This window comes from Mya arenaria, chromosome 7 (assembly GCF_026914265.1).
Source record: "Mya arenaria isolate MELC-2E11 chromosome 7, ASM2691426v1".
Taxonomy (NCBI): domain Eukaryota; kingdom Metazoa; phylum Mollusca; class Bivalvia; order Myida; family Myidae; genus Mya; species Mya arenaria.
In genome coordinates, this window is record NC_069128.1 from 67,342,885 (window position 1) to 67,414,973 (window position 72,089).

At 34.3% G+C, this 72,089-nt stretch overlaps 2 protein-coding genes across 13 annotated transcripts; one reads left to right on the plus strand and one right to left on the minus strand.

The window, feature by feature from the left end:
- Nucleotides 1-1,242: 1,242 nt before the first annotated feature.
- Nucleotides 1,243-60,286, minus strand: LOC128241671 (disintegrin and metalloproteinase domain-containing protein 10-like). 12 transcript variants are annotated; one of them, XM_052958700.1, is made up of 20 exons: nt 60,070-60,286; nt 48,476-48,611; nt 46,784-46,902; nt 44,023-44,200; nt 42,754-42,880; nt 40,187-40,402; nt 37,769-37,915; nt 34,766-34,964; nt 32,149-32,321; nt 31,668-31,866; nt 29,841-30,000; nt 29,126-29,236; nt 27,581-27,665; nt 22,124-22,238; nt 20,414-20,569; nt 19,743-19,882; nt 18,585-18,800; nt 9,521-9,559; nt 8,489-8,512; nt 6,290-6,426 (listed from the first exon to the last, which is right to left on the minus strand). In XM_052958700.1, the coding sequence occupies exons 1-19, from the start codon at nt 60,134-60,136 to the stop codon at nt 8,501-8,503; spliced, it is 2,595 nt and encodes an 864-aa protein (XP_052814660.1). In that variant the 5' UTR covers nt 60,137-60,286; the 3' UTR covers nt 6,290-6,426; nt 8,489-8,500. The 12 variants fall into 12 exon arrangements, with proteins under 12 accessions (XP_052814651.1, XP_052814659.1, XP_052814650.1 ...); XM_052958698.1 differs by lacking the exon at nt 9,521-9,559 and adding an exon at nt 16,418-16,507; XM_052958696.1 differs by lacking the exons at nt 8,489-8,512; nt 9,521-9,559 and adding exons at nt 11,919-11,954; nt 16,418-16,507.
- Nucleotides 60,287-63,990: 3,704 nt separating this feature from the next.
- On the plus strand, nt 63,991-68,298 carry LOC128241913 (uncharacterized). The gene is made up of 5 exons (XM_052959042.1): nt 63,991-64,178; nt 65,161-65,308; nt 65,512-65,645; nt 67,064-67,189; nt 68,134-68,298. The coding sequence occupies exons 1-5, from the start codon at nt 64,115-64,117 to the stop codon at nt 68,148-68,150; spliced, it is 489 nt and encodes a 162-aa protein (XP_052815002.1). The 5' UTR covers nt 63,991-64,114; the 3' UTR covers nt 68,151-68,298.
- The last annotated feature ends 3,791 nt before the right edge of the window (nt 68,299-72,089 follow it).

Consider the following 72,089-nt stretch of genomic DNA (forward strand, 5'->3'; position numbering starts at 1 on the left):
CTCAATTACAAGAGCATTTCAATGATGCGCCTATCTCGAGTGCTCAATTACAAGAGCATTTCAATGATGCGCCTATCTCGAGTGCTCAATTACAAGAGCATTTCAATAATGCGCCTATCTCGAGTACTCAATTACAAGAGCATTTCAATAATGCGCCTATCTCGAGTACTCAATTACAAGAGCATTTCAATAATGCGCCTATCTCGAGTACTCAATTACAAGAGCATTTCAATAATGCGCCTATCTCGAGTACTCAATTACAAGAGCATTTCAATAATGCGCCTATCTCGAGTACTCAATTACAAGAGCATTTCAATAATGCCCATATCTCGAGTACTCAATTACAAGAGCATTTCAATAATGCGCATATTACTCAATTACAAGAGCATTTCAATAATGCGCCTATTTCGAGTACTCAATTACAAGAGCATTTCAATAATGCGCCTATTTCGAGTACTCAATTACAAGAGCATTTCAATAATGCGCCTATTTCGAGTACTCAATTACAAGAGCATTTCAATAATGCGCATATTTCGAGTACTCCATGACCAGAGCGTTACAGAAAGAGCTTTAAGAGCAAACTTCAAATAACTTTCCGTTTATAGTTTACTTGTAACCCCAGGATTGGGGACAGTTTTGACCCCCCGCGTCACGATTTGCACAAACTTGATAGAGGACCACCACATGATGATACACACAAAAAAATCAAGGGTCTAATCATAACGGTTTCAGACAAGAAGATTTTCAAAGACTTCACAATATAAGAATGTTAGACATTTGTGATCCCCTGGGCTGTTCTAGTTTTTGTACACAGCGGAATGATTTGAACAAATTTGGTAGACAACCATTAAACAATGCAACATACCAAATATCTATAAGCTCTAGGCCTCATGGTTTCTGTCAAGAAGAGGTTTTTAGTTTTAGCAACCAGAGTTCTGCACAGAGCGTTGCATCGTTCTACAATTTTCCGTCACGTTGAAATTAAGGCTGTAGCAGTCTTTTATAGACTAAGAAATATTTTCAAATCTTTTCTCTCAAAACGTTTTTAGGAATTAATGTCACGTTCTTGCTTGTTTACATCGTGTTTTAATAATTCACAAACACCACAAACCACACACGAATCAAAATAACTTATTAATGTATGGATTACCAGTGAAGCACAAGAACCCTGGGGACTGAAACTAGTTTGTCAGGTAAAACTAATGAACTTCATGCATAACAAAATAGATAAGGAAACAAGCATTATATCTTACAAAAAGTTATTTATTTTACATAATTATAATAGAATTACATGACATATCAAACTGATTCTTCAATTGTATTTTCATCGTGTATTTTAAGTACAGAAATGGTGGATTAATAACAAAATTCATGGATTTAAAATTTAGATCATAGATCACACAAAAGGGGTGTACAAAATAGAAGATGTACAGAACAGTATGAATATAGAAAGACAACTTTGTGACAGAAAAGGACGTCATTTATCATTCAAAACTACTCGAGTACTAACTGAATGACTGACTGACTGTATCATTTATTACAGGATATAAAACAAATATTATAAATGGCAGATGAATGTGATTCATCTCATTTGTTTCGATCTTTAATATGAAAGAAAATGTAATGTACTAGTATATGAATATCATCTCTACACAAACATCTAACACACAAATAGCTTCTATAAACACATCAAGGGATGAAAGGGGTTCTATCTGGTTAAAAATCACGGACTAAATGTATTATATATTCCACAGTGAATCGACCGATTTTCACGCGAAATAACATTGATTTCTAGTGTTTCACGACATCCAACACCATATTTGAAATAAAAATTATATTTATATTCTAATCATTAAATGAAATTTGAAACAAGTAACATTTCTTAAATGTTACCAATAAAAATAGATCAAGTAGATCGATCATTTTCAGCATTTATTTTTTAAATTACAAAATATTCAGTTTTAAAACAAAGGATGGGAATTTGCCAAGGGTCTAATATGGTATAACAATGCTTTGATTTACTGTCAAGTATTTTTAAAAATAAGAAGATAAACCCACATAATAAAATGCGGAGTCACTTCAGAATTGGGGTAATTTGCCCAATCTGCTTCTTTATATGATGGCACTTAGAAACTTTCACCCCTCGAAATATGCCTTGTGTTACACAAATAAAAAAGAATAACAATTGAAGACCTAAGCAAGAGGCTGCAAAGCTCGTCTGTTTATCCCAGTCGGTCAAGGTCAAGGTCAGACTAAAAGGGTCAACAGTCAACATTATTAAAACGAGTGTTGTGTGCCTTGCAGTGGGACTATATGAATCGTATGTACTATTTTTAGATATGGCTGGGGTTAAAACAAAATAATCACGACGAGACCGATTATGGCGATGATACCAAAGCTATGACAGTACCGCGACAAACACCTCGCAAAACAGACAAGCAATTCATTCAAATTACGAGGAATAGTTTTGATCTATCTGCTTCTCATTTCAGTTAGATCATTTGTGAGCTAAACAACAAATTCATCAAGGAACACAAAAACAAAGACTATTGCAGCAGGCCGGGTGTAAATTGGAACAGCCAGCATTCCAACAAGCAAGCAAAGGTTACACAGCACTAAAATAGGATTGATTTATTTTCAATTTGATGTCTTCCATAGAGAGCTTCATAAGCCATAAGTTTGTGTAGGGTTTACATATATTCTTCTAACTTTCAATTTTCATTTATTTTTTGAAGCCTTCGCGTGTTAAATCATGCTATGAAATATTGATTGTCAAATATTTGAAAGTAAAATAATAAAAGAATATGAACGCATTTCTTTAATATTACACATGCATTAAGAAAAGATCCAACTGGGTGAACCGCTAACAGAGCGACCCAAACGAAATTTCAGACGAAATTTGATTGAATACAGATGTTAGGGAGTGAGTACATTGTGTCATTTTTTTTATAAATATGGGCAAGAACCATTTTCCAGTGTTATCAAACTTTAAACTACAGGTATTTTGTACAGCGACTTTGGTTTTGTGTAAAAGCTGTGTTTGAGTATTACAATTCAGCAACCTTTATTATGTCCATTTGTTAAAGTTCTAAGTGCAGTATATCTAACTATGTATGGTCAAACACTTAACGTTGTGAACTACTTTCTTAAACTGTAATAACATTTATCTATATACATGTTGGCAAGTCCTTTGTTTCAGAGTTTAAACATTCAGCTAAGGGCAAGTATATACATGTATAACTGTATATTATGGCCCATGTACAATTGAGTCAATTTTGGATGCGTGGTGACCCCATATAGATACAAATGTATGGTACAATTTGACAGGGTTTAATGTGAAGATAAGATATATATAAAATTAGATAAATTATTCATTACATTTTTTGTTTGAAAAATTGAAACTCTGGCAACCAGTAATAACTCCCATCTCTAATACAGTTTCAGTCTTTTAATTATCTTTTTAGAAATCAACTAGCAATACCCTTTTAAATTTGATTTCGAACTTATATGTGGTCAAAATGCATCAAAATTTAACATTATCGCAAATGGCGAGATGAAATGAATGACTCATTTATACATCAGATACCTTAATAAATCCGTTGTGATTGATAAGGATAATGTGTTTGAAAGGCTACGTTTTATCTAATTATTTTACACAAATAAAGGTTCTCAATTAGATTTGGAAGACAGGATAAAAGAACAAAAAATAAACTTAAATACTTCGATAAAAATGTCAATATTTTCAAAATACAATGAGAATAAACAGAATTCTCGCCCTACATGCACACAAATTGTTTTGCCATCAGAGAATGATTTTGTTCAAGTATCATATTTCACATAAAAATACAAACTGATAAGCCCTCAACACTCAGTTAGATAAATAACATCAAGAATTGTGAAATATTTGAGAAGAGATGGCAAAATAAAATGGAATGAATACAAGATAAATTGAGCTACAAAATCTAAGAAACAAATGTGAAAAATATAAGTTAAGAAATGTGTGAATATTCCAGGCACTCTTACTTAATGTGTTCTATCCCCATTTAACACTGACCTTTTAATGATTAAGATTTAGTGATGTTAAATATATGTTTCTTGTATGTATTAAACAGTGATTTAGAAAAAAAACTGGTAAAAAAATAAATATGTATCTTCTTATATACATTGTTCATGGAAGGATTTAACTCGGAAAATAGATTCTTTTCCAAATGGGATCTAAATAAAATTTAATGAATTATTCAGAAACTCATGCGTTAAGATCTTAAAGACAAATAACCGTCCTAATTACCAGGAAACAACAGGGATATTTGTCTGAAAGGAATTTTGTTTAAAGTAGAAAGTGTATGTAATATTCAGACATTATTCAAGGCATGTTTTGGCATAAATGTTAATGATAATTCTATTGTTTTTATATACACAACTATGATCATCCACGCCAATTCTTACTCAGGAAATCTGAAATTTATTTCATTAAGTTTGAGAAAATTGAGTTCAGAATTGGATAAAACATGCACCCAAAAGAGATGGAAAGTAATTGAAAATCTGATAAAAAGTACTCCCGAAAACCTGGATAAAATTAATCCAAAATTTGGGAAAAATACAGTATAATCTGGGAAAAATAATTCAAAATCTGATAAAATCATACTTCACAATCTGGAGAAAGTTTCCCCTTATAAAACAGCAAAAAATACAGCAAATTCAGGAAAAGAGTATTTAAACATCTGGCAAAGCGTGCACATAATCTAAGGAGAATAAACAGTATTTCCATGTTTAACCTCTGTTAACAAAGGCAAAACATGCTATGTTTCAGCAATGTTTGACATTCATCATTAAATAGTTAAATATCCTACAATATTACGATGTCCAAAAAGACCATAGTATTCAAACTATCTAATATCTTTCCTTTTCGTTTTTTTATATTGGACCTTTTTTTCAACATTCGTATGGCACGATCTGTTTTTCGAACTGGTCAATCCAAGAAATGATATTATATATTTCGGAATAAATGATTTTATTGTTCAAGTACATGTAGGACATAGTTGAAAATAATTTGCTTTTAATTCAATAAGTGATCTTAAGGTAATGTTAAACTAAATTTCGAGATGTTATGATATTTCAATCTTATTATTTTTCCATACACTTTGCCCATTTAAGCTACACTCTCACAGATTTATGGTTTTGACAATTTTTCTATATTGTTTCTTGGAACGAGCCAATTTATGCGTAAATGCATGGAAGCCAGTGATACAAGACTGCTGAGAAAAAATCAAACGGCAGATTGTCATATTTAAGTGAAAAAATGCTGTTTTAAGCATTTTTCTTGAACCGTTAGTAAAGGTATTAGCCATAAAACATTACTTTTCGAACGGAACCATGAAAATCTGCGACCTGATCTTCTGGTCGCAGTCTTATATCAGTGGTTTGCAGATATTTACGCAAAACTTGGCTCATTCCAAGACAAAAAATTAAAGTTGTCAAAACGGTAAATCTGAGAGAGCGCAGCTTTAAGACTAAGAATTTTAACAAAGCAATATATATCAACATAATAAAAACGCATTTTAATAATGATAAATCAACAAATAATATACACCATGCATTTTCATTTTTTCAATCCAAGAATTAATGTTAATTGATAATATTCATTACACATAATAAATTACATAACATTACAAATCAATTGTGAAGGGTCATGATTTGATTTCCACTTATCCATTTTAAAAATGATAATAGTTATATTAACATACATGTTAAATTCAACATAATAACACATCATGATCGCATACATAAGATTTCCACAAATTTGTATTTGGACCTTTCCTTTTCATATGTCCATGTAGAGGTCGACACTGTCGTTTTTTAACATTCAATTAGGTATTGTAACACAAGTATATAAGCTTTAATGTACTCCTTATCAAACATTTTATTTTCAGGCCTTATCTATTCCTGCAGCTTTATTTTGACAATTTGTTTCTATAACTATATTACAGAGGCGTACAATAACGTCACCTTAGTGCAATACTTCAATACCTGCTTCCTTTTTCATATGCAATTATTGAATTATTGCACCAAGGTGACGATTAATTAAATCAACATGCCAATAAACTAGCAAACGTTTTTCACATAATGGTATCATAAATATCACATTTCGAAATGTTGTTTTTGTCCAATACTGTGTGGAAGGCCAAAATCTATTTCCCATAAGTTCAACACATACACATATAATGACATCATATAAACATGATAAATATATAACAAAACACAATTTTAACTTCTTGTTTAACATAATGATCATATACGTCCCATTTCCACACTATTTTGTTGTTTCCGGGCCTTTCCCTTTTTCCCGTGCCCGTGTGGAGGTCCCCATTGGGAACTTGACGCGCTAGTACTTGATCCTGGGTACGGCGGAGGAGGGCCCTGCGAGCTCTGGAAATAAAACATTGGAAAATCAGTTATGTGAACAATATAAAACATGGGAAGATCATTTATGTGAAAATGATAAAACATAGGGAAATCATTTATGTGAAAATTAAATGGGAAATATTTATGAATCATATTTAGAAAATAAGTGATTAAAACATGTGAATAAAAAGCAAACTGAAAATTCATTTAAAGAATCGAAATAAATTTCATATAAAGTGTTAAGAGTGTATCGGAAAATTGAACAACAAATAGTCATTAGAAAAATTGATGTTTTTACAATGGTTATGGATCAGGTATAACCTAATTATAAACTGCTTAGAAAAAAATATGTCGGGTGAATTAATGATAAATAGCAACTGGGTTAAAAGTTGCATAAATTAAAGTTTGACTAATTACCAGTACTAAAAATATTGTATCAGTTGACCGTTCAATTTCATTTGAGTACTGAATTTTAAGAAAGACCGGTCATGGTAGACTGCCACAAAATGTGATCAAAATTTGTGCAGACATTCTATAAATAGTATTTATGGACTTTGAGAATTCATTTTTTTCAGTTTCATATTTTTTCCTCTATAGCCTTAAGAGATATTCTCGATTTCTCTTACTTTATTTCCTCTGCATATTAAAACTCATAAAATATCAAATCAGTCAAATTCGGTACATAAATTCCTTGAATCAATTAAACTACTGAAAATGCGCTTGTTATAAGTCAACAATCAGAAAATAATAATAAAAAGTTTATTATATTTGTAAAATTGATATACTAGTAATAGGTATAATAAAACACTGTCATCGAATGACATCTGTATAATAATATACTTAGGTGAATAGATTTGTCATAAATGGGATATAGTTGGAAAATGGGATACAGTTGGAAAATGGGAAGGCAAAGATACATGGGTGGAATAAGCTCTCCGCGTTGCCAACAGCTATATTTATAAACAAATCTATCTTAACATGCATGCCAATAACCTAATATTGTTTTGATTTGCATTGTTTATCTAGTTGTTGGTAACATGAAAAAAACACACTTAATGAATGAAAGTTTAAAGCCGTTATATCGATAACATTTTGCAGAAACATAATATATTTAGTAAGAGTAAACACCTAAAAACATACTAACTATTCTATGACATTGTATTGTGTATACATATAAAAGTCAACAGATATACCAATGCTTGTCAAAAAAAAATAAGACGATCTTTTTACATTTAAAGTAACTAAATGTTGTTTTACAGACATTAAAAGGGACTCACCCCCTAATTTTAGAAAGACAATTTAAAATTTTGCTGAATGTGACCTTTTCAACTTTTTTTCTAAACAAACATCAAACAAGAACTAGAAAATATGTTTGGCAAACTAGAGAATTATCTGTCACATTTAAAGATATTATTTCCAATAGAGCTTAGACAATTACTTTAATATACTAGTAGCTACTTGCGCCTTTTGGCATAATATAGTATTTCTTGTTACAATGAATTAAATCATTACAAATAAAGCTTTAATTTGACTGACCTTATCAAACATAAATGAGTCCCTTTAATATAGTATCAATCATCAGAAGAAAGTGTGTTGGATAAAAAGATCATAGTATTTATTTTCAAGCTTCCAAGTATATCTACATCCAAAGCTGAATTGCATCAACACTATTGAAAGCGGAAATATTTCACCAGCATTAGCTAAGCCAAAAGGATATCAATGAAATTAGAAATTTATTTCTGAACTTACAATAAGGTTAATACCATATTATTATGATTTTTTCTTGTAATGAATTAATAATTTTTAATATTTAATGAACAAATCAAAATGGTTTCAAAATAATTTACAATTTCAAAGAATCAATGCATTCAAAGGAGGCTATCTATCTGCAACCAATTGTATAAAACCGCTTATCTTTCTGGTTTCATCAAAGTAATCCGAAATGTTTATTCATAGGTAAATATTCATCGATCAATTGAAATGCTTGCATGTGCAAACTTACCAATTCAACCTGCCGATAAGTTATCTAGTTTTATACAATTGTAAAAAAATAAATATTTGGTTTAAACAAGTACTGAGTCAGTACCTTTGTGTTGGTTTACACTTTACGCTGAAGACAAGAATTAAAATAAAATAAAATATAATTATCATGCAAAATATCACCAATTTTATGGGTGAAAGCGGAAAATGTCTCAGGAACATTTGTTACAATGATCTGCTAACAAAATATCTTAACGAAATATAATGTTGGTGTGACTTAAATACTAAAATAAATCAATTAACCGAAAAAACAAACAAAAAACATCATGCCATTTTTAAATTAGAATAAAGAAGTACACTACAAATTTAATGACATATTCCATTTCAAGTTAATAAATTATAAATATGTGTTCGGTATTTAGTTTATGCGTATATTGTTTTCAACATATATATCAAACACTGCAACATTGCATGTCACATTATATATACAGGATATGTTGAAATGGACTTAAACGAAAAGAGAGCCTATACTGATTCTCTTTGTGATGTTTAACCAGAAGTTGGTGGCCAAATTTGAAAACTTTAAATACATTTTAGGACATGGAATAGGTCATCCGTTAACAGTAATACACTGTAGATAAATTATTTGCAGCATAACTGGTTTAAAATGACAAAAGGTGCACTTATAAATCACTAAAATCTGCAAGTAATAAAAATATTAATATCAAAACGCAATTTGTAAACAAAACATGCGATGGCTGAAAATGTCCCCCAAAACCCCCCAAAATGACCGAGTTCATACTTTCAAGATGTTCGGGTATCATAAATTTGAGTATGGTGAAAACTATCTGAAGGAGTGCCAATTACAGACAATAACGAAACTATGCACATCAAAACGGTGGTAAATACAAGAGCTGTAAATATTCTAAATGAGCTAATTTCAGATGATTTAATAACATTAAATGGTAAATACAGGCATTGTTAACAATCTGAATGAGTGCTGATTTCAGACGTTTACAAAAATATTCACATCAACACGAAGGGTGGTAATTTTATTGTACAGGCACTGTAAATATTCCCAAGGAGGGACACTTTCAGAGGATAACAAAAAAATACACATCAACGCGAACAGTGGTACCTTCATCGGGTATTTTGGATCTTCGGCAATTTCTGGTTCCTGGAAAACAAAAATTGATCAAAAATCAAAACTTCAGAATGAAGATGCCCTCTTGCGTTTCGTCTGCACCAATGAAAATCTACCGAAAGTATAACAAACTGAATCAAAACAAAAGAACATTATTAATTGCTTAGTGTGAGTTCCCGCTGATTATTTCCAAACCAAATAACATGTAAGTATTTAAAAAAAATATATAATGTTACAATTTGAGTTTTAGTTATTGGAATATAAATTAGATTCTGTAAAAAAATGTAAAATATAACTCTTTTTTAGTACTTGTAGAAGGGAAAACAAGAACTCCAACACTAATAATGGTAAATTTAATACATCATATCATCTAAAAGCATACAAAATTATTCAGGTTACAAAATTTCTGAAAATAAATAATACCAATTCCAATTCAACAAAACTAAACCCTGAAAAACCATAACGGGATTAACAGACACAATTAGGGTTTCAAAATTATTAACAGATAAACTGTTACAGAGAAACAAAGTCCTGGAACCATACTGAAATAAAGGATTATGTGCCCAACAATATACCTTACACTACATATGGTAGGAAGAAATGGCTACACTGTCTGCACCCTGTAATATCAACCAAACATATAGGATCAGTTTTCTACATCTCAATCTATGTAGTGCTCAGCTTGTTTCAAACGAGATATGTATCTTCTGATCTTTAGCTGTCTATTTCTAAAACTCTATCATGAATCAGACCATTTTTTTTGTTTTGAAAAGAATATTGTTGACAAGAGTTCTTACAAATGAGGGACACAAATAGGTAATAAAGAGAACTTTGAAACCAGGGATAAAAATGTATGGTGGCCGCAAAAGAACATATTAATGAAATCAAGTATGAGATAAACTCTTTAGGAAACATGTCCCCGAATGACATCCATGATTTATCGAAAAGAACAAGAGTAGTGTCCCAAGAATAAAGTGGACGAGTCTTACAGTCAAGTACCATCACACCTGCTTGATGCACTGATGTGCTTCTCCCTGAGTGATGGAATGTGCTAATCTGCCTGACCAAGAAAGACGCACACTACAAGTCATGGGATGCACCATGAGTGCTCAAGATGCGTGGATCAGGTACGATTGTGGGTACAATTGTCAACAGTGAAAACAGCTCACCATCAGGAAAAAAATAATGAAGAAAAATCAGTAGGCTAAAATAGGTGACAACAGAGCACTTCAAATGTGGGACAAAAATCAACAAGAGGAAAGCAAAGCATTGAAACATGTGAAATGTACAAAACATGTGAAATATGTGAAGTGTACAAAACATGTGAAATGTACAAAACCTGTGAAATGTATGATCTAGAAATGTGATTAGAACATTGCAGAAATTCAAATAGAAAAAATGAAATGTACAACACAAATAAACTTGAGAGCAATCAATATAGCTAAATATGTTTAATGTATGAATAAAAAAATGTTAGAAAATACAGCAAAAGAGTGGTGGGGATAGTTATGCATTGAGTTATATATTACCCACAAAACCAGGACACATATAAACTTGTCATATTGAAATAAATGCTAAGGCTGTAAGGGTTCATAAAATAAACTCACTAAATAAAGATTACAAGGTGTACTGCTAGTCTATGAACAAAATAAAATGTTATTATATTACCCAGGGGTGTACATTAGACTGTATACATCATTGCTTTTAAGATTGCCTTCTTATTTACAGGAATGGCTGTCAACGTTCAAGAGAGGAGTCGTCTGGGGGCGGTGCCACAGAAACAAAACTTTAAGTAGCCCAATAAGAGATTTTTTGGCTTGAAAAATTGAAGCAATCTCCACTTTTATATTGTATTCCTGGAGCTATTAGATCAATGAAATTCATGAGTCCGTGAACAAAAAACACATTCATGTATATACTTCTTATCTGATATGTCACATTAATTTTGTTCTCATAGTTTATAGTTAATATATTATCAACTTTTAAGGAATAAACAGTGTTAAAATTAACAGTTAACCCATGATATGTTGGTAGTTACTAACTCTTAGCGAGTAAGTCTAAAGGAGTGACCAATGAGAATCTAAAATGATAAACTCACAAAATAATGTTGACCATGTACCATAGACAGAATTCAGTTCATTTCAGATATCAGAAAGATCTTGAAATTCGTGTTCTAAAAATAAAATCAGTTTTTTTTCACCAGTAATATTGCCATGCGTAAAATCTATGTTTAATATATAATATCTACTCGAATTTTCTTGGTTGAGTCTGTATATGGAGTCACTTTATTATCAAGAAGACCAATTATTAAAACAATATACACCCCTGTGTGGTTGACATGTTAGTATACAACAGAATAAAAGAATTAATAAAAACTAAACGTACACCTTACATGCTCACTGTCCTAAAATGCCGAAAATCCTTTAGCCTAGAAAACAAGCAGAAATACATGATGCAGTAATTAAAACCATCACACAGAATAAATATAACACATACATAAGCAATATTTGTGTCCGTTCACAGGGCCCGAAGTATTCACTATTGTTTTGAGATTGAGGTTGAGACTTGGGCTCAGAAAACTGAATTCATAAATATTCCAAAAAAATGTATAATATAATTTTTTTTTTTACAAAAGATGTTTGTTTGAATGTAGAACAGATATTTTTCTACAGATACTTTAAATCAAAAGTACTTGGTTCTAAATAAAACAGTGATATTTTTTTTCCAAATCGAGAATCAAGATATCAGATTTTTTGGATAAAAATCCTGTAAAAGGACACACATAATTTAGTTTAGCCATCACAATCATAGAATATAAGACAAACAAAAGCTTTATTGTCATTATTACAGCGAACAACTTGCAGATATCAATAATTTCAAACCAAACATATTCATTTGTAGCATGCACATTATATATCACTACGAATAGTGAAATTATGTGTTAATGTACGAAAAGTAGCTCTAAGCAACCTTATAAAATTGAAGGAAACAATAAGAGCATTTCCATGCAGATGAACATAAGAGTTTTCGTGATGCAAACTGTATATCAATATATGCCACATCAGGCAATTTTATTGATAATACTAGGTGGCATACTTCCCTTAAATAAATATGAACGGTTATAACATTTTAAGAAAAAACATAACAGCAAATTTGTGCAATTGCTGAAAAAGCCCTGTAAATACATGCCAGCATGCAAAACAATAAAGCAAGCAATGTGATCATGCATGTGCGGTATAACTTTGGCACAGTATTTTGAACAATGAAATATTTATCATTCATTATAGCTTAAAACAAGAACAAAGAAGAATAGATTTTAAGACATTAAAAAGGGTAACATAAATTTTTCCAAATGTTCAAAATACCAACCACTTCTTGTAGCAGGGCTAATGTGGTTTTTGATTTACACTGGGTAAAATTCTTTTTTGAGGGATGGCAAGATCTTATTAATGGTCATATACAAACCAAAACCATAAGTAGGCGCCACTTTATTTGAAGCCAAATGCGCATGTTCACCTCTCTTTATTAAAATAAACAGTGAAATAAAAAATCAGTGAACCAACAAAGCCGGTTTCTGAATATAAGGTGATTTGCTAAAAAAATAAACTTATAAGATTCGATAAACAATGTTTAGCATTATGTTATGGTGGATTCTAAACCTCATTGAATTTTGCAAACAAATTGCGGAAATACATAAATGTACACAGGGATGTGATTAATTTGGCAGCTAAAGGGCTGAAACCATTTAAGCAAGAAGTTTGGGAGCTGCCTGTCAAAAAAGCATATTGGCTATTTAAAAGCTCGTTTTGGGGCTATCCTTGCCTCAAAAATTGAAACAAACTCGGGTGCCTTTCGGATCCCCAGAAATCTGCGAATCCGTGAAAAAATCACATCCCTGATACAAGATTATGTAAAGTTAAAACAACTTGCAGTATTATGTATGACAAGCCAGACCTCAACCTTAACAACATCAACCAAGATCTCTGGCATAAATGAAAATTAACTTGAACATTTGATCAACAACTGCTTACATCAAGTCATTTTAGAAAACACTCAGTAAAATGCTTTACTTTTTGAAGCCTTTTACTTAGAACAAGCACAGCCAACCTTCACCATTGCCATCATAAGAAGCTGCGTAAGGGGTTTGATTGCACAAACATAAATTTACATTTCGATGGCGTTAAACAAAAGGCGCTTTTTCAGAATGCATATTTGTATGAATACATACACACATACATTAAGACAAAGGTAAATACATGTGTACATGGGGATTCAGACACTAATCTACCTTCATAAGACTTATGGCAAGCTGAAAAGGACATGAATGGGGCATGCAATGAGTTAGCTGCAATTTCCCATCCATTAACTTTCATATTTGAGGCCCTAACATTCGTTTTTTAACCAGCTATCTTTCCCAATTATTAACTTTCCTTTTTGAGGCCCTAAAATTCTTCTTTAAACAATATATCTTTTCCATTCATTATCTTTCCTTTTCGAGGCCCTAAAGTTCTTTTTTAACCAGATATCTTTTCCATTCATTTACTTAAATCCTCTTTGAGGCCCTAAAGTTCTTTTTTAACCAGATATCTTTTCCATTCATTTACTTTCCTATTCGAGGCCCTAAAGTTCTTTTTTAACCAGATATCTTTTCCATTCATTTACTTTCCTCTTTGAGGCCCTAAAGTTCTTTTTTAACCAGATATCTTTTCCTTTCATTTACTTTCCTATTCGAGGCCCTAAAGTTCTTTTTTAACCAGATATCTTTTCCTTTCATTTACTTTCCTATTCGAGGCCCTAAAGTTCTTTTTTAACCAGATATCTTTTCCATTCATTTACTTAAATCCTATTTGAGGCTCTAAAGTTCTTTTTATTAACCAGATATCTTTTCCATTCATTAAAGTTCCTTTTCACAGCCCTAAAATTCTTACTTAGTCAAACATTGTTTGTTGGTCAATAGACAATAGAGAGATATACATGTCATTGAGGCCTCACATGCTATGCCTCAACTAAGATCAAGGAACTTGTACATAACCGTATTGTGCCTAGTATGCACTGTTTATTAGATATCTGGAATAGAAACCAATTTCAGTGTGGCTTGTCATTAACAGTTAATCACTTCATGTGAACCTCAAACATAGCAACAAAGATAGGGTTAGCAACAACAAATAGTGCGCTTCAAATCATATCACTTAATACAGTTTAATAACTACAACATAACTGAACTACTGAATATACTAGCGGAAAAAAGTAACTGTTCATGATACAAAAATTGTCTAAAATTTAAAATGACAGATAGATGTTCAATTGCTTCAGGCTGTTCAACTCAATAACACAGTTCTGATACAAAGGAAAACCCCTCAATGAGATGTGACAATTTTTAAAATTGTCTTTATAATGTTCGATTTATATAAGATCCCAAGGATCACACAGTTACTTAAATCTACTAGTACAGTGTTTTTTTCTCACCACTTTGAGGCCAATTTTTTTAGTCGAAATTTGGCCACTGACTTCTTTATGCAATAACATACTCTTTTGTGTCCAAATGTGAAAATAAATCACAATTTTATATTCATAATATAAATTGGACCCAAAAGACATTTTTACATGGTTTGTGTTAAAAAATTCATTTTTTTCTTACACTTTTCTGACTAATCATTAAAACATTCATGTTTAGTTCTAAGCCAAATTTTATCCCATTTTTTTGTAAAAAGTGATTATTTTTTCCCATTTTGAAAGGCTGGGCCCCCCTTCACAAACTGATGGGGAAAAACACTGTATTATATAAAATAGTTAATGTTCATGTTATAAGGCGATTTGTTATCAATATATACTTTTATGACATGATTGTTAATATGCTACCTCAGGGTTCAAACAATCAAAACAAGCATTTAGATCTAATCAAAGTTCTTTTTGTTGTTTTTTTAAAACTCCTAAAATTAGATATTGAAATTAGAAGAAAAAAAACAGACAACTTTATAATTGCATATCAGGTACGGTAAATTCAACAGACAAAGAAATTTTAATATCAATTATTTCTATCAAAGGTCATAAGAAAGACAGAAAACAGGACAATTGACAACCACAGACATGCAAGTGTTACTTTGGACAAGATACACCATTTAAGACAAGACATTTCCAAGGCAATGACACAACCATTTATTACTGAAGTTATTTTGATACATGTGTGGTCTGTCTGTGTTGTTTTGTTCTCATTGTGTCTCGTGTTCAGTGTATGATTGGTAAAAGCAATGTACCCTTAAACAGTCTTTGGTTTCTTGACTTGACCATGTAGTGTCCAGTAACGTTTTATTATGCAAGCAGTAATATGTCACACTTATGTGCAATGTTTTGGAACTCATTGAAAGGGACTTGTTCACCTTTAATGGTGTCAGGGTCTATATTATTGTGTGTCAAATGGTGCATTTTCTCATGATTATGTATTTTTTGGAATGAGCATTTTTGTATATTGTTTTGAAACAAGTGATAAAGGGCTGCTGACAAAAGATCAGATTGCAGATTTTCATATATATATATATTTATGTTGGAAATAATTGATGATTTTTGGGTAAAAGCAATACTAAAGCTTTAAGAAAAATGAGTTTTACAGCAGTTTTCCAGACAATTGAGATCTGTTTTATTGTGAGATATCTTATATGACTGAATTGAAGGCATTGATGACAAAATCAGCTGATTCTTAGACAAAAAATAAAATAAAAGTCAAAATTGTAAATCTGTGAGGGTGCAGCTTTGTGTCTAGGCTATGATTGAACCCTGATTTTACTAATTATTAAGAAATCTACAAATAAAACAGTGGGTGGGGTAATGTTAACTTTCTCAACATGTTAAATCTTTGCTACTGTATATGTGATGTGGGGTTGACTTCTCTCTTACCCTTTCGTCATAAGGGTGTCGGGATCGATCTTGATAATTCTTATCACGATAATCCCTATTCTGGTAATTGCTCTTGCCGCGTTGACCGTTCTGAATTATTGCAGACCATAGGTTTGATTAACATGATGGGCGTAAGTTAACAAGTTAACATTTAAGTCAACATTGCATCTAGTGGAGTCGATTTTGGATGACATAAGGAACATTGCCATCAATATCGTACAACAACATTTTTTACAGATTGGAGGTTAGGTTAGTATGGGTCTACTTTAAGAAACAGACAAAGGTTTAAGTTTAACATTGATTCAACACAAGATAAAAAATCTTTTCTCTACAGATTGCATATTAGATAAGCAATAGTTTGAGCATAAGATAACATTAAAACCCTTGATTTTAATATTGAAAGTGGCTAGAGTTACATAGATTTATCAAATTAAAGTAAATCTTAAATTCTTAACTTTTATATATCATAATAAAGTAACATAGTTTCATCCATGCTCGGCACCCCAGTGTATTCATAGCATACATGATTATAGATATCCTGTTGAAATACACCTGATGCCATCAAAAATGGACGAGAAGTAACGGATGAAATCTCAGTTTCAAATGAGCCAATCAGATCGCGCCTTAAAGGCAGAACAAGAAAATTAATGTAATCTCAAATTTGCTAATAGCTCTTAACAAGGGATTCATTCCCTTTTTTCTGTTATTTCCTTGGTCTGAAAATGCTTTAGAATGTTGAAGCATTACAAATTTTCAATAGCAATTTGGGTATCATATATGCTATAAATATGCTGAATTTGAATTCTGATTCTTATCTGTGGCCAAATTTAAGTTATTCAAAATCCCATTCGTATTTATGACGAAATTAATAGAGTATTAAAGTATGTCAGTATATTTCAACAAGTGAACACCAGAAGCAATGTTTTACAAGCGTGGGCCACCTGTTTGATGATAATATACACCATGTAGATACAGCAAAGAGTAACAGACAAATATATAATAAGAATGACATAGAACAATCAAACTATTTTGACATATAAATGAACAATGCTTAGTAACCATGATATTACAGTCATCAAATCTAATTTTGGTAAAGCTGTGTAATGTCCCAAAGAATGATACCTTATCATAATGAGATTATACCTATAATTATAATAACTCATGCTACATTTTGGTCTTGTGCAAGAACCTAAAATAAAAGGACTACAAGTTAATAATCTGGCACTATTATAAATATACTAAGAGTTAATGTAAAATCCTGCTGAAAAACAACAACAACAACAACAAAATAATGTTTATATCAGCCCCAGCCATCAAACTACTTTTATCCAACACAACAATTTTTTTACTGGCATAGGAATGGAGTCTTTTCAGACTAAAATGTAAGGAGAGTTTGCGATTATTTCTGTTCCACATGGGTTGGGGGAATGGGGGTAACCCATGACTGTAACTGTGTCTAAGGCGGCCGATACACTTTGGTTGGGGCTAAGACATTGTTAAATGCATCATAAAATAGAACAAATATCTTGTGTAGCTCTTTGCTTTTTTGAGTAGCTTTTTTATAATAACGTGCCATGGAGTAAATCCCAACCCTTGTCTGTTTTTTCCCCAATTACAACAAGGGGCATAACCTGACAATGTCTGAGCCAGTTATGGGCCCTTGTATTTATGCACGTATTTGTCTCAGGTTACATTTGTACCAAGTTTCATATGAATAATTTTAACAGTTTTAGGGTTATTGCTGAAGGTTTCAGTGATTTTATTTGGTGCAATTTACTGCCTGTTTCCCCTAGCAAAAAAGTGTTCATTTTCCCCCAAAAAGCATGATATTTTCCCAATTAATTGAATGAAGATCCTGTGAATGAATAAAAAATAAATGAATTTATTAAAAAATAAAACAATATTTTGACCAGACTTGCTCTTTTACAGCATAATTGATGCTTAAAAGAGTAAAAAAAAACATGTATATTTGCTATTATATTGGCTATTTAAGCATGATTTTGTATTTTTCCAAAAGTATTTTTTTTATCCCAATTTGGATGAAAAAGGCTGTGAAAATAATCTTAAAAAAACATCACTGGGACTTTGCAATGACATCATGGGTATGAAAGTACCTCAACTTTTTCATTAAAAAAACAATAACAGACATGGTAGAAACATTACTTACTTCAGGCCTAGCCCCCCTGGATGCTTGGTACTGTACTTGTTGTGGAGGTCCTCTATTCTGGTTCTTTCTTCGTTTTAACGTCATAGTCTCACTGAGTTTTCGAGCAGGCTTGGCTTTGGGGTTCGAACTGGGGGTGTGGACTGCGCAGAACTTGATGAACAGGCCCATTGTTATGATAACACCGACTGATATTAACAAGACTGCCCACCAGTATTCCTGAAAAAGAAATGGATACGGTAAGTCATAGCAAATGCAAATATCATCGGTTTTACCATGATTTCCGAACAATACCCATGGAATTTGTATTACTGTTTTCCCTATCTTCGAACATCTCCAATGAAATTCATGCATTATGGTTTTCCATTATTTCCAATTTAATCCTATGGAGTTAACATAATATGTATTTTCTGATCAAGGTATATTGTATGTCTGAAGGCCCAAAAGAGCGTGATGCAGTATAGTATTTCTTATTTTTTCCAAACCAATCTCACGGAATACATATTAAAATTTTCATTATTTCATTCCCTTTCCAATAATTTTAAAATAAGTCTTACAGAATTGATAACACAGATTCTCATATCTTCTGCAATGCCATTGATTTCTCTACTTTCAAAAGACAGCCTCAATATGCAGTGTGTGTATACCCTGTGCTAAATTGCGACATAAATGCTCTGTCGGAAGGCAATATTTTGCTTCAAATGAAGACTTTCAACAAAGATAGCTTTCCTATTTATTCACCATTTTAAATGAAACACAGCGCACTCTATACGCTGCTTACGGAATCCCCGCCTTTGGTCTTTTACAAGAGTTTGATTGATAGTTTAGTTTCTTAAAACACTTCGACAAACCTTTTCACAATATGGTCGTCTGACGGAACACTGTCAAAACATAATTATGGAAACAGGTTTGTCTAAGTGTTTGATGAAACTAATCACCTTATCAAACTCTGGTAATAAAACGAAGGGGCTGCTCTATATGTGGCATAGACTGCCCTTTGTTTCATTTAAAATGGTGGAGTAAAATTTTTTATCTTTGTATTAAGCAAAAATGTTGCCTTCTGCCTAGCATATATGACGTAATCTATCACGTGGTACACACACACTGATATGAATATATATCAATACTCGTATGAATTAATCAAATACACAATATACAAACCACAATCCAGTTTTTGATGTCTTCCAAAGTCTTTGGGTTAAATATGAGGTTTTTAAGTCGTGAAAGGGGACCCTCCGCATCGACACCACGGCAACGGTAGAAGACGTCGCAGTACCCTTGGAAATTGTTACATGGTGAGCCTAAAGAATATATAACAAAATTAAAGCAATAATAATTTCATTTTCCTATGTTTATTTCAATCAATATTACTCTATAAAGAAACTAATAGTTAGAATCAGGTTACTGACATACAAAGTTTCACGTTTTGAAACTTATAAAATTCCATGAGGTCGGTATGTAGTTCTGCTGATCAGTCAAGTGACCCTTTGAGTGTTTTTTTATATATTATATATATGCACTGTGCTATTTGTGGAGTTTTGTGCTGTTCTTCCATGTTTCTTGTTTGTGAATTTTTGTTTTTATTTTCTATGTCTTTGGCATTTGCCCAGTGCCATAAACATGGTTTATGTTTAAACTTTTTGCTACTGAGCTTGTTTCTGTAGCTTTTTTGCATAAATATTTTTATCAAAATGTTGAATGTGGACACATTTTATACAATGAAATTTCACTCTGGATTACAAATGAACAAAACCAATAAAAAATTGAATATATTTTCGGGCTATTACGCAACTCTACTAAAGCTGTCACTCAATAAGATATGGTAAACAAACCTGGCGCAAGTTTTACTCCACTTTCTATTGTAGCGTCATCATCGCCTTTCCTACCGTCAGTCACGTTTTTCAACATGTTCCAATACTTGCTGTAAATTCCAGTTTCTGTGATTTTTTTGTCATTTGATATGATGCAGTCAGCTACAGTGCCATTGGCTGAAAGAAAAAAGATACATCAGAAGGATTTTTTTAATTCAAAAAAAAAAAGTTCCATGGAGCACTCATGTCCCCTTGCTTTTTTATTAAAAAAGGGTCATAACTCAATTATAAGACATGTGCCTACCTTAAAGGGACTAGACACCAGATGGGCCTAATATGGCAAATACAGAATTTCTTCAAAACAAGCCTAGATTTTTTAAAGGTGAGGTAGTCACGAGGAGGCAAATAATAGATCACTTAACATGGTTAAAAACACAACAATCATGTTGCCATCTCATCCGTGTTTCCCCATTTAAAAAATGCATAATAGTTTCCAATTTTAAATCATATCTATTTATGAGATAAATATACCAACACTAGTTATTCATATTGTGTGTATTGTAGGTAAGATCGATGTAAAGGTTATTTGGCTAAAATAAGAAGGAAAATGAGTCCTTGATTTATAACATCAATGAAATAGCAAGCCTTAAGTATTTTCGATAAAGTGATACATATATATTGTGGTGACGTCATAACATTGTTTTACTGCTTTTAAACAGAAAACACATGTTATAAATATATTATCATAATTCATTTGTTTCCATTGTTTATTTTAAATATTAAACTTTTTGCACATAATGATAATGCTTGGTAGAGTGCGCTAAGTATCAATCTGTGCAACTTGTTTAACACTTTCATTTAACATTGATATCTTATCCTTTATTAAGCATTGTCATAATATGGACCCGAAACTTCATGATGGATTACTGGCAAAAATTGCAATTGGTTCGAGTTCTTGGATCAAATTCAGTTATTGTTTCTAAAAGTACATGAAATGTATAAGGTCAATAAATCCAGTAAGAATTGACATGTCTACACTGCTTTATGTAAAAAAAAAACGGACACAAGCATGTGTACTCTGACCTTTAAATGTCGCGTGTGACCTTGACCTTTGAGGTATGGACCCGGGTCAAGTTCACTGCACATCGTCTCAATGAGGACAACATTTGTACCAAGTAATATGGTAATCCATCAATGCATAAGTAAGTTATAGTACGAACACGAGCATGTGTACTCTGACCCTTAAATGTCTCGTGTGACCTTGACCTTTGAGGTATTAATCAGGGTCAAGTTCACTGCACATCGTCTCAATGAGGACAACATTTGTACCAAGTAATATGGTAATCCATCAATGCATAAGTAAGTTATAGCCCAGACACAAAATGTTACAGCCAGACGGACAGACGGACGGACAGACAGACAGACAGACTGACAGACGGACGAAGTGCATTCCTATAATCCCCTCCTCACTCTGTGGTGGGGGATTAAAAAGCACATTTGAGGAAAGGACCTAACAGACTTAAGTAGCTTAGTTTGTTAAACAAAGTTTCTTTCTTTAATCTGATTTTGATAACTGATGAAATTATTATCAGACAAATATCTTTAATTAATAACTAATAAACTCTCAAAATACCATATATCTTACAAATTAAGGTGAACTTAAAAGTGAGCTTAGCTTAATCATGTTATAAAAGACTTAAGTAGTTTCGAGAAATTGGCCACTAAGCTTACCGTGTTCCATACAACCAAGTTTACACAGGGCTTCTTGTTCCTCTTTTGTTTTGGACGCTCCTGTTGTAAAGCATTCCTCCCATCCAAAAGCTGCACACAGCGAACCGGCACACTCCTAGAATATTGGTTATAATACTGTCATATAGCTATATTTCGGGAGACCATTCCTGGGGATTTGTTCCGAAAGGCTGAAAATTCAGGTGGATTCTATAAAACTCGGAAAATAAGCATAAAAGAAACGGTGTAAGATTGTATTTCATTTTACTCGTGATCATAGAAAAACTATATTTTCCCAATAAACCTTGTTCCCGCAAAACACCCTACGCTCGGGTCGGGATGAGCTTCTTACACTCTTGGCCATGGAAGATACTTATATCTCATTTGATTTATTAAGTAGGCTGGATAGTTGGGATGACATGTCTTAAGTATGTATTTGCTGAGATATTGACATAAATGTCATTACATGCAAAACCTTAACCAGAATTTCTGAAGTTGATAAATCAAGACCAATTATTTGCATCATTTTCAAATTAGTGTTATCTAACTTCATCAATTAAGTAGGTTGGATAGTTGGGAACACATATCTAAAGTTTCAATGCATAAAATGATGCTTTTGGTGAGATAATGACTTGAAGGTGTTTACATGCAAAGCTTAAACATAGGTGTGAAGGTGAGGCCCACTCTAAAGTATTATACTGTATAATTCTTCTTATTCTTCGAATAGCAAAGCTTAAAATGGATACATACCCTGTTGATAAAATTGAAGGCATAAGTATTGCCCCTTTTAAAGGGGGCATGAATAAATGAGTATAAACTGGTAGCATACCCCATTGCTGCTTGTTAAGGCATAAGCATTGCCACTTTTAAAGGGGGCATGAATTAATGAGTATAAACCTGGTAGCATACCCCATTGCTGCTTGTTAAGGCATAAGCATTGCCACTTTTAAAGGGGGCATGAATAAATGAGTATAAACTGGTAGCATACCCCATTGCTGCTTGTTAAGGCATAATCATTGCCACTTTTAAAGGGGGCATGAATAAATGAGAATAAACTGGTAGCATACCCCATTGCCACAAGTGAAAGCATAGGAATTGCCCCCTTTAAAAGGGACATGAATAAATGAGTATAAACTGGTAGCATACCCCATTGCTTCAAGTAAAGGCATAAGTATTGCCCCTTTTTCAAAGGGGGCATGAATAAATGAGTATAAAAAGGCAACATACCCCATTGCTACAAGTGAAGGCATAGATATTGACACTTTAAAAGGGGCATGAATAAATGAGTATAAACTGGAAGCATACCCCATTGCCACAAGTGAAAGCATAGGAATTGCCCCCTTTAAAAGGGACATGAATAAATGAGTATAAACTGGAAGCATACCCCATTGCCACAAGTGAAAGCATAGGAATTGCCCCCTTTAAAAGGGACATGAATAAATGAGTATAAACTGGAAGCATACCCCATTGCCACAAGTGAAGGCATAGATATTGACACTTTAAAAGGGACATGAATAAATGAGTATAAACTGGAAGCATACCCCATTGCCACAAGTGAAGGAATAGATATTGACACTTTTAAAAGGGACATGAATAAATGAGTATAAACTGGAAGCATACCCCATTGCCACAAGTGAAGGCATAGATATTGACACTTTAAAAGGGACATGAATAAATGAGTATAAACTGGAAGCATACCCCATTGCCACAAGTGAAGGCATAGATATTGACACTTTTAAAGGGGGCATGAATAAATGAGTATAAACTGGTAGCATACCCCATTGCCACAAGTGAAAGCATAGGAATTGCCCCCTTTAAAAGGGACATGAATAAATGAGTATAAACTGGAAGCATACCCCATTGCCACAAGTGAAGGCATAGATATTGACACTTTAAAAGGGACATGAATAAATGAGTATAAACTGGAAGCATACCCCATTGCCACAAGTGAAGGAATAGATATTGACACTTTTAAAAGGGACATGAATAAATGAGTATAAACTGGAAGCATACCCCATTGCCACAAGTGAAAGCATAGGAATTGCCCCCTTTAAAAGGGACATGAATAAATGAGTATAAACTGGAAGCATACCCCATTGCCACAAATGAAGGCATAGATATTGACACTTTTAAAGGGGGCATGAATAAAGGAGTATAAACTGGTAGCATACCCCATTGCCACAAGTGAAGGCATAGATATTGACACTTTTAAAGGGGGCATGAATAAATGAGTATAAACTGGTAGCATACCCCATTGCCACAAGTGAAGGAATAGGTATTGACACTTTTAAAGGGGGCATGAATAAATGAGTATAAACTGGAAGCATACCCCATTGCCACAAGTGAAGGAATAGGTATTGACACTTTTAAAGGGGGCATGAATAAATGAGTATAAACTGGTAGCATACCCCATTGCCACAAGTGAAGGAATAGGTATTGACACTTTTAAAGGGGGCATGAATAAATGAGTATAAACTGGGAGCATACCCCATTGCTACAAGTAAAGGCATAAGTATTGCCCCTTTTTCAAAGGGGGCATGTATAAATGAGTATAAAAAGGCAACATATCCCATTCCTACAAGTGAAGGCATAGGAATTGCCCCTTTTAAAAGGGACATGAATAAACGAGTATAAACTGGTAGCATACCCCATTGCCACAAGTGAAGGCATAGGTATTGACACTTTTAAAGGGGGCATGAATAAATGAGTAAAAACTGGTAGCATACCCCATTGCCACAAATGAAGGAATAGGTATTGACACTTTTAAAGGGGGCATGAATAAATGAGTAAAAACTGGTAGCATACCCCATTGCCACAAGTGAAGGCATAGGTATTGACACTTTTAAAGGGGGCATGAATAAAGGAGTATAAACTGGTAGCATACCCCATTGCCACAAATGAAGGAATAGGTATTGACACTTTTAAAGGGGGCATGAATAAATGAGTAAAAACTGGTAGCATACCCCATTGCCACAAGTGAAGGCATAGGTATTGACACTTTTAAAGGGGGCATGAATACAGGAGTATAAACTGGTAGCATTCCCCATTGCCACAAGTGAAGGCATAGGTATTGACACTTTTAAAGGGGGCATGAATAAATGAGTATAAACTGGTAGCATACCCCATTGCTACAAGTAAAGGCATAAGTATTGCCCCTTTTTCAAAGGGGGCATGTATAAATGAGTATAAAAAGGCAACATATCCCATTCCTACAAGTGAAGGCATAGAAATTGCCCCTTTTAAAAGGGACATGAATAAATGAGAATAAACTGGTAGCATACCCCATTGCCACAAGTGAAGGCATAGATATTGACACTTTTAAAGGGGGCATGAATAAAGGAGTATAAACTGGTAGCATTCCCCATTCCCATTGCCACAAGTGAAGGCATAGGTATTGACACTTTTAAAGGGGGAATGAATAAAGGAGAATAAAATGGTAGCATACCCCATTGCCACAAGTGAAGGCATAGATATTGACACTTTTAAAGGGGGCATGAATAAAGGAGTATAAACTGGTAGCATACCCCATTGCCACAAGTGAAGGCATAGATATTGACACTTTTAAAGGGGGCATGAATAAAGGAGTATAAACTGGTAGCATACCCCATTGCCACAAGTGAAGGCATAGATATTGACACTTTTAAAGGGGGCATGAAAAAATGAGTATAAACTGGTAGCATACCCCATTGCCACAAGAAAAGACATAGGCATTGCTCCTATTAAAGGGGGCATGAATAAATGAGTATAAACTGGTAGCATACCCCATTGCCACAAGAAAAGACATAGGCATTGCTCCTATTAAAGGGGGCATGAATAAATGAGTATAAACTGGTAGCATACCCCATTGCCACAAGAAAAGACATAGGCATTGCTCCTATTAAAGGGGGCATGAATAAAGGAGAATAAAATGGTAGCATACCCCATTGCCACAAGTGAAGGCATAGATATTGACACTTTTAAAAGGGGCATGAATAAAGGAGTATAAACTGGTAGCATACCCCATTGCTACAAGTGAAGGCATAGGTAGGTCAAACCGTTCTCAAGATATTGAGCGGAAATGTTTTTTACATTGGGGGTCGCCGCGACCTTGACCTTTGATCTAGTGACCCCAAAAACAATAGGGATCTTCTACACCTCATGACCAACCTCCCTACCAAGTTTGGTGAACCTAGGTCAAACCGTTCTCAAGATATTGAGCGGAAATGTTTTTTACATTGGGGGTCGCCGCGACCTTGACCTTTGACCTAGTGACCCCAAAAACAATAGGGATCTTCTACACCTCATGACCAACCTCCCTACCAAGTTTGGTGAACCTAGGTCAAACCGTTCTCAAGATATTGAGCGGAAATGTTTTTTACATTGGGGGTCGCCGCGACCTTGACCTTTGATCTAGTGACCCCAAAAACAATAGGGATCTTCTACACCTCATGACCAACCTCCCTACCAAGTTTGGTGAACCTAGGTCAAACCGTTCTCAAGATATTGAGCGGAAATGTTTTTTACATTGGGGGTCGCCGCGACCTTGACCTTTGACCTAGTGACCCCAAAAACAATAGGGATCTTCTACACCTCATGACCAACCTCCCTACCAAGTTTGGTGAACCTAGGTCATGCGGTTTTCCAGTTATCGATCGGAAACGAAGTGTGACGTAAGGACGGACTGACGGACAGGGCAAAAACAATATGTCTCCCCCAGAGAGGGGGAGACATAATGAGTATAAACTGGTAGCATACCCCATTGCCACAAGTGAAGGCATAGGTATTGACACTTTTAAAGGGGGCATGAATAAATGAGTATAAACTGGTAGCATACCCCATTGCCACAAGTGAAGGCATAGGTATTGACACTTTTAAAGGGGGCATGAATAAAGGAGTATAAACTGGTAGCATACCCCATTGCCACAATAAAAGGCACAGGTATTGCCCCTTTTAAAGGGGGCATTAATAAATAAGTATAAAAAGGTAGCATACCCCATTGCTACAAGTAAAGGCATACAAATTGCCCCTTTGAAAGGGGGCATGAATAAATGAGTATAAAACTGGTAGCACACCCCATTACTACAGGTAAAGGCATAAGTATTGCCCCTTTTTCAAAGGGGGCATGTATAAATGAGTATAAAACTGGTAGCACACCCCATTACTACAAGTAAAGGCATAAGTATTGCCCCTTTTTCAAAGGGGGCATGAATAAATGAGTATAAAACTGGTAGCACACCCCATTACTACAAGTAAAGGCATAAGTATTGCCCCTTTTTCAAAGGGGGCATGAATAAATGAGTATAAAACTGGTAGCACACCCCATTACTACAAGTAAAGGCATAAGTATTGCCCCTTTTTCAAAGGGGGCATGAATAAATGAGTATAAAACTGGTAGCACACCCCATTACTACAAGTAAAGGCATAAGTATTGCCCCTTTTTCAAAGGGGGCATGAATAAATGAGTATAAAAAGGCAACATACCCCATTGATACAGGTAAAGCCGTAGTTATTGCAGAATCTTCCATTTGCCACCAAGACTGAAGGTGGACATTCAGGTGAAGTATTGGTAGATTTTAATTAAGGAGAATAATTGGTAATAAATAATTGGTTGTCTGATTAGCTCACTCTCTTATCACCATTGTGCTGGAAAAGTGGGTGTCCAAGTACTACCAACTACAGCATAAGATCACCTACAAGCATAGTGTCAATAATTGAATTGTGATTAAAATGCTAGTTTATGCTTATAATCTATTTAAGCCCAACTGGAATGACTGCTGAATCACTCTCAAATCCATTTCCTGGGTATAAACAGCTACTTCGCCTCAGGTAACAGTATGTCCCTAATGTTGACAAAATGAACATTCACACTGGAAGCCATGTAATATATATATATCAATATACCTCACGTGACCTGCCCATTTTAAATTCTCATATACCCATCATGAGCAGTTTCATACTGCCACACACTTACAGAACAATTTTAAACAGTTGACATGATATAGTCACATTGCACATGTGTCTAAAAACAGACATCTTTAGTCTCCAAAGTCAGTGGTTGAATGTGCTTATTAAACGGGCTATACAACGTATGATGAAATAACGAAAAAAAGAAAGTTGTCAAAACTGACATAAACTTGGTATCGATGTGTACAATACATTGAAACTAACTAACTGAAGTACAACAAAATTGACAATTCATTTATTTTTCGCAGTTTTTTTCGTATTTTTCCATTAAAAAAGATTACTAGTGTACCTAGTAGAATTCATTCTTATGCGTGATTGGCTAGTTGATGTTATCACATGATATTACCAAGTTAGGTATATAGCTTGAATATTCCAATTGTTTAGGGTAAACCTTCGTAGCACAGTGGATACGACACTGGACTGCAATTTAGGTGACACAAGTTCGATCCCCGGTCTCCGAATCGATTTTTTTTTTACATTTTGGTATTTTTTTTACAATTATGATATCAAAGAGTATTTTTAACATTTTATTAAATAATTGTCCTGAGATTTGTTACAGAAAAAACTTTTTTTGATGCCAATCTGGTGTACAGTCCCTTTAAAACTTGCTGTAAATTTGTAACTTCTGGTGTTTGCAACTTTTCAAAACGAAATAAACACAGAACAAGTGTTGGTAATCCATTCCAGTTTGACTATTAATAATCAGTTTTACTCAAGTAACCGATTATTGATAGTACAATCGGTTTTTGAAAATACCTTAATTGTCGTTTTATTCTTGTACAATAACTTATACGAACTAAAAGGAGAAAATTGGCGGAAATTTACCAAATGCAAATAACGAGAGGAAAGAAGAAAAATGACTCGCCAGTTAATAAGATGAACAATTGTGACCAAATACATTCGAATGTCGAATTTTATGACAAACCAATCAATTTTAAATTAAAATTGATTATCGGAACATCACTAGCAGGAAGTTTGTATTTTTGCCCGATCAAAAGTATAGGTTATAAATAGATCTTCCAAAATCAGCCAAACAAGATAATATCTGATTCAAAAGGATATTTGCAATACTGTATATCTGAGCACTCTTGTTGGGCTCTGCATATAGTGGTCTGTGCAGGATGATTTTTGTATGAACATGTAACAGGATCGCAACATGGCCCTTCTGATGGACTGAAAATAAATTTGGTTGTTAAGATAATGGTTATAAAGTTTTATGATATATATCATAAATCCATATGGCATGATACGCAATACATAGCACAAAATATGGAGGTAGGTTTACCACTTCTCTGTCACATGAAATTACAATGTCATAAGAAAACAAAATAGTGCGTCATTAAAAGGACATTAACTATGAAATCTTGTGTCTTTAAATGAGTTATACCAGAAAATATATAATAAAAGGGCTAGCACATTGTGAAATCCCAATCTGTCAAGATCAAATCAAGTTGAATACAACCTCCCCGATCAAAATGCAGAGATATTTCATCGAGAACTCCTCATTAAGGCAGCATTTTGATAGTCTGCAGTTTGCTTCATTTCCATTTTCGTGATTTCTTTATTTTGATGAGGCTTCTAGTGATGATTCACTTAAGTGAAAAAATATTAGGCAAAACTTCATAGCATCAAGGCAACAACTACACATAGCTTACCTGCACTGTGACCTTGGCATCTTATTGTAAAATATTTGCTGTTGTTTTCTTATCTTTGGGTCATCTAGCACAATACAACACTTGTCATAATAATTGCAAACAAAAACATATACATAGCTTACCTGCAAAGAGCATTTTCAGTTCTCTTGCAAAACTTTGCCGCATCAGTAAACGGTTTGTCTTGTGGTGTACAACAACCATCATCACAATCATCATAAAAACCACAATCACATTCCTCTTCTCCTTCGACAATCCCATTTCCACAGTAAGCTGTTCCCTCCTCTAGAAAGAAGATGCCAAATATTGAGAAGTACTCAGGACTAAAGGTGGGAGAGTTTATCTATACCCACTGCCATAGCGAAAAAGGGAGGGGAGTAGGGTCTATACCCACTGCCATAGCGAAAAAGGGAGGGGAGTAGGGTCTATACCCACTGCCATAGCGAAAAAGGGAGGGGAGTAGGGTCTATACCCACTGCCATAGCGAAAAAGGGAGGGGAGTAGGGTCTATACCCACTGCCATAGGGAAACAGGGAGGGGCGTAGGGTCTATACCCACTGCCATTGGGAAACAGGGAGTGGAGTAGGGTCTATACCCACTGCCATAGGGAAATAGGGTGGGGAGTAGGGCTTATGAAAGAGACACGAAAGCGAAGGCAAACATTTGGAACGGCAGAATTTTTTTTATAAGATTGTTGACTTTACCCTTGACCATTGACCTACTGATCTCAAATAAATTAGGGATCTTTTGCGGTTGAAGGGCAACCTACCATAGAAGTTTGATGGCCCTAGATTGAATAGTTTTAAAGGGATTGAACAGACAAGACTTAGTCTACCAACCGACTAATATTGCAAACTATATATGCCCTTTTATCAAAAGGTAGCATAAAAATATATCATAACATGTCATGTATTCCAAAGAAAAGGGTCAAGGAATTGTTTGAGTAACCAACATTATTGTCCTTCCAATAATATTTGCTCAACTAGATATCCCTTGAAGATACTAATGGTGAGTACCATAAGATGATAAGAACAGTCACAAGTACAGAACCCCATTTCAATTATAGCATTTTAGTAATTACATCAATATTTTAAAATCTGTTGGAGACATGTGATTTTTTTTATTTATTCTTAAACTTTGCTTTTAGTTTTCAGTTCAGTTCAAGTTACACAAATTTGTAGCAAAATATTGATCATGTAACAGTTTAAGATTTCAATTTATGACTAAAATCTTGAATCAGGCTGATAGTCAACAAAATGATTGAAAAATCAAGCAGAAAAAAATGATATTTTTCCAAACAAGTATTACAAGCCTAGAATCTGTAAATAAACCCAGGCAAAGACACTGTGTGTGATTTGAAGGGCATGTTAAACTATTTGGACAAATTAGTTATTCATTTTTCTATTCCATTACAAACATGTCAAGAGAACTCTAGAGCTGTCACAGAAGCAATGAACACCTTGAATGTCGCAAGGACATGGACTATTTTCTTTGAAAAAAGGCATAACTCTGAGGTTATGATGCATTTCCACTTTTCATGCTTAACCAATGTGTATTGTTTAATTAAAATCCATTGAGAAATTTAGAAGTTACTCTGCAGACAAGAAAAATGACCAAAGGTCATTGATAATAACTATGTAGTTAGCTGAAATAGAGTTATGGTTCATGTGCACTGCAATCTTCCTCATTGTGCTTTGCCATTGCATGAAGATTAATTAAAGTAAATCCAAAAGTTTTCAAGTTCTCCTCTGATAAATGAAAATAAAAAGACCGACTGACCATCCACATGGTGACTTCAATATACCCCCTTCAAACTTGGTTTGTCGGGTTTATAATAATAAATTTCTCAAACTTGTATGTCTGTGTATTGTAAAAGGCTATATGTTTCTTGTTATCATAAACCCAACTTCACATAAAGATTCTTTAATCTTTGTTTGTGGCTAAGAACATACCTGTGAAGCAGTTGTATTTGCTAGAACTAGTCAGTACTGCGTGTATGACCCTTGTGATGTTGTCTTTGCTACAGATGGAAAACTGACTGTTATGTGGCTTATCACCCATGGTGGCACTGGCAAACATGATGTAGTTGCCCTGTGAGGCACCTGATTGGGACGTTCCATACGGTGCACATTCTGCGTCTCCTACATCGTGCTGCAAATGATTGTTTGTTATCATTAACAACCATTACAAAAGATATATTTTAAAATGTTTATGTTGAAAATTGGTCACAAAAGCATTTCTGGCTGATAATCCAAGTAGGCAGATTTCATGTGCTTTGATCTAAAGAACATCACAAATGTGTGGTACTAAAAACTAGTGTTTAAGCCAGGTTTTTAGAAAGACAAGGTGCTGCACAAATGGGACAGGTTGCTAAGAGTTGCTGAAATCTGTTTACATTCTCAGCCACAATCAACCTTCCTGTTTTTAACTTACAGGTGATCCAAAGTTGTGTCCAACTTCATGAGCAAACGTAAGCTGGGATACTTTCGTCGCCACTTCTTTCCCGTAGTTAATTGTGGTAACGATGCCTGTATTCAGACTCTTTGATACAGACTTTCCACCCTCTGAGAATGGTTTTCGCCTCTCACACAATCCTCCAGATGCCCCTAGGAAACAAAAAAATGGTAACAGACAATAGAAAAAACATAACTTTTTTTTCTTTCACAGATTCCAAATTCTTTCCGAATGTCTCTGACTGTTAGCCAAAAAAGCATGACAAATGTCCCCTACTACACAGGCCTCCATTTGTCCCTATTAGGAAGCTTTAAAGCTGCACACTCACAGATTGAACGTTTTGACAACTTTTTAGATTTTGTCTTGGAACAAGCCAATTTATGTGAAAATGCATGTAAACCATTCATATTATGCACCTGACAAAAAAATAGTCAGTTTTCTAATCCAGTTCAAAAGTTGATAATTTATGCATTTTTCTAAACCGTTAATAACACTAAGCCATTAAACATTAGTTTTCAACCTGAAATATGAAAATCTGCAATTTAATATTTTGTCAGCAGGCTTTTATCACTGGTTTGCAAATATTTACGCAAAAATTTTCTCATTCCAAGACAAAAAATAATAAAAGTTGTATAAACCGTTAATCTGTGAGAGTGCAGCTTTAAGATTAACCAGCTTTATAAATTGAAATTTTACCTTCTTCCCTTACACAGCTTCATAAACGAACAAGTGCTATCCTCGCATGTCAACTTAACACAGAATGTAATTTATTGATTCAGACAGATATCAAAATAAACATGAGCTGTCACAGAGACAGCGTGCCTGACTATTTTGTCGAATATTCAAAATAGTGTTATCTAACATAAATAAAGTAGGCTGGATACTTGGGAGCACATATCTAAAGTTTCAATGCAATACAGTCATGATGTACAGTAAAACTGTGATCGCTCGAGGACGCCTGGGTCCGAGCTGACACCTCAAGGAACCGATATTTCGATCAACCCGTGATTCAATTTTCCAGTCTGTTTTGAAATGAATGAATAACTTTCATTGTATTTTAAGTTTGAAGTCTTCAAATGGACTGTTTACTACGACACTGATTATGTTTTGCGTTGTGGCAATTACTCATATGTTCAAAGGCTGTTGTGTACGAAATGTAAAAGAAAAAATATAAATGAATAAATAGTTATGTTAATTTTTACAAAAAGCACATTTTCTACACAATCAACATTTTAACATGACAGTAAATATTATGGCATTAGTCAGATTGCAGTTTCGCAAAATCAAGGATTGGCACATCTTGTCTGACTGGTGAAACTGTTCAAACTCATTATTATTCCTTTTAACTGTCGTTGCAATTTTTTACAACTTGCGAAAACACCTCGCAATTATATGTTTATTTTGGAACACGCATTCGGGTAAAAGTGTGAAATTATGACCTCGAGGGAGCCATAAGAATGGCTGCAGTTTTACTGTATTTGCTTAGATAATGACTAAGAGGTGCTAACATGCAAAATCTTAACTATCACCAACAATTGGGTGAGTAGTATAGCTCTCTAAATTCTTCGAAAATTCGAGCTTAAAAATCATCAGTTCAAGAGAAGTGAGTGGGGTCTGTGGTAAGTTCCCCCCTTACATACTTGTGGATTTTTCTTACAAGTTCTTACGGATTACACAAATTCAGGTATCCTCATGATTTGGCCTCTTTTTTATTAATTAATTACGAGTTATTAAGATGACATGTATTCATGACAAAATTCCATGATTTGTAACGACTTGTCAAGGATAACTTTGAGCAATTTACAAGCTTTTTACGGATTGTTCTGAGTATATTGCAGCACGTTATTTTCATCGAAGCTTTGACCAGTTAGTTTTGACCTGTTTACATGTTGTTACAAATTGTAAGGAGTTTGTCAGTAATCAAGAGCAAGATACTATTAAGATTCACTTTCAGCTTGCTTCATAAAAATTGGGTCTTTTTGTAATGCCGATTGTTTTATGATAAGCCCATTTAAACTTGATAACTGAAAGTAAGAACCAATCAAAAGGCAGCATTATAAGAGTCAAAATTAAAAGCATGACAGTCATTTTAGAATAAAGGAATTTTTAAGAGAGTTGATGCTTTGGTTATCGAAATAACTGAATATTTACACCAAATAATCTTTTGAATTTTTTGTAACTAATGAATGTGAAAAGGCATTAGACAATCATTAGATCAGGCCCTGATGTCACGAAAATACTTAAGTCAAATCTCAGTCTCAAATCATTTGATTACATAGCATCACAAATTATTACAACTTATATATATTTTTTACTCCTTTTAAAAGTGAATTTTATCATAGAATATGACTTTGTTGATGAATGCCATTTGTCAAGATTTCAAGGGAATAATATTCAATAGCTAAATTATATAATTTGAGTACAATTCCTTGCTTTGAACAATTAGTCAAGAATATTTTTTGCTCTAGATTTAGTTTTTTTTTAAATATTGACAAAATCTTTTTATCAACATTTGAGATTTTACTTGAGAATTGTAGTAAAATTGGGGCCAGGTTAACATGTATAGTATCATTTAAAACATGACAATCCAACATACCTCCTGGGGATCCCACCCAGGCCAAACCAAGAGTGCCACCTATGAAATCACGGTACGTGAACGCATACGACAGACAAAACAAGTCATGGTCGATCAACGAGTTCAAGTTGAGGAAGTTGCTGACATCAATATTGTTGTTGCAGAATGGCTGCTCCATTGACGAGTAATCACCGTTGGTACATCCAGTTCGAGTCATTATCTGAAGAACAAAAATGTCAAACAAATTTTCATATGTTGTTGATAGTACTTGTGTTGCCATGGGTTACTTGCAAGTGTCTGGCACACTGTGGTAGCAGTCAATGTTTGAGCAGTGTTTTTGATGTTGTTGGTGGTACTTGTGTTGCCATGGGTTACCTGCAAGTATCTGGCACACTATGGTAGCAGTCAATGTTTGTGCAGTGTTTTTGATGTTGTTGGTGGTACTTGTGTTGCCATGGGTTACCTGCAAGTGTCTGGCACACTGTGGTAGCAGTCAATGTTTGAGCAGTGTTTTTGATGTTGTTGAAAGTACTTGTGTTGCCATGGGTCACCTGCAAGTATCTGGCACACTATGGTAGCAGTCAATGTTTGTGTAGTGTTTTTGATGTTGTTGGTGGTACTTGTGTTGCCATGGGTTACCTGCAAGTATCTGGCACACTATGGTAGCAGTCAATGTTTGAGCAGTGTTTTTGATGTTGTTGAAAGTACTTGTGTTGCCATGGGTTACCTGCAAGTGTCTGGCACACTATGGTAGCAGTCAATGTTTGAGCAGTGTTTTTGATGTTGTTGAAAGTACTTGTGTTGCCATGGGTTACCTGCAAGTATCTGGCACACTATGGTAGCAATCAATGTTTGTGTAGTGTTTTTGATGTTGTTGGTGGTACTTGTGTTGCCATGGGTTACCTGCAAGTGTCTTGCACACTGTGGTAGCAGTCAATGTTTGAGCAGTGTTTTTGATGTTGTTGGTGGTACTTGTGTTGCCATGGGTTACCTGCAAGTGTCTGGCACACTGTGGTAGCAGTCAATGTTTGAGCAGTGTTTTTGATGTTGTTGAAAGTACTTGTGTTGCCATGGGTCACCTGCAAGTATCTGGCACACTATGGTAGCAGTCAATGTTTGTGTAGTGTTTTTGATGTTGTTGGTGGTACTTGTGTTGCCATGGGTTACCTGCAAGTATCTGGCACACTATGGTAGCAGTCAATGTTTGAGCAGTGTTTTTGATGTTGTTGAAAGTACTTGTGTTGCCATGGGTCACCTGCAAGTATCTGGCACACTATGGTAGCAGTCAATGTTTGAGCAGTGTTTTTGATGTTGTTGAAAGTACTTGTGTTGCCATGGGTTACCTCCAAGTATCTGGCAAACTATGGTAGCAGTCAATGTTTGTGTAGTGTTTTTGATGTTGTTGAAAGTACTTGTGTTGCCATGGGTCACCTGCAAGTATCTGGCACACTATGGTAGCAGTCAATGTTTGAGCAGTGTTTTTGATGTTGTTGGTGGTACTTGTGTTGCCATGGGTCACCTGCAAGTATCTGGCACACTATGGTAGCAGTCAATGTTTGTGCAGTGTTTTTGATGTTGTTGGTGGTACTTGTGTTGCCATGGGTTACCTGCAAGTATCTGGCACACTATGGTAGCAGTTAATGTTTGAGCAGTGTTTTTGATGTTGCTGAAAGTACTTGTGTTGCCATGGGTTACCTCCAAGTATCTGGCAAACTATGGTAGCAGTCAATGTTTGTGTAGTGTTTTTATCTTAACCACTTCCTTAAACTTCTTCTAGATAATCTTGCAGAATTCATAAAGTAATTGGCAGAATTTATACGATAAATGTTCTTACAATATTTTATTGGACACAGTCTATGCCAAAAAATGGGTTAAACGTGAAAATTTATGATCTAAAGCTTTACAATCTTCTTGCCGCTCTTACTCTTTTATCTTTACAAACTTAAAACAACCAAGGGCAAATTCACGAAGAATCCAAAAAGCGGTTTTGTACCTAGTAGAGGTTTTAACATTCTCTAAAATCTCTTTCAAGTAATAAGTATTTAAATCTTCTATCATGGATTTTAAACGAAAAGTATTATGCAGAAAATGTCTAGATTGTATGTTTTGAGGTTTAAATCTCTCTGATCACTCTATTATAAATTTGGTAAATTTGCCTTTTTGAATCTTTGCATAGGAAAGAACACCATGCTAAACAAATAGCTAATGTTTCAAAGTTAAATCTTAAAATACATCCCTCTGATCACTGTTTATCTGAAATCGTTAAGACCGAGATACAAAAAATCAGAATAAGAAAACTTAGAAAACGACAGCCTTTGTGAATTATAGATGATGTAAAATAAATAATTGTGGAGATTGAAATGTTACATTTGGTTTGAGTGATTGTTCAAGTTTGTTGAATTGTTGTTTAATAGATGATAAATAATTTGATATTATACTCCTTTTATATTTTTTTTATTAAAACAACATTATACATTTCATTTAAAAAAATATAAAACCGATAGAAATAGTCTATTTGACTTCTGTGTGTTTGTCAATTTCTGTTGTTTGTTTTTTATTATTAGTGTGTATTTTTTTCTCACACTTATTGCTCAATGTCATTCTTAAACAAACACTTATTGTGCTTCATTATCACCTCAAGCAGATGCCTGATTGCAATTGCAGTATGGTGTGAAATATTATGAGATATGATCGTATTTGAAATAAGGATGTGATAAATTTGAAATACAAAATCAGGACCGTCATTTTTGCTTCAGAAATTGCAATTATTTTGAAATAGCGATTTCAGATCATTGCTGAAATTTAAAAAAAATAAAAATAATATTGGGAATGAAAAATATTTTCGAAATAGCGGTAATTTCGGAAAACAGTGTTCGGAGTAGCACTGTTTTTAAATGTAGTAGTAAATTTACCTTATCTACCTATTGATGAAAAGACAATGACAACACGCTGTAGGAAATTTCATGATGTAAATTTAGTTCAAAATATCTCTGATTACCTAAATATAAACAGAAGTAAACTTACCTTAGATCTTTGCACAACGAAGGACACCTGTGTGTAAAACATGTCACCGTTGTATGTTTGGAATCGAGTTTTGGAGTAAATCTCTCTGATTGCTTTAATATGGCTGTCAAAGAAAGCAAGGATTTCATCTTTGGCTAATTCAGCATTCTGCAATTAAAAAGGAGCAAGTATTATTCTGATTTAGATTAAAATCAAAATTACAATTCAATGAATTTGTACATCTGCCTTCAAATAAAATGACATAGCTAAATTAACAGTTATCCAACCTACCATATAAATATGCCCAAACTCTATTTCTAAAAAAACATATTTTGTAATCTTTCAAGGCTAAAAAAATAGAGCTATCACAGAATTTGATCCATAACCCCGCCTGCCCATATTTCAGAATGCCAAAATCTGACTCTGTTTGGCAAGATATGGACCAGACACAAACTATTATTAGGAGGATTGTACAGCAAAACAAACTAAGTTCAGAAGGTTGCTGTGACCTTGACCTCAAAGGTAGGGACACAGGTCTTGATGGCAACATACCCACATACTGTGGCAGTCACTTCTGCCAAATAATTTCAAAATCCGACCATGAATGAGAGAGATTATGACCGGACACAAACTATCATCAGTTAGGCTTATGCAGCAGATGATAAGTTCAGAATGTTGCCCTGACCTAGACCTTGAATGTATGGTCATTGGTCTTATGTGCAACACATCCACTTTATATGGTAGTCATTTCTACCATTTTTTTTTTTCAATCTGACCATGAACGGATATGAACCTGACAAAAAGGGACAGACTGACTGGCAGATGTGACAATACGTTAGACCTAACTAGTATGTGAATTAGCTAGGGGTATAATAATTTTGTAATATTATTTCAGAATTTATTTTTACATTCTCTTTTTCAAATGATATTAAAATAATCGTCTGTTGCCTGCATCAAGTAATACATATAGAACTTGGATAATTTATTTTTATCTTGTCCACTAGTTATTTTTTGGCTAATTTTCACATTTGATTTTATTGATTGGTAAGTAATTATCCTTGGAAACTATTAACCAATCAAAAAACATATAGGTAAACAAGTACAGAATGAAAACTACAGGGGCAAGCCCGCAACGCATCAAAATTGCTTTACCAACAAATGATGAGATTAGCAACTTGGAACAGTCAGTGAAACAAAGCCCAGTAGGCAGTAGGCATCCAAAATGAAGTTTTATGTTGAGGGCAGGGCTTCTAAAATTTTGGAACCTCAATCGGTCCGGACCCTGCCATAATCGGTTTGGACCCGACGACACCCCCCCCCCCCCCCAAAAAAAAAGAAAGGCCTCTTCAAAAGTCTGATTATTTAGAAATGTCACACAAATTCGCGATGTCTTTTCTGTCAATATTTTTCGCGATATCACAATTCCTAAGAGGGTTCTACGGTTCTAGAGCCGCACAGCCGATTCAGATAGCCATTGATACAAGCTTAATTAAATGAGATTCTCATCGAGTTCTGCATCGTTTCTAATAAGAACGACTGCGATCGTAAATAACTGTGGCTGTCGGGAAGCGGTCAGACGACAAAAAGTGAAACAGTATTATGATTCCTTTCCTTAATGCATTTACAGTGGGTCAACATTCAACTGATTCTCTTAAATAATAATATATATCTAGATTTATGATCGGGGCTTCAAGCTATAAGTGTGATATCGACAACCATTTCTTCATTACTGCGAATTAAAATGACGTAAGCAGCGCACTCAGCTTCCAGACTATGTAGTTAATCAAGCGTGTCGCTGTTGATATCCTATACATGACTAGGTTCGGATTAACAATGACATATGCATTTAAAAGAATAATTTAAATTTAACAGTTTGGTAATCAACAAACGGATATATCATGTAATGATCGACGACGACATAGTATATTCATATTGAAATGTGAAAATATGGACCGATTTTAACACTTAATCAGGATAGCTGCAGGCACACAATGAACACATAGTTTGTTTAATTGTGTCTTCCGCGACCTACCAATACACGTGATTGGACCGATTGCAAGTGTCTGCTAAATAACAGATAAGCTATAGAGTGATCAGTGTAGTGGAAAAAGCAGCTGGTCGCACTAGTCACATGGTAACTAAGACACTTTTATGACCTATTGGGTGTAGTTTTGAATGTGTGAATGACCAATGAATATTTGTGTATTACAATTTCTGCAACCTTTACTGGCCTAGTCATTTTGGACCGAAATTATAAAATAATGAGAATATTTCGGACCAATTTTTTTTACACTTTTTGAAACTGAAATCGGTCTGGCTTGGTCAAAATCGGTCCAGACCGGCAAATTGCCGGTTTTAAGAAGCCCTGGTTGGGGGGATACCTTAAAACTGCCACTTCGGATAATGACGCTTAGGCAAGCCAAAAATGTTCTCACTTACACCGTTAGCTTTCTCCATGTAGCGATCCCAAAAGAAGGGATCAGCCCTCAGCGCCATAATGCATGTGTTTTTTTTAGAGTTGATATTCCGCAGGTTCCCAAAATCCTTAACTGTCTCCCTCTTTGCACGATGCAATGTCTTTGAATTGGCTTGGGCGGTGTATTTCGAAGCAGACCCTTCAGCGGCAGAATGTATGCCTTGCCATTCTTTTGAATGCTGGAAAAATATTTATATAGTACTCTAAACCTACACAGACTAGATAGAATATCAATAGCCTCACTCCCAAATGTTTAAGCTACAAAATCACATGTTTTCAATAGTATTTAATCTTAGTAAATTGATCACACATTTTTTTAACAGAATGCCGAAAATACATTCTTTACAGTTACAATTTCTGAAGGTTCCGCGTTTTTGCTTCTCTGTGAAATGTCCAATCATTGCTCCACTTTTGATAACATGATACAACACCATTTTCTCATTGGACTATTTACTCGGCATTTCGCAATAAGATGCAGCTCATCTCTTGATTTTAGAGATGTAAAAATTTCGAAACAGAAAAAATGCAGCTTCCGCATATTAAAGTGAGTCCAACAATATATCATTTCAGCCTATAATGAATTAATTTGATGTGCAGTATCCTTAAGCTACATTGCCAGACCTTAGGTCCTTCTAAGCTACAGTTTGGTGGTAATGTAAGGTAAGTAAGGTAAAAAGAGCTTAGATCCCTTTTGAAATTCATTTCAAAGTTTATCCTACTGTCTGATATTTTTATTTAGGATTTATCCTGAACTTTAGAACCCCTGATAACGAAATTTACCCAGTCAGACCAAATCAATTAAAACTGAGTGCAATATAAACTTACCCTCTTAGCCCTACCATTAGGAGTATCTTGCCCACTTAGCCCTGACATAAGGAGTAACTTGCCCTCTTAGCCCTGACATTAGGAGTAACTTACCCTCTTAGCCCTGACATAAGGAGTATCGTGCCCACTTAGCCCTGACATTAGGAGTATCTTGCCCACTTAGCCCTGACATTAGGAGTATCTTGCCTACTTAGCCCTGACATTAGGAGTATCTTGCCCACTTAGCCCTGACATTAGGAGTATCTTGCCCACTTAGCCCTGACATTAGGAGTATCTTGCCCACTTAGCCCTGACATTAGGAGTATCTTGCCCTCTTAGCCCTGACATTAGGAGTATCTTACCCTCTTAGCCCTGACATTAGGAGTATCTTGCCCACTTAGCCCTGACATTAGGAGTATCTTACCCTCTTAGCCCTGACATAAGGAGTAACTTACCCTCTTAGCCCTGACATTAGGAGTATCTTACCCTCTTAGCCCTGACATTAGGAGTATCTTGCCCACTTAGCCCTGACATTAGGAGTAACTTACCCACTTAGCCCTGACATTAGGAGTAAATTACCCACTTAGCCCTGACATTAGGAGTAACTTGCCCTCTTAGCCCTGACATTAGGAGTATCTTACCCTCTTAGCCCTGACATAAGGAGTATCTTACCCTCTTAGCCCTGACATTAGGAGTATCTTACCCTCTTAGCTCTGGCTCCAATTTCTTGAAACTTCTTAAATCTTTTAACATGATGAGGCTAAACTCACTATTTTTGTTTTTCAATAATTTTCGTAATATTTACTTCTTAAGAGTTCTTATGCTTCAGATAGGAATTATCGATATGTTTATTGCATTAAACCATTCTTTATTTATCAAAATTCAATTTGAGTATGTAATTTGGCTTATTGAAATAAGCTACTTAAGCCTGTTAAGCTTAAGAAGTTTCGAGAAATTGGAGCCGGAGATAAGGAGTAACTTACCCCCTTAGCCCTGACATTAGGAGTAACTTGCCCTCTTAGCACTGACATTAGGTGTAACTTGCCCTCTAAGCCCTGACATTAGGAGAAACTTGCCCTCTTAGCACTGACATTTGGAGTAACTTACCCTCTAAGCCCTGACATAAGAAGTACATTACCATCTTAGCCTTGACATTAGGAGTAACTTACCCTCTTATCCCTGACATTAGGAGTAACTTACCCTCTTAGCCCTGACATTAGGAGTATCTTGCCCACTTAGCCCTGACATTAGGAGCATCTTGTCCACTTAGCCCTGGCATTAGGAGTATCTTGCCCACTTAGCCCTGACATTAGGAGTAACTTACCATCTTAGCCCTGACATTAGGAGTATCTTACCCTCTTAGCCCTGACATTAGGAGTAACTTACCCTCTTAGCCCTGACATTAGGAGTATCTTACCCTCTTAGCCCTGACATTAGGAGTATCTTACCCTCTTAGCCCTGACATTAGGAGTATCTTGCCCTCTTAGCCCTGACATTAGGAGTATCTTACCCTCTTAGCCCTGACATTAGGAGTATCTTGCCCACTTAGCCCTGACATTAGGAGTATCTTACCCTCTTAGCCCTGACATTAGGAGTATCTTGCCCTCTTAGCCCTGACATTAAGAGTAACTTACCCTCATAGCCGAGACATTAGGAGTATCTTACTCTTTTAGGTTGACATTGGGAGTAATGTTACCTCTTAGCCCTGACATTAGGAGTAACTTACCCTCTTAGCCCTGACATTAGGAGTAACTATCTCATTAGCAACAGTCTGTCTCATCCACTCTTGAGCATTATCGTTCCCGCAGGAGCCTTGTTGTTTGGCCTCTCTTCGTTCTCTTGTGCGTCTTTCACTTTAAAGTTAATATAATTAGCTAATAATTAATAAGCAAAATTGCCAAAATATCAGATTTGTAGCACCTTTTTACCTTCTTAGGGTGAAGAAAAAATGGGAGACAAAGCAACAATATCTTTCTCACAGTAACATCATGTTCCATACTAAATCTATAATGTTAATAATTGTATGTTGTAAATTTCTTTACTATTAAAGGTGCAAAACTTGACAAATAATTAGCCCATAGTTCAGGGCCTGTATAATAATTTGAACTATGCCAATGTCTATTATAACACCTTGAATTTTCTTTAAAGCGGCACTACCATAGAATGACTGTTTTGAGAACTTTTTATTATTTTGTATTGTAATGAGCAAATTTTGGCATAAAATGTCTGTAAATCAGTGATATAAGACTGCTAATAAAGGATCAGATCACAGTAATGTTTACGTTCGAAAAAATTGTTTCACTAACACTTTCAGAAAAAAGAATTTTAAGCACTTTTTCAAACAATTGAGATCTCATATATTATGATTTAACTTTAATGACCGATTTAAAAGGCATTAATGCCAAAATCAGCTTATTGTGAGACAAAAACATAATTGCCAAATTGGTCAATCTGTGCAGCCTTAATAAACATACAAGTATTTAGCGTTGACTTCGTTCTTAAAGATAGACTTACATGGGGTCTGTTTTGTGGCATTTTGACCCCTTATAAGATTTTTAACCATGATTATCACTCTTGCACAATGGTGTGTTATAATAGCCTTTAAAAAAAGTTCAATCCAAAAATATAATTTTAACAAAATGACATCTGACTAACATTGAAATATATTCCGGGCCCAGTATTCAATATTAATCTTATCCTTAGACAGGCTTCATTGATTCCATTCAGCCTATTGGTCAGCTAAACATACAGGCCAATCAAAACACTTCTAGTCTTTCTAATCTTAAGTTTAAGTAAATTCTAAGTTGCTTATTGAATAAGGCACCTGGTCACTTATTTAATCAAAGCACCCAATATTAATGATGTCACATCCGGTCACATGCGCAAATTTGTTTACAAAATCTTCCCTCTAAGCCCAAGTATAGACTTTCTATGGTTTGTCAGGTGACAGCCTCTCAACCAATGAAAAGGGTGGAAATATACATAGTCAACTCACCTAAATGGATCCAAGTTCATGTCACTTTCCCTATATATGACAGAATGAAAGACTGGACTGTGTTCAAAAAACCTTTTCGATTTTTCCACATGGTAAACCTCTTTTTCACTTGGAACATGGATACTGCCAGTAAATATTCCCTGAATGATAGCACCTTGAACCTTGCTTCCGGGTTGATCTGAAAAATGAAGTAATCTCCCTTTATTTGACAACCTTAATACTAGGGACTTAGAGTTTTCGAAAGACTCCCTAAATTTGGACATCACCAATTGAAAACTCTAACTAAATAATCTCTAAATTTTCCCTTAATGATGGCACCTTGAACCTTTCTTCTGGGTTGATCTGAAAAAAGTAAATTACCTCCCTTAGTTTTGATTACGTTATCATTTATAAAGAAAACAGGAGCCTCCGTTGGCTTGGAAATCACCATGTACAAATCTCTAGATATATACATGTAATCACTAAATAATTTTTTTTTGTACCAGAAAAATTATATCAACATAGGTGTTCACAAAATACCATTTTTACAGAGAGTAAACTAATGCAATATTTTATACTATACTAAGTGTGTAATATGGTCAAATGAGTATTAGTTATGGGATAATTACTTAACTATAGTATTTGAATTCAGGGGCCTGGGCACATTAAACCCACAATATAAATAAATCCCCTGGCCCTTATTCCACATGACGATGATGATGATACACACTTAAGTTTCTTATTATATTAAGCAAAATTACTAAAACTTGATTTATTAAAAGAAATTAAATAAATGTTATAACAATTTCCTTCAAAAGTGTCAATTAAAAACAAAGTAATGTGTCAATTTAACACATTTCATACGGAAACAAAAAAAGAGTGCTAAGCTTAATCTTTTTATACGGGATTTAAGATTGTTACAAAATTACGGTCTGTACACGGACATTGTAGGTTTAAACTTCAACCCTTCTAAGAAGAGAAACGACAGGTCCCACGTTAAGAGAGTTCAGGACTGTACACTTGCAATGTATAGTGTTACCTTTAAGTTTTCCTGAGTAGAGAAAGGAGAGATCCGGTGTTAAGAGAGTTCAGGGACTGTACACTTGCAATGTATAGTGTTACCTTTAAGTTTTCCTGAGTAGAGAAAGGAGAGATCCGGTGTTAAAAGAGTTCAGGGACTGTACACTTGCAATGTATAGTGTTACCTTTAAGTTTTCCTGAGTAGAGAAAGGAGAGATACGGTGTTAAGAGAGTTCAGGGACTGTACACTTGCAATATATAGTGTTACCTTTAAGTTTTCCTGAGTAGAGAAAGGAGAGATCCGGTGTTAAAAGAGTTCAGGGACTATACACTTGCAATGTATAGTGTTACCTTTAAGTTCTCCTGAGTAGAGAAAGGAGAGATCCCACGTTAAGAGAGTTCAGGGGCTGTACACTTACAATGTATAGTGTTACCTTTAAGTTTTCCTGAGTAGAGAAAGGAGAGATCCGGTGTTAAAAGAGTTCAGGGACTGTACACTTGCAATGTATAGTGTTACCTTTAAGTTTTCCTGAGTAAAAAAAGGAGAGATCCGGTGTTAAAAGAGTTCAGGGGCTGTACACTTACAATGTATAGTGTTACCTTTAAGTTTTCCTGAGTAGAAAAAGGAGAGATCCGGTGTTAAAAGAGTTCAGGGGCTGTACACTTGCAATTTATAGTGTTACCTTTAAGTTCTCCTGAGTAGAGAAAGGAGAGATCCGGTGTTAAAAGAGTTCAGGGGCTGTACACTTGCAATGTATAGTGTTACCTTTAAGTTCTCCTGAGTAGAGAAAGGAGAGATCCGGTGTTAAAAGAGTTCAGGGGCTGTACACTTGCAATGTATAGTGTTACCTTTAAGTTCTCCTGAGTAGAGAAAGGAGAGATCCGGTGTTAAAAGAGTTCAGGGGCTGTACACTTGCAATGTATAGTGTTACCTTTAAGTTCTCCTGAGTAGAGAAAGGAGAGATCCGGTGTTAAAAGAGTTCAGGGGCTGTACACTTGCAATGTATAGTGTTACCTTTAAGTTCTCCTGAGTAGAGAAAGGAGAGATCCGGTGTTAAAAGAGTTCAGGGGCAGTACACTTACAATGTATAGTGTTACCTTTAAGTTCTCCTGAGTAGAGAAAGGAGAGATCCGGTGTTAAGAGAGTTCAGGGGCTGTACACTTACAATGTATAGTGTTACCTTTAAGTTCTCCTGAGTAGAGAAAGGAGAGATCCGGTGCTAAAAGAGTTCAGGGACTGTACACTTGCAATGTATAGTGTTACCTTTAAGTTTTCCTGAGTAGAGAAAGGAGAGATCCGGTGTTAAAAGAGTTCAGGGGCTGTACACTTGCAATGTATAGTGTTACCTTTAAGTTTTCCTGAGTAGAGAAAGGAGAGATCCGGTGTTAAAAGAGTTCAGGGACTGTACACTTGCAATGTATAGTGTTACCTTTAAGTTTTCCTGAGTAGAGAAAGGAGAGATCCGGTGTTAAAAGAGTTCAGGGACTGTACACTTGCAATGTATAGTGTTACCTTTAAGTTTTCCTGAGTAGAGAAAGGAGAGATCCGGTGTTAAAAGAGTTCAGGGGCTGTACACTTGCAATATATAGTGTTACCTTTAAGTTTTCCTGAGTAGAGAAAGGAGAGATCCGGTGTTAAAAGAGTTCAGGGACTGTACACTTGCAATGTATAGTGTTACCTTTAAGTTTTCCTGAGTAGAGAAAGGAGAGATCCGGTGTTAAAAGAGTTCAGGGACTGTACACTTGCAATATATAGTGTTACCTTTAAGTTCTCCTGAGTAGAGAAAGGAGAGATCCGGCGTTAGGAGTGTACCGTTGAACTCCAGCTGAAAATCGCTAGAAAATGATGATGTGTCTCTTGTCAGCTTCAGCTTAAAAGGCCTGAAAAACATAGATAAAATCAGTTAATGTTAAATATTTCAGTCTCTATTAAAATGAAATCACTAGTGTAAATATACTACAAGCAAAGTATGCAGAAATATGTACCAAGCAATTTATAATACAGTCAATCAACCCATAATTCAAAAGATGTCAGTTATTAGAAATAATTACTGATGAACAAATTGATCCAGGTCAAAACTTAATGACATGACCTCATTCATATTAAGGCCAAAAGAAAGCAATTTTGTGGCTCCATTTACATAAATTATACAGACAGAAAACGTGCACAACCTAAACCAGACTGTATATAACCCTTCAATATTATGAAGGAATGATTTATGATCAATGATGCAAATTTTGGTTTTCTTATTCAGATGAAGTCTGTACCTCCTGGAAAAAAATGTGTTTTTTGGCCAAAATAGGATGTGCATTTACATGTATGCAAATAGAGCAGGAAAACAAGTTTTATGATGTGTTATTACAGGGCTTCCATTAAAGGAAGTTTGGAAGTATATATCTCCCTAGAAATAGGGTTAAAACTTTCAAAATTGATTCCTTAGAAGTACAAAAACTTCCATTATTTTGAAGAAAACTTCCAAATTTGAAAGGGATGAAAGTTCACCTGGTGTCACCTAAAATGAATTATTGTTATATAAATCTGTGAATTTGGCAAGTTATAGTTGCAATTTATTTTATTTTTAACATACTGGTTTAAAAATAGTGGAAAAAAACATTGTAGTCCGGAGACTTAAACTTTCAAATTTCAGTGAAAAACTTCCAATATTGATGGACAGGAAGTTCATACCCAGTGTACAGTTATTCAAATAGAATGAGACTACAATCATACGATATTCAAGTTATATTTGGTTAATGCAACACGATAATACATTTATGTATGTAAACAGGAAGAAACTCCTTACATAATTTAAAAGCAATACTGTCTTATCTCATTTAAAGCACTCGGGCAAATGATATGATTTTCCAATGTACCTTTTGTGTGTTCAATTTCGAAATAAACATGATTATAAACTATGATAAGCACGGTGTATTACCTATTTGAAAGAGGATAAGAGTCATATTCAATAGGCACAATACCGTGTTAAATTACGCCCTAGATTTACAATTAAAAGAATAACACTGTAGCATAAGTCACAAATCTAACAAAATAATATTTTGTAATTTCCCTCCATACAGTTGAACCCTGTTGGCTCTTACTCCCAGGGAGCGGGGAAAATACCTTTGGCCATGGGAAATTGGTCCAGGTGGGATTATTATGCTTATGCAATCAAACCACTGATTCTCTTAGCACTTTTTAGGTAACATAAATAGACTGGTTTACCTTGTCAAGTTGAATTGCCAGAGCTTTTTAGTGTTTTCATTTGAGCCAACTAATAATCATTTATGGACTCTGAATTGATATTTCACAATTAGACTGGTAACACCTTTTTATGTTTAAGACTGGTTTACCTTTTACAGCAACACTGCAGGCGCCATAGCTGCATCTCTTAGAGAGACCCGCTCTTGTTGTGCAAAATGCACTTCTTTAATGAAAAATATTTCAAGACTGGTTTACCTCTCAAAAGCATTTATATCAAGGTGCACTGCTGGATCTATTGAGCGTTTGTGTCGGAGATGACTGTTGTGCACGGCCTCGGTGTCATAATTCAATTCCTCGTAGTGGAGAATGTAATCGTCTAACACATTGCACTCTGCAAATATACAACAAGTCGGAACATTAATTGTGAAGTCAATTTCATAACAATTTTCAAAAAGATAAGAGCTTAGAGTGTGACAGTTAATGTAAAGGGACTTAACAATGACGGTGATACAATAATTCGTCACCCTTAGTGCAATAACTCAATAACTGCATATAGAAATAGAAGCAGATATTGAGTTCTCGCACTTAGGTGACGATTATTATTGCAACAAAAAAGTTAAGTCTTTTGGCCTGTCAAGAAGGGGCAAAAAATAACTCTGCCTCACAACCAAGGTTCTCTCCCCTAAATCAATTTATCAAAGCTACAAAACCGTGTTTCCAGGATAATGACAAGCCGAACAATTCACTAGTAATATGATTACCCGCAAATCTAAGCTTTCCCATAGTTAGTGTATTCCCATGTGAATTCCCAGGATTCTATTATGTATTAGAATTCAATAGAGAACAAAACTTGATCAAGGGACCAGGCACATATTGCCTGAAATGGCAGATCAAACACTAAACCTCTATATTCATTATTAATATTGCTTATATCAATTTTATCAGAAGAGAGAAATAATAAATCATGAAATAAATTGCCACAAGCAAATTGTCACCAGCAACATGACTGTACGACGTTCCATTAAGATTCAAACAACTTAAATAAATATCATATATAGGATCTTAGTTACGAGGCCTAGAAAACACTTATGTTTTGGGTACCCGACCCAAATAACCATCAAAAGTTGTGCAAACCCTGCGATTTTTATAGTTCCATGGTAATTTGAAAAAAAAAAGTTTGTGCTTAAAATAATATGAAAATCAAAACGGTCTTTAAAGCATTAAAAAGAAGATAACTTTAACACCTGTTTCCAAATTATGACAATAACATTCTTACATAAGGTCTTACATTTATAAAAAATTAAAAGCCTACCTACATTTACGTAACCAGTTTTTAAAAAGGATGTTTAATTCCCTAACCCCTAACAAAGCCTTTTTATCTTTTGTGGCGTGAGTTGCCAGTTATTAAGTTAACATTTATGAAGCAAATTTAGGAAACGTTATAAATGGCAGTGATTTTAGATTATTTTATCACATGTCAACTTAATATTTTAGGGGCAGGTGGGGGGGGTGAACTTCCGGTCAAATTATTAATTTGTGTTTGGTAACTGCAGGTTCAATGCATAAATATCATTGAAGTTTACAAGTACATGTACATGTGTCTGTCTATTTTCCGCTGTTATCTACAGACAGTTCACTAACAATAACTAACAAACTAACAAACTAGCATATATCAGCTTTACCTGATTAAAATGGGATGTACATTTGTACAATGCAGACAAAGGCCATTGTTCGCTGATTATAAAACTGACTCTGAGTTGGGTTTGTTTAAGTTTGCCTAGAAATAAATAAAAAATTAATTTGTTTTTAAACAATTATCTTGCATCTGTTTCATTTTTAATCATTTATAAAAGTAACACATTTATCTATGTTAAGCTCAGCCCGTTGCACTTTCAAGAGAACTATTTCTCGGCATATGTTTTTGCCACATAGCAGATCAGGAATTCGGGAAAAATCTTGACATTTTGATTGACATTTAAGTAAGTCTTGGAGAAAAAGTGTGCTCAGTATTGGGCCCAAGATCTCGATTGTGAGAGCCCTAACACAGCCTTGTACTTATAGTCAGCAAGAAGCTTGCCCCCCCCCCCCCCTACCGCCACCAGTCAAGGTAGGAAAAAGTGTGCCAAGTATGAATGCACATGCAGCTGGGAAGAAATGTGTGCCAAGTGTTGGGCTCAGGTTGATCGGGTTGGCTCGGTCAACCAGTCAGCTCTAGCCCAACTTTTCTGGGAGGAAATAAGTGCCTTGCATCCAGGACCTCTAGAACACAATGAGGGCACTCTACTGAGTGTGATATCAGGGCAGCTGGTTTGTACCAAATCACACTTGTTACAACAAGTATTATTCAATCCCTCTATAGATTTCTATACAACACAAAAAGTGAAACATTAAATAATAAAATGCACTGGCCGTAATGGACATACATAATTTGCACAAGCAAGGGCTTTTACTTGTTGGTGAATTAGTTACCATCATTTTCTTTTCATACTGCGGTCAACAGCTTGTCAGTTATTGACAAAAAAATGGAAGAATGTTCCGGTCTTGTATAATAACATGTGCAAATACACTTACTTGTAAAATACTCTTCTTTATCAGGTCAATATTAAATGAAAAACTGAACATTAAATTAAATTACTTTCCAGTAAGAAATTTGATCATGGTTATTAGTTCAGTTCATACTTAGTTCCTATTATGTGGGTGGATTGTAAAGACAGCTCGTATAACAGCTTAAAGTACATGATCATACCACTAGACTGTTTTTTGGCAGAGAAACCAAGGCCAGTATTTATAAAGTGTCTTAATTAAGTCATTTTCTTTTTCCTTATCTTATTATATCTCTGATACATGGGTTGTATTGCAGAAGCCGCGATCTAAATGAATTTTTAAGATTTTAACCCTTTCTATCTGTGGGAGAAAAAAGTAAGGAAAGTTCTGAATTAAAAGTATTAGCATACCATTTAAACTTTACTTAAGAGGCTATTGTAATACGGCCCCTGAAGGCTTAATTTGCATAGTCCTTTAAATCAGAATTCATACTTCTACATAATAAATACACCACATTTAAATCTTTAAATATAACAATCAATATTGTATCGAAAATGGACTTAAGTTAAGGAAATGACCCACTATGATGCTAGATTTTCTATTATACTGGACCATTTTCTTTACATACATTTTGAAAGGCAAAGAGAGCATTCTTCTGGCGCGGCCCAAACCTGTGACCCCCTGCATGAGAGGCTGACACAATTTTTCTAATACCATCTATGATCAGATATGCGATTGAAGGTTTGTCTCCAGTATGAGTAAAGATTAAGATGAGACATACTGGTATAATGCTTAGTTTTCGAGTTTATGATATGATACAGCAAATATGAAATACAAATATAATGAACGCAATCAATATAAGGGAAGGCTTGCTATTATGTTAGCAGGAATAACAATATATTGTTACAGGCAAGACAATATAGGCTTAGCACCAGATAACGTTGACATTTATATGCCATATTTTTAGGGACATGAGACAGAAGTGCCTACTATGATTCCAATTTAAGTCACATCTAGATATAATCAATGTTGAGAAAACAGAATGTGACGCAAGGAGATCCAGGTGAGTTATGGTAATTATGTATAAAAAATAATTAATTTTAAAACATAACCAAAAAAATGTATTTTTTATGCAACATGAAGGAAGCTTTTAAAGGCTTAGGTATTATCGAGGAGTTGCAGAATGCAACTGCCCCTTTTGTAATAATTGCGCAACTGTAATGTCCCCTTCAGACAAAAAACCCTAAGACAACCAACTTTAGACAATTAACCGTAGACAAATAACCTTAGACAAATAACCTAAGGCAAGTATCTTTAGACAAGTAACCTTAGACAAGACACAAGTAACCTTAGACAAGTAACCTTAGACAAGACACAAGTAACCTTAGACAAAAAACCTTAGACAAGTAGCCTTAATCAAGATGAAGTAGCTTAGACAAGTACTCTAGAAAGTAACCTAAGACATGCAACCTTATACTAGTAACCTTAGACATGCAACCTTAGACAAGTAATCTTAAACAAATTACCTTAAAAAAGCAACCTTAGACAAAGAACCTTAGACGGACAACCTTAGACAAGCAACCGTAGACAGACAACTTAAGACAAACAACTTTAGACAAGCAACCTTAGACAAGCAACCTTTGACTAGCATCCCTAGACAAGAAGCCTTAGACTAGCAACCCTAGACAAGTAGTCTTAGACGAGCAACCCTATACAAGTAGCCTTAGACGAGCAACCTTCGACAAGTAGCCTTAGACGAGCAACCCTAGACAAGTAGCCTTAGACGAGCAACCCTAGACAAGTAGCCTTAGACGAGCACCCTCAGACATGGCACCAGTCGACTTAGACAATTAACAAGGCTTTGCTACAGTCTATGTTGATTCATGATTGACAATATAAATATACTTTCTTTAAAAGTTAAAATATGAATCTCAGATTTACACAAGTCACATTCATGCACAAGAATAACATGGTGAAGAACATTGATTGTTTTATGATCTGAGTTTTCGGAAAAATTTTATTGGAAAAACAAGTATTCATGAAGTTATTCATAACAAAACATCACATGTTATCTTTGAACAACACTGTCATCACTGACTATCCATCTATCTGCGTAGGTGATAAAAACATAAGACCAGAATGTCTAATAAATTCCCATATTTACAAAACATTTCAAAAAGCTTTAAGCCTTTTATTTAATTAGATATGACATGACAAGCCCCCTTGATAAGATTAATCAGGCCTGAATCAAAACAATTGTTATGCTATCTTATTTTCGTTACAATAACCACATGTTAAATTTCCTACATGTCCTACCTACCAATCCAGTTGTTTTCCCGGTTGCATACACATAAATTTCCCCATAGCAAGAAATGCACTGCAGCTTTTTAATTTACATGTGAACATGTCTTGACTATTTAATTTTGGATTTTTTTACCTGTAAATGATTTAAATTTGGCAGGTTTAACAGAGTTCAATGTTATACATAAATGCTACAAGCTCACGTTTTATAATTTATAGAAGTTACACATACAATAATAAACATATTACTCAACTGTAAACTCACCACAACAATAAACAATGTTACCATGATTTTAACGTAAAAGAAAAATCGGTTGAAAAAGGGGTGAAAAAGTCCTGCTGTGTCTTGAAATTTATTCATTTAATTTGACATGCATAACCTGCGCCTCATTTTTCCAGTTTTAAATCAAATAAATCACCGTTTCAAGAACCAATTACATCAGACAAAATTAAAAAAAAATACACCCTGCTTAAAATAAAAGGAAAATATGGTACATCATGCGAAAAACTCCTAAAATTTGCAATAAGGAAAAGTTGCCTTCTTCAGTGCTGAAAGCTTTTAGTGAACATGCTTTCAACCTTGAAACTCATTGACATGCACAATGTAAATTGAAACTTAAGTGCATTTGTTCTTGCATGCAATAGAGAAGGGCGTCATGCCATCTGGCCATGACATCTACTTTTAACTATAATTTATTTTAGCGCCTTTTAATATAAACACAGCTTTAAACTACTTCAGACATTGCAATATACTTCAAGCATATATACAGTTTGAAACTGTGTTTCCACATGAATTATTCTGTCTCTGGTAAATTTGGTAAAAATAAGTTTATCAGACCACCTCATATTTCATTAGACTTGGCTGGTGGGTCAGGCAGCTTTCAGGAACTCTTGTAGTAATCAGGAGGCCTGAAGAGAATCAATCCCTGGTGGGGCTCGACCCTACAAGCACTATGTGGTAAGAGACAGACACTCAAGGGTGACAATAAACGGAAAATCATAATCCTGAAAAAGCTTCATTTCAATGATTCAGGCTCAAGACAGGGCTAAAATGTCTAGCAAAACAATAAATTTGACAACTGTTAAAGGATATTTCTCTATCCTGGTCAACCCTGACACCATAACCACTACACCACTTTTACCTTATTTCTATTAGTCTGTGACGAGAGCTTACAGCTTATAGAATCACACAGAGTTCATTGCCTGGGTAGAAACCAGTGCTAGTGTCCATTTTGTGTGGCCAGGAGAAAGAATCCCTATTGGGGATCAAACCAACTACATCCTGGGCAACGGGCGGAAACTTCACCACTTTCACCTTTTAGCTAATTTATGTAAAAACATTTGAACATCATAACCTAACAGTAGATAGTCATATATTCTAAACTTTTGGACTCTATTTATTTTTGTTTAAATTATATATGAGAATAAAGCCTTTAGAATCTTATGTTTTTACACTAGATCTAACATTATTAAAATTTAAGAGGACATTTAAAGTATGACATTAAGTAAATAAGTAAATTATTTGGTCTGTACAACTGTACAAGTGGGATAGACCAGGAAAGAGTGTGATATATATATACTAAGCTCTGAATGCTATATTGTTTACTTAAAATATTAATCCTACCATCATAAATCTGGTTTCGTGTGGTACTTTGTTAACATATGTGGCCTTTTAAATACTCATTATTTGGAAGTTGATATTTTAGGAGTTATTTAAGAACCAGTATATTTTTGCATGCTCAGTTTCTTTAATCCAATGGTCAGATTATTTGATAGAGGAACCAAATTAAGGTTCTTAGCCAAGTTTTATTGAGGATATGGTGTTGCCAAAGGCTGGGTGCTAATTACGGGAGAAAAGGGCACATCGTATATAAGGCTGTGACAAACTCTTAACATTATGAATTTGACAGAAATATTAGCAATTGTTTGTGGTTATATAACTGAAGTAATATTAGAGTTCAAATATGTAAAGTTTGTATGTTACTATTAAACAAGTTAAAAAAAATAATATTATTTTAAGCATTTAATTCTTATTAAGCAAATAGCAACACATGCCCCATGATGTCCACGAGGGCATAAACAGTGCGTGTATACCACGTGATTAATTACGTCATATATGCTATATCAGAAGGCCACATTTTGATTAAAATGAAGACTTAAATCAAAGATAACTTTACCTCTACAACACCATTTTAAATAAAACAAAGTCTATGACACTTAAATAACCCCGCCTTCCTTGCATTATCGAAATTTTATAAGATGATTAGTTTAATTAAACACTTCGACAAACCTGTTTCCAAAATAGTCAGTTTGACAGTGCTCCGTCAGATGGCGGTATTGTGAAAAGGTTTGTCGAAGTGTTTGAAGAAACTAAACTCTCTATCAAACTCTGGTAAAAGACCGAAGGTAGGGCTCCGTAAATGGCGTAGACTGCGCTACGTTTCATTAAAAATGGTGAAGAAATAATGAAGTTATGTCTGTTTAAAGTCTTCATTAGAAGCAGAATATTGCCTATCGACGTAGCATTTATGACGCAATTTATCACATGGTATACACACAAGTTGTTAAAGGTGCCACCAATTAAGGACAGGGTGCAGCACCCTTACATAACCCTTAAATTAGCTAAAACCCTAATACATCACAACCATTACAAAATAATGGTTTAGGTCACGAGAAAAAAAGAAATGATTTTCCTTCCCTATTGACCTACAAAAATCGCCTTTGTAGTCTGTCTTCAATTTAGCAAGTTATAAATGTCTTTTGAAGATATTCTGCAGTCATAAAAGTCACAAATCAAACAGCATTATCTGAACCGTAACATTTTTTAAGTTAACAACCATACATACAAGTATCTACGGCTCAATAAACATAGTAATTCCCTTCATCAACTAGGCTTTTAACTCGATTCAGTCATTTAACCTCAGGTTGATTGGCTCAAGATTTCATCGAAGCATGGTTCAAACATTTAGATGTTTAAAGAGGCTTAATAACATTTTATACTATACTTAAGTTTATGTCTGATATTTAAAAAGGTACATTTCTATGTAAATAATGAGATCTTTTAGCAAAAAGTCATGAACTATTTTCTTGAGAAATAGATGTTATTTTTTTAAATATCCTTTTTCACAATATTATTTACAGGGCTTCCATGAAGAATTTGAAACTGGAAGTATGAACTTCCTGTCAATCACTTTTGGAAGTTTTACACTGGAGTATGGAAGTTTTAAAGTCTCCATAATACAATATCTTTTTTCAAATATTTTTCAACAAATATATTTAAAATCAAATTATTTGCACTTAAATTTTACTTAAAAACACTTAAAATGATTGAGTTAGGACTATAAAAGCAATACTGATACAAGGTTTTGATATTTTGAACTTCCAAGCTTTCAACTTTTGAAGTTTTCTTCAATATTATGGAAGTTTTTGTCCTTCCAAGGAATCAATTTTGGAAGTTTTAACCCATTTCTAGGGAGTAATATGCTTCCAAACTTCCTTTAACGGAAGCCCTGTATTTATTCAGCTAATCCCTTATTTCACAATTCAAACAGCCCTGGCCCAATTGACATAACAGTGATAAAAAACACTGTGTGATGTTTTCTCGAAAATAACTGAAATATACTGTCAATATTTATACTTGACAAATGTGAGTATAAAGGTGCTCCATTTTGCTCAAGCCATTAAAAGTGTTACCAAGGTATTTAAATGTTCTATAACATGACTTTTACTCAAAGTCATGTGTTTGATAATTTGAAAAATATGAACTTTGTAGGAGAATCCCTTTAAAAACATTGACCGAATATTAAGCTCTCATTCTATATCCATTTACATGTATTAAATTGATGGTAACTCGAGCATAAATGAAAAGAAACAGGGTTATATCACAGTCATGAAATGATCATGGGATCGTGAGAATGAATACTAAATATAATCTGGATTTGTAACACACTTTATTAAACCTGACCCATAGGTCAAATGAAAAGATTTATACATAATTTGACAGATTCAATTACCACAATGGCCAAACGCCCATTATAAGAAAGATTACAACATGTTCACAAATAATAACATCATCATGAGCAAAGGTGTTGGTAACATTAGAACACACACATTATTAGTAATTTGTCCACTAAAACTAAAGACAACGCTTCATGCTGATTGAACTGTGCAGCATGACAAATTTAAAGTAATGAATTACAGTGAAGATAGAAAGTGCTCTAGCCAGGATTTGAAAAAGGCAGGCTGCTAAGTCAGAAAGGGCACATTTGATGCACATCGAATGAGCCTTAAAGGGGCACTTGCAAGGGACAATGTTCAATTCATATTGTGTATGCCTAGGAACTACCTTTTTTTCTTATATTTCGTTATGAATGCCTTAGCTGTTAATTTTACTTTAGTGTCAATATTATATATATAACTATTATTTTTATACTTATTTCTGAAAATTGACTCTGTCAATCAAGACAGCACACCATGGTGTAGTTAAAAGTCAGCAGGGTACTGGAAAAGGGCAGTAAGGTGTCCAACCCTGTTATTTAGGCCTAGCTGGACCACTGAACTGGATAAGAAGTAACCGCACAAAAATGTGTTCTTTAATTAAAAATAAGGCTCCCGCGGTTAAACAGCATCGTGTCAATTTTGGGTCGTGATTATTTGCAATTTTATATTATCAGATTAATTTGCGCAAAGATTTATGAAATACAGGTACACAGTAAGTTGAATTTTTGAAACTATTAAAACATGTATACCAGACTAGAATAGAAAACTAGCAGATTATTCATTTATCTGTACAACTTGCATACATGCGTACAGGCAGTATTTATTTACTATGACATTTAATAAACAGTGCTGGGTTTTTTTGTCCAGTATAACTGTTTACAAAAATCTGTAAGTGTGGGAGCCTTAGTTTCAAACAAAGCTTTTGTAAAGACAGAAGCTCTTTGCAGACTGCATTTTTCAGGCCAATACCGCAAAAGCTGCATTTTTTTCAATTAAAAGAGGAAGCTTCTTTGCAAACAATGAACTAATGTCAGAGAATCAAAGCAAGTTCATGTATGGCCAGTTTATCCATTATAGCTCTTCTATTAGCAACTGTACAATAAAAGCCATTTAAAAGCAAAGGCATGGTTTTTGTACTGGGGCAATAACAATGAGGGTTTTTTTTTTTCATCTGTTTCATAAAAAATACGACTAAAATTTACAACCCTAAAAAACAAACAAATAAAACAGTAAATCAGTACAGATGTGCTTAAGCAAAGTCTTACCCCCTTCAAATTTTCAAAATTTACTCATACAAGTCAGAGAGCTGGTGAATTATGAGGGCACAATTTATATGACTATGGTTTTAGGTCTTGTAGAGTCAGTACCTGTGGATGAGTTAACTCAGTCAAACACAGCAATAGTTTTATACTGGTTGAGAAGCAGTTTCCGACAAATCGCTTTTTTGCGTACCTTCCTTAGATCTTCATAAAGAATGTACTGCAATTCAGCTATATGGTAAATAGGCAATCAAAAGTTGAAATTCTTACCGAGACACATAAGAAACTTTTATTATTATTTAATGTTTAATGTTTATTTTTCATTTTGTACACAAACTTGAATGTGGGGGATCTGCACGCGCAGCGAATCGCGCATGCATGTGAACCTAATTTGCATATCTATGAATAGCTACAAGGTTTTCCTTAATTGACTTATACAAACGATGATCATTGTGTACATATTTGTGAACACTGGTGTCATGCTTGTTTCGCATCCACATTCACTTAAATGTATACAAACACAAGTTTCCATCAGAAATGAATAAAAAAATCATTGATATTCTCTGCCTGATTTCGATTATGAATTGAATGTCGTAAATTTTAAGGTTTTAAGGTTTAAATTTTTTGTAAATGCTGAAAAATTAAATAACATTTCTCTTATTACAGTCTTATATTTAGTTTATTAAATAAACGGATAATAAAAACACACAACAGGCACCTGAAATATGCCCCGCATTCAAATTGTCGGAAACTGCTTCTCATCACAAGCTAATCAGAACAACGTAAGTACCCTCTTTGCGCCCCTATTAGATACACTATATGTGACGTCACACATGTTAGAAATATATCGACAATAGCAACTTGAGCTGTAGTTATATAAAATGTGAACACTTTTAGTAGATATTTAAACCCGTATAAATAATTCAATAAAAACGTTTAAAAACTGTCGGAAACTGCTTCTCAACCAGTACAGTAATGTTTTGAGCCAGCACAAAGCAAACTCATGCGCTTAGTGTAGATTTTAACACACATTGCTAGTGCTAGTCATTATAAACAGCCGCTTCAGTGTTCGACTATTTTTGTTTCGGCAACAGTAAGCGTCCATATCCCACTTGTTTTCCTAGCCGAAAATGACACATCCCAGCGCTAAGTATGTTGAGCGGAAAGATAATGGGGCACCTGCTAAATAATTAAAAAATGGTGATGCTTTGTTGACAGATCGATCTGAATTTATGTTTCATAAAACACTTAAGTGTAATAAGAGAAAGGTATTGGCTCAAAAAAAATTATGTGTAACTTTTGTGTTTTTATTTAACAATGCAGGGTTAAATATTGTGGAGTTACATATAAGATACATTGGTATGAATCAGTTGGCTTGTGGCGTTTAGGGAACAAAATGAATATACAATTGTTTAAAAAAGTTCCCTATTTGTGCATTATTGTGGCTATACTAGTGCCAGTAACAATAATAAAGAAACCAGTTTATGGGTGGAGACTAAGACACAGGCAACAAGCTAGACTCAGACCGCAAAGACTGTGACAATAGTCCTGGCGATTATTGGCTTAAGGCTTGAGCAAGCCTCCACTCCGTAACTTAACTTTAGCTTTTTAAATTCAACACTAGTCCCACCCAATTAAGCATTACACAGAGAATAAATAAAGGGCGTGGTTAGCATTTAACTTGATTCATAAATCGGAAAGCGGAAGTAATCCATTCATATCTACAGTGAATTATCAAAAACATACCTGTCAAATACTGTAGAAATATTGTCGCGAAAATCGCAAAATAAGATAAACATTGTCGAAAATCCATGGTTTCTAGATCATTTAAATAACAATTACATAAAAAATGGACGGGAATAGTCTACGTTAACAATCAACTTTGTCCAGAAATCAGTGAAAACCTAAAAATACATGATAAAAATGAAAACAAAACGATCATCCTAGTATTTCACTTCCTGTATTTTTAACGCATGCGCACAATTAGTCATGAATAGTAGACTGGCCGCCAGATTAACACACGATTGTTGATGATAATTATATAGAAAAAAATAATCAATTAAACCCTTCAATAATATGAAAAAAATCAAAATAACATAAGATAACTTTATAATATATATTCACTGAAATGTTAAGCTTAACTAAGCCCCTTTTTTATAAACACAGCACCTCACAGAGAGTATACAATTTAGTACACTTTGTATGTACATTAATTGTAGCTTAGTTTACTAGCTGATCTCGTAATCATACATTGTAGTTTAAATAAACAAATCTTCTAATCAACATTAATAACTGTAATTTGCTTATAATATTCTATGTATTAAGAATCGATGTATTTATTATCATTTCATATGATATTATTTGATGTCTTAACTACCTAGATAATACCTGGGAGAAGGATTAAATTGGTCCCAGCTAATACTACCTAACTTTAATCTTACGTTAATCCATTTATTATCTTCCAGGTTCTATGTTGCATTATTGATATGTTATTTGATTTGTATTTTGTCGGAAGATAGATATGCGAGTTAGTTTTGAAATTCATGTATGTCCGGCGTGAAATTAATGTTCTTGTATCTTATCTTGTATCTTGTATCAAATCGCAACCTCTGATAAGGATTCCATTTGGTAAACTTCAAACTTTTGATGATAAAATAATGTCAACTTTGCACTATTACCTAAAAAAACCTACAAGAAATAGTCTCATTAAAGAGCACAAGCCCGGCCTTGCACACGAAGAACACAATAATAATGTTCCAGTTCGTTTGCTGGAACAATTACAATTTTCAAGTGGCTTCAACTGATAGAGTTAAGAGGTTATTTTCAATTCATGGCAATTTATAATTTTTGAACATTAATCCATCGTTTTCGTTTATTGAGATTTTAAGAGTTTAGTTCATATACAGTATCAATGATTTTGATTGAAATCGAATAAATTTATAAAGAATTTAAGAGTTTAGTTCAAAAATACTATCAATGAATTTGATTGAAATCGATCGAATTTATAAACAGTTTAAGAGTTTAGTTCAAATACACTTTCACTGATTTTGATTGAAATCGAACGAATTAAAAAAACAACAAAACACTAAGCCAATGCATACACATGCATGTTTTATTTTATAGTCAATGACACGGACCTATGTTTATAGGTCCGTGTCAATGACCATCCAAATGTCAAATTAAATACACTTGAATTAAGCACTTTTTTATCAACACATTATAATAAAATATATGTTCAGGTATTTTCTAATCTGTTCAAATAACATAAACGCATAAATAGTAAGAATAGCCACACCAATGTGAATTAAGGGATTTTTTTTATATAATTTGGACATTTAATGTTCCGACCAAAAAATGGTGGCAATTTATATGGATTAAATGCCTTGAATTAAAAATACCGAACACGCTTTTAAATATTTCAACATGATTCACTGCCCTACTAAGTTGCTGATTCTTAAAAGCATAGCCCGTTTTACTTTTGAAGATCTGACTTGTAACTTTTGTATAAACTTTTCAAATGCCAACAATTTTAAACTTTATCTCCTAATTTCATGATCATTTTCTTTTACTGGCTAAAGTTCAAACCACGCAAAGACGTAAAATAACCAAATATGACACGAATATAAATAAAATTAACGACTAAGGTCGACTTCCAACCTTTAGCGAAGACTAAACACAAACCAATCGCGATTGCGCCTTTTGGCATTTTGCAGTTTCGACCTTTCGCCCGAAAATACGCTCGTCGGAGTACCAGTCTAAATTTTAAAACGTAGGTATTGACTTAGTTTTCTTTAAATTGCTTTATCGTGACTGATTTGTATTAGTCACACCCGTTTACAATATATTGATTTAATTCAGAAAGTTTGCTAGATCATGTTTTTATTGACATTTTAAAACTTATTATAAAACCCATCCGAGATCATCGTCAACTGTTACGTTATTTACAAAATGTACACGATTATATTCTATACTTAAGGATATTTAAAGGTAATTGGTAGTACTTAAATGTGACTATATGCGTACATGCAATAGAGAGAGAGTTGTAAAATATGCTGCCGAATCCTGCCCAAGTATGTTAAAATTAAGGAAGTTTTTACCCCAAAACCTATATTTGGGCCATTTATTGATATGCAACAATGACTCTTATGCACCAGTCAATTGCAACCACGGCCCCCTGGTCCTGGGGTAAACAGGGGACAGCCGGGGAAATGGGCCGTGGTTTTACCTTCCAGGTGGCCCCGCAGTGCCGGGTGCATGCGGTGGTTTTGTCTTTGCGTCAAAAAATAGCGGGGATTTGGCCTTACCTAGGGTCCCTGGGGTATGGGGGCATTTTACCAGCAGTTCGTACCCGTAGGGTGGAGATTTTACCCGGGCTTGGCTGGACCGAAAGTCAAAGTCCCCGCTATTCACCGGACCTGGGGAATCCGTGGTTACAATTGACGGTGCATTACCAAGTCGAACGAACTCAGTTAAATATAAAAAGCAACACATTTTATAATCATATCAATTTTCAATAATTGTTCTTAAGGTTTTAGTGAAAAGGGGACAATTTTTGTAGGCGTTTTATAATGGTAACATACTTAATTACGACATTGAAACATTTGAGTTTTAAAGCTGCACTCTCATAGACTTAAACGGTTTTCCATTTTTTTGTCTTAGAATTAGCAAATGTTTGCGTAAATATCTGCAAACCAGTGATAAAAGACTGTTGAAAAAAGGTCAGATCACAGATTTTCCTATTTATATTCCAAATTTAATGTTTTATGGCTTAAACCGTTACTGACGGTTTAAGAAAAATGCATAAAACATCACCTTTGAAGAGGAAATACGAAAATCTGCGATCTGATATTTTGTCATTAATCTTTTGATCATTGGTTTTTAGATATTTATGGAAAAAACTGCTCGTTCCAAGATAAAAAATAAAAAAAAAGTTGTCATATAAACTGTATGATTGGTGTACATTGCTGATTTCGGTAGATAAACTATGAAACATGTACATGTGTTTCAATTCATTATAACGCGAATTACAACCAATTCTGTATCTCCAGAAGCACAGTCAAAACAATATGCATGACTTCTCTCTTTATTCCTTTTTTTATTAAAGATGCAATCTTACTCCTAAATAAGATTTACCACAATTATTGCAATTGTTTTAATCTACCAAATAGGATGAATAAATGTCCAAAACAGTGCATGAATTAATGTCGAAAACAGTGATGACGGTTTAATTTGAAAGAAAGGTGCAGAAAACATGGTATTTCTACCTAATACGAATATAGTAGATCACATTAAATCCTTTAGCACTCACCAATCATTTAATATTTTGCGTTTTCAGTTATTATATATAATACACGATCACAATCTTGTTATTAGTAATTAATATTTTCCATAAATGCATTGTTTAGTAAGTAGTTTAAGGTGATCACTCAACATTTGTGTGTGTTACACATGTGTATGTATTGATTTTGAATAAGAGTGTCATTTTCAGACTTTTACTCAAATTGTTAAAGAAGAACAACTCTGCGACAATATACTGATGTTTTACAAGATTTGTCTCCCTTTATCACCTTAATTCTTTTATTTTCACCTATAGATCCGTGCTTTTTGTTCAAGATTACTCGCTCTATTGACTTCATTATGGAACAAACACTTTGATTGTGGCGACAATATACACAATATACGTAACCTGTTCTTTTTAATACAAAAAAGTATTGAGATTTTTCCAATTGAACTTGAATTTACCATAAATGAAGTAATACATAAAAATGTGTGTGTAATCAAACCGAATGAAATGGGATTGCAAATTAAATCAAGATACGAACAACTATATTGTAACCTTTTATGGTGTTTTGTTGGTAAGTATACAGACTCGTTATAAAATTGTTTTCATGAATGCATGCCCAGTAATTCTAAATCAAAGTGCTGGAAGCGCGAACTGGATTGTGTCTCATCAGCGATAGAACAAGCGTGACGTGTTATGGTTTCCAAAAGGTTTATAGAAGTTATATGTTAGATAGATAAATTTATTTTTAGTACATGTTCAATAAGCCACATGGCCCGTGTGAAAAACAAAATACACGATTTAACATTTTCAAATGTCATAGCAAGTGGAGCACGTAAGGATCGTTTAATTTTTACAGGTAACGAATGACATAATTAGAGACAACGTAATGCTTAAAGGTTCAAGTCGATGTCATATACGGAGAAGGTGTTCATATACCTATAAATACATACAGTGTCAACATAGTGCAACATAGAAATCTAAGAAAAGTGAATGTTTTACATATTATACATTTACACTGTATTTCAAAGACAAAAATATCGATCTTCAATACATACAAATCAAAGAATAAATTAACCAATACATAAAAATGAAATGTTAGGCAACATACTATAAAAAAACAAATAATAATGAAAAATAAAGGCTGTTTATCTTTGTAAACTTTTTTCTAAATTTAAAAGCCTTATCTACGCATGTGCATAACTTTCTGAGTTTAGAAACATTAGTACTTTCGAAGAGTTGTTTTAGTTTATACATACTGGGATTGGACCAATAATATTTTGGAATGCATCTTTTACAGTGTTCAGTATATACATTATATTCTATCACAAAGTGAAAGAAGTGGTATAGTGGCTGTAGATAAAATCACATAATACACGAATAATAAGTGGGATCATAAGTTATACAGTTTAAACGTAATTACGGTGAAACAATGTTTTAAGATCAATCATTTATTTCTTAATTTTATATATCTTTATTTTAAACCACAGTTATTTGCGTCTTGTAGTCTATAAGTTCAGTATTGTATTGATTTAATGCTTTTTTTCTATTTTAAGCTATTTTCATTTCCGGTAACGTGGAAGGCACATGTACGCCTAGTGACGTTACAAATGACCTTCAAAGGTGTTTCCGCATCCAGGATATCGGTTGGTATTATCAGTTCCCAATTGGACACGGCAGTTCTTTCTACAAAAATCTTTGCGCGTGAGTTGAATAAAGACAAAACCAATTGTACGCACACTGCTGAAAGACGCACATAGAAATGAATATGGTTATACATGTATTTCATAGCATCTTTTAATATTACCCCCCCCCCACCCAGTTCAGATTCATTTAGCTATGGATTGACTAAACTTAGCGTAGCAATGAAATAGTAAAACAGACCATTGTTTTTGTTTCTTTTTCAGGAATTCTACTTGCATGTCATATTGCTTACAGGAAGTTGCTAGCGCATGCGTTAGCTATGACTTTATGACCGTTCTTGGGAATGGATCCAGTCTTGTGGCAGCGTACGTTGGACTCTGTGAACAATCACAAACAGGTACACATGCAATTCATTATCACACATTGATTTTGTTTGGCAATTTGTATTATATTTTTTCAATAGCCTTTTAATATGTTATGCTATGTTCCCAGTGCCAAATCCACCCCCACGCACGCACGCACGCACGCACGCACGCACGCACGCACGCACACACACACACACACACTTACCAAATGTTGAATAAATAGTCCAGATTGTATTTAAATCGAAGAATTCTTGTTTGGAAAACTTATGTTTATTTACATTGCCGTTGAAAAAGCCCCATAGAGAAATGATTAAATATATTCCCTTTACATAAATATTTATAAAAAAAAAATCGTTTTATACTGTAGACCGACGCGATTACTCCGAATTTCAATGGTTTAGGTTATCTTTCTTAAATACCGAAAAAAAAACCCCATGAGTACCGTCTGTTAGCTTTCCGTTACATATTCTATTATGGAACCTGATGGCATTCCAAATTTGAACGCGTCACACTCAACATCATCAGGGTTTAAATGCCTCTTGTGTTTAGTTGATATTTGGCTTTGGTTTATGACCCTTCTGCCTTTAAAGGCCTACTTTAAGGAATGATAATCCCCTGTGCATCTCCTGCTAATTCCACTGGTGTCACAGCAGGGGCCAAATTCCTGTGTATTCGTTTATTGACCCAGAGTCATTTAGGGTCCATTTCAATCATAAAACATCCCAAACTGCACAGCAGGTTACTCAGATTGGAGATCTGATAAGACAATTAGGCAATAAGATTAAGATCAATTAACAGAGGTTGTGTACAAATACACGGTTTGGGAGGGGGGGGTCACGTATAGAAGGCTTAAACTAGGCCTTTAACGAGATCCCATTTGGTTTTAAGAGTGAGGTTGTGCCCACAAACAAGTTTAAACTCCAAGTTAATTTAATTTTTACTGACCGTTCCAAGGCGGTACCTAACAATCCTTGATAAACACCCTTGGATTTATATTTTATTCATGTGGTTTGTTGTTTGTGGAGTTGTGTGCTCTTGTTCCAAATTTCTGCTTTGTGATTGTTTGCTTTTGTGTCCTATGTCATTGGTTTTGACCCTGTGCCATTAAACGGGGTTTATGTTTAAACTTTCGACAACTGGACTTGTTTTTGTAGTTTTTCACATAAATATTTGTTCAACGCCTTTCCATCCGTCCCCATGCTTCTACACAAACAAAGACCTTTTTAAAATAAAGATGATAATATATAGCATGTAGTTATATTATTTCTGATCATTGAATACGACTAAATCACAAAAAAACACAAATATTTGAGAATTTGAGAATGCCGCTTTTAAAAAACAGGTTCCTGGTAGTGTTGTCAATGTTGCACATGGACAATCTCATCAAACTATAATAATATGAATATTTATGTAGTTCACCCGCCCATACTGTATTTCTCTCTTTTTCCAGATGTGCAAGCATTTCTTGAATGTGGCAAAGACATTGACAACCAAGTTGCCCTAGACTCTATCAGTGACTACCAAATCAAACTTGAAAGTTATTTCACCAACAGCAATGAGAATGCCACTGCAATATGTATGTAAGTTCTTCCTACGGTTTCATGGGATTGCTTCATTTACACTCATGTTTGTATTTACTTTTTCCAAACATAATCAATTACTTTGCATGGAATAATCGCGTCTTTTAGCTATTTATCATGGATTGGAGGCAAACTCATCAAGTTGAATGTAGCCACTTCCTCTACCATCAAACATGATCTAACTACCAGTACATGCATTTGCACTTTGAATGTGAAACACACTAATTGTGAAAGGTGTCAAAGGTTGCGTCCACTCCAAAACAATGTAACTGTTTTAAAAGTACACTGGCAGGTATAAGTCTTAAGTAAAATGGAAACTGCTGGGAGAAGGTCAAAATAACACACACAATTGAGGGAGTTTTTATTTTGTGGTTGAAGCCATCATTACAACCTTAGCTTTTGTTATTGTTGCTTCCTTTCAAACATGTAATTTTTACGTTTGGTGAGTTTGTTGTACGGTTGGCATACAGGTGACATACGTGTTTTTTTTATCTCGTTAACACGGCTTACGTATCTCGTTTAAACGACTTAGTTACTCGTTGAAACGACTTACATATCTCGTTAAAGGGACGTATACACGGCTTACGTTTCTTGTCGAAGGGGCTATGTTTATCGTTAAACTGACTTACGGTTCTCGTTTTAAGGGTCTTAGTATCTCGTTTAAACGACTAACGTATCTCGTTTAAGGGTTTTAGTATCTCATTAAAACGGCTTACGTATCTCACATATAAGAGAGTAATTCGTTAAAACGACTTAGTATCTCGTTTAAACGTCTTACATATCGCGTTAAAGGGACTTTGTATCTCGTTAAAACGACTTATATTTCTCGTTTAAGGGTCATATCATACTGTACTTAAAGCCCTCTTATACAGTAAGTATTTGAAATAGTCTTACAGTGAACGTGAATGTAAAACGTTTAACATATTTGTATATTTTCCAGTGACTGGAATGCTATGATGGTGAATTTGACGGCTTTGATTACCGGTAGCTGTTCAGATAACACACAATGGAAGACATTCTTGAATACCGTATCGTACTTCTGTGACAACACGACAACTCCGCAGTGGTATACGAACTATTCTTCATATGAGGTCAATATATGTGTAAGCAGTTCTGATATGACGTCATTTCCAGTTCTGACGTTGTCCCTTTCTATGATATTTTCACTGATGAGTGTTTTGATTGTATTATGACATATTTTATTTAATTAACAACGATTATGAAGAATGTTGCGCCAAAGACTGGTGTTCTGTTGTGAAGAACCTAATGGACAACCTTGGTGATCACCAGTCCGACTCATTTTCGCCCAAGCCTGTAATATGTGCCATAATTCATTGAAGAGATAAAGGTTTCTGCCGTTGTCACTTCGTTATATTTTTTATGTTTGATGTGAATATTTTTTTCCTTATACATAATCATGTCTTTGTATTTGATTTATCGCTTTGAAGAAATAAACGTATAAGGAGATTCGATAAGTGAGTTGTTTGGATTGTCGGCAACCACGGTGCTTTCTTCCTTTACATATCATAAATACCGTGGGACAATTGCCTGACAAAATCTCGTTTTAATGAATATGCATGAGACAGGAAAGACAACTATATTTGTGGGGGTGTTACCTAACATTTGAAATGTACATTTATTGTGGGGGTGTTACCTAACATTTGAAATGTACATTTAGTGTGGGGGTGTTACCTAACATTTGAAATGTACATTTAGTGTGGAGGTGTTACCTAACATTCGAAATGTACATATATTGTGGAGGTGTTACCTAACATTCGAAATGTACATATATTGTGGAGGTGTTACCTAACATTCGAAATGTACATTTATTGTGGGGGTGTTACCTAACATTTGAAATGTACATTTATTGTGGAGGTGTTACCTAACATTCGAAATGTACATTTATTGTGGAGGTGTTACCTAACATTCGAAATGTACATTTAGTGTGGGGGTGATACCTAACATTCGAAATGTACATTTAGTGTGGGGGTGTTACCTAACATTTGAAATGTACATTTAGTGTGGGGGTGTTACCTAACATTTGAAATGTACATTTATTGTGGGGGTGTTACCTAACATTTGAAATGTACATTTATTGTGATGCTGTCACCTCACATAGCATTCAATCTGAACTACGTGTATATCAAACCATTTACTTAAGCATACTCTCCTACTATTGCTGTTTCTTACTATATCTATGCATGCCTAACCGTTCATAGTCAAATCGAGAATGAAATGGACAAGATGTTAATATTATCGGGGTCTGAAACGTTATTTGTTACTTGCATATACGTACTTTTACGGGGTCGGATCATGGATTTGACGTTATAAAGGGCGTGCATTATGGGACGTTACTTAGTGCGTTTGCGCCGTTCAGAAACCCCCAAAATAGGCTCGATACGTCGCGTCGAAAGTGGGTAATGGGATCTTAAATGGTCCTTCATTCTGGTGTTATTTGAGTATATGTTAATTCCCATATTAAAGCTGCACTCTCACAGAGTTACCGTTTTGACAACTTTTTTTGTTTTTGTCTTGGAATGAGCTAATTTATGCGTAACATTCTTCTGCAAACCAGTGATAAAGGACTGCTTACAAAAGATCCGATCACAGATTTTCATAAATCCGTTCCAAAATTAATGTATTTTGGCTTAAACCGTTACTAACGGTTTAAAAAAATGCACAGAACATCAATTTTTGAACTTAAATATAAAAAACTGCGATCTTATTTTTAGTCAGCGGTCTTATATAACTGTTTTCCATGGATTTTCGCAAAAATTGGTTCGTTCCAAGACAAAAAATTAAAAAGTTGTCGAAACGTTCAATCTGTGAGAGTGCAGCTTTAATATATTAATAAGACTGATGACGTCATGGCTTTAAATGGATAACACTATTTTGTGGTCATTACTCTTAGGATGTTAAGTTATACAGTATGTCAATTTTCTAACGTTTATTGAGAAGTTTTTAGTTGAGAGCGTACCAATCCTTTCGGATTAGCTTCAAAGAATGCTAAGTCATATTAGAAAAACAGACTGAGCGTTATAATAATTGTCATAGCCTTGGTGTCGAACGTTAAAATGTTTTCAATAGATAGTATAAGTTTATTTTATTACTACCTTTTCTTAATTATTTTCTAAAAATATAAAAATTATGATCAGTTTGAATGTTTTACTATCAGGCATATTTTGTTATTATAAAAAAATGATAAGTAGTATTTAAAGGGAGGTAATAAGCAAATATTGATATTAGACATTTTTGCTAAAAAATCTTTATGTCAAAAAATGTAAACTTTCAACATGACTGCCAAAATATATGGAAGGAAAGACGAGCTTTTTTTAATCTCAGTTATGACATTTTTATATGAGTGTTTTTTAAATGTTTTTTGTCAAGCAGTGTGCGCGTTTACTTTCGCTTGCAATTTGTTAAATTTACAGTTAAAATGAATGCTTTAAGCTCTTTTCCAACAAAAAATATCCATATATATTTAAAGGTAAAAAGTGTAAAAGTGGAGACATTATTGCCTAAGTGTACTTTACAAGCTAACATGTTTAATATAGAGATTACCTAAAATAAAACTGATGTATTTCACTAGGAAATATTGACATGTGGTGTTCACGAGGTAAAATTATTTTTATCTTTAGTTCACGCTTATAATGCATTTAGGATAATTGTTATGTAATTAATTCGCGCTAAATTATATCATATATAATTACTGAATTCCGGAATAACATCTTTGATTGTTTTCTTCGCATTACTCTGCGTTTATGTTTGTATTTTTTAGACAGTGAAATGGGCTAGAATTAGAGAGATGCGACGTATACTGAATACGTTGTGTGGAAAGCATTGAATCTTACTTACTGATGTATCACATAGCTAACGACACATGTACATTATTAAATATAAATTTTATACCCACTTCTAAATTTACTGGGTTTGTCCACCACAAAATTTCCAGTTGATATAAAATAACATCGGTATATGTATCTGTACCAATCACGTGACCTCCACATGCTACCATATATACACACACACACAATAAACCACATTGCGCATGTTTTAAACGCGTAAACACAGATGAGACAGCGACAAAATGTTATAATACTCATGTTAAATGATGTATTATCCGCCTCATTCTAGATAGTATTTACAATTTTAGGCTTATTATGTGGAAATAAGGTGATTGCCGAGTTTAGGACAAACTGCATGGTGTCTATAGCCCCTTTAATGTGAATTTGCCTTTTCGTGTATTACCTCCCTTATGTTACTTATAAGCATTTATTTATAATTTTGCGAACATCGTTCTATTTTATTATATTTCCGATATAAAAGATACTATTAGTACGAAAATATAATTATCTTTAATACAATTTGTTTTGTTTTCCTTATTGTAGTGTGTGCGTTCAATGTTCACTAATGTGATTTAATAAATAAGAAACACAAGTGTGCTCTAACTATTTATTATGAACTACACTACGCAATGTACACCAACAGACTGACCAGGAATACTCAGCATGCAAAGAGATAAGATATAAAGTATAGTCTGTTTCTAGAATCTGCAACACAATTAAATACGTAATAAATGACACACTGTGACAGGTTACATAATAATAAATGTATCTGCAAAGCTGCAGTACCTGATACATAACACAATTAATAAAAAACCCAACAAGTCTTTGAAATCGACTAAGACGTCGATAAAGCTGTTTGAAACAATAATATGAGATTAATGACAGCGAAGCTGGCTTAAGAGGGTTTATGGTTCGCATGAATGGTCTACATCCTTTCTTGTCTGAGTGATAGCTCTCTGTTTCTTAGGAACCAATGAACCATAAAATGAGAACAGCTTGTCATCCATTGATCATATAATTACAACTTTGGGCTGGTGTGAGTAAATGCTTA

Bases quoted from the DNA above. Each gene is read 5' to 3' on its own strand.
- LOC128241671 (XM_052958690.1), bottom strand. From the start codon at position 60,136: ATGGATTTTCGACAATGTTTATCTTATTTTGCGATTTTCGCGACAATA. The intron at 42,881-44,022 runs GTGAGTTGACTA...TTAACTTTAAAG, and splicing joins ATGAACTTGGATCCATTTAG to TGAAAGACGCACAAGAGAAC. The intron at 30,001-31,667 runs GTATGTTCTTAG...TCTTCTTTCTAG, and splicing joins CAAATACAACTGCTTCACAG to AGGAGGGAACAGCTTACTGT.
- LOC128241913 (XM_052959042.1), top strand. From the start codon at position 64,115: ATGGGATTGCAAATTAAATCAAGATACGAACAACTATATTGTAACCTT. The intron at 64,179-65,160 runs GTAAGTATACAG...TTCTATTTTAAG, and splicing joins CCTTTTATGGTGTTTTGTTG to CTATTTTCATTTCCGGTAAC. The intron at 65,309-65,511 runs GTGAGTTGAATA...TTTCTTTTTCAG, and splicing joins TTCTACAAAAATCTTTGCGC to GAATTCTACTTGCATGTCAT.